The sequence below is a fragment of the Salvia miltiorrhiza genome, chromosome 2, assembly GCF_028751815.1.
Source record: "Salvia miltiorrhiza cultivar Shanhuang (shh) chromosome 2, IMPLAD_Smil_shh, whole genome shotgun sequence".
Lineage (NCBI taxonomy): Eukaryota > Viridiplantae > Streptophyta > Magnoliopsida > Lamiales > Lamiaceae > Salvia > Salvia miltiorrhiza.
Genome location: NC_080388.1, coordinates 45,754,162 through 45,815,500, shown reverse-complemented (window position 1 = coordinate 45,815,500; position 61,339 = coordinate 45,754,162). Strand labels below are relative to the sequence as shown.

Here is a 61,339-nt window from a genome sequence, read left to right as displayed (position 1 = left end):
ATGAGCATGATTAATTAGTTACATGGCACTCTGTATTCACAAGCGAATAGAGAAAGGAACACCAGAACTTATAGAACAAACACAGCCTTTTACTTAGCACAACAACACCTATAATTCGTAGAATAAGAGGAGAACGAAACTTGAAAAACTTAGCTTTTAAACAACGAGGGACGCGGCCCTATTCAGTCGGGCCGAGAGATGACTAGAAATGGAGGAGAACGAACGAGGCGGCGCCAACGTGTGCTGCCGTCTCTCGCCATTAACCGAACAGCAACAATAGAGCCGAGAGATCATGGCTCGACCCTTGCCTCCATCATGTCGGCACAAACGTGTGCGTGAGAGCAGTGAGCGGCGATGGCCTCACTACAGCAGCGGCGTTCGGTGATTGGCAGCAGAAGTCGGCTTTGGGCTAGGCAGCGGCAGCCGACGACGGTGGTGGCTGTCGGAGCTCTGCAACAGCAGCCCGCGACTCCGGCGAACAGCAGCAGTTGGCGGCAACGAGAGAAGCAACAGCCGCTCCAGACGTCGGCGATGACTCCCAGTCGACGATGTTCACCGGAACCGTCCGCGGTGGAGCTCGTGAGGAGGCGGCCGGAGGAGATTCGAGCGAGAGAGAGAGAGATGTGAGCAGCGTTTTTAATTGTGAGAATGAGAGAGATGCAGTCTTGAAATAGAGAAAATAGGTTCTGCTTTTAAAAAAAAGAGAGAGTCTCGATAATTATATTGAGAGAATGAATGTTGGCTTTAATAAAGATAAAAGAGTGAAGGAAGAATTTTGCTTTAATAAAGATTGAGAGAGAGATGATGTTGAGTGGCGTTTAATTTTGATAAAGGAAGAGGTAGTGGAGTGATTTGTGTTATAAAAAAAAAGAGAGGGACCGAGATTGAGGGAGAGGGACCGAGATGTTTGTGTTCGAAAATATTAATCTTTAATCTATCCTTAACTGCACAAATTTTCAAGATTTGGATCTGAGAGACCTGCAAGAAGGTGAATAATGAGTGAGAGATGGAAACCTGTGGATCAAAGCTTACTATGTATAAAGAATCTTCCCAGAAATTATATATATATATATGAATCTGCATTATATATTAGATATATATTGAGTAAATAAAGAAATTAAGATACAATAATTACCTGAGAAGAAAATGAAATGTCGTTGGCGAATGGTGATGATGAAAAGTATACAAGAGTGATTTGGGCCGGATATTAATTCATTTGGGCTTTGCTTATTTTATTTCCATTGGGCTAATACATATATATTGTTTGGACTCTATTATTTATATAAATGGGCTCCTATTATTTATTTTGATTGGGCTTCTATTAATTGATAATAATGATTTTCGAATTTTTATTAATTGGGCTCCTACAATTTATTTAGTTAAGCCCAATGAGACTTATTAATTTAGGCCCCATTATTAAATCCTAATTATATTTAATTAGTGATTATTTTTCTTTAATAAGTAAGTTAGACTGATTCAAGATGAGTAGATTATTAAAGATTAATAATCCGACCTCATAAGAAGAGCCTTAATTCCTTAAATAGGATTAGCATCTCATAATTTAATTAAAGGAATATGAGTCATGCATAATCATTTCACGCATCCTCATTTATTGAGATTTTTCGAGAATTAGAATCTTATTTTATTTTCTCGGATTAAAGGTCAAGCACCAGAGTTAGAGCTAAACCGTGAGTCTGCTATTCAGGTGGGCTTTCTATGTATAAACTAAAATTATATATTAGAATTGCTAAAACTTTATGCTTATGAATTTAAATGATATTGTCAATGCCTAAATGCTTTATGTTTTATTATTAATTGCCTATCTGATGTTAATCGAATTCGGATTCTGGATGGGACCGCAAATCCCTTCGGAATTAGTGTACACCCTTGTGATCGTGAGTCATCTAGCGGGTTGGCCGATCATAGTGTCCGTAGAGGGAGGCCTCCCTCTCGGCACGAGTTACTGATATGGTGATTAATGATATAAAATACCTGTACAGGTTATTGATGAAAGAAATGATATTATTTTTGGTAAATACGAGTCTTTAAAGGAAAACCCTCGTATCTTACTACTATTGAAAGGCTTGACAATAAAATATTATGCATGTATGTAAATTTCGGCAAGTGTCCACTAAGTACTCCTGTACTTAGCCCTGCATGTATTTTTAAATGTGCAGGTTGAGCTGTGATCGAGGATGTAGTGTGCAAGCGGAGCTTTTGTCGATCTAGGATGAGTACCTCAGAGTAGAGTATATGTCTTCATACATATACTCAAATTGTTATTCCGCTGCGAACACTGATTTTGCTAAGACATTATGTTATCTATTAAAACAATATGTACTATTTAACAATGTACTCAAACTCGTTGAGTATCTCTTTTGGATAATATTATGTACGGTTCCTTTTGACCTTCGTTAAATTCTAGTTAATTTCAATCGTTTTCATTATACAAGTCGAGTCATCAAGAAGCTAAACATGCCCCTTTTCTAATCCCGCTCCTAATTTCCCTCCCTTAGTCGCGGTTTTTCCCGAATTTGCTATCCTTAGCAAGTGCGGTCGTGACAGAATAGCTTTAAAAATTTTATGCCAAATCCCTACATGAGTCTTAAGCACACCGGTAAAATTTCAAGTCATTTGGACTTCGTTTACTATTTTTATAAAATACAAAACCTAAACTGCACATTACTACCGAGAATTTCAGAGAACAGGAGAAAGAGTCATTCATTTCAGTAGCTTCCTGTGTGATCTAGATTTCAACATTTTTATGGTACTAACCTTATTGTGTTAGCTAGATATCCACCAAAGTTGAGCCCAGTTTGACAACGTTTACTAATTTTCAAAAATCCAAGTTTTCGATTGCTCAAAACTGCCGAATATGGTAGACTGTAGTAAAACAGTCATATTTCCTACAATACTTGGAGTTTTTGACTCTACTTTTTATATGAAACTAGACTCGAAGACCTTTCTTTTGGTATGAGTCTCGAGTCCAGGAGGTGTCGGAGTCAGAACAGGTTAGATTTTGAAGTTGAGTCAGTGTAAAAAACAGAGCATGTTTTGATAATGTTTGATTGTGTTTTCTTATGGGCCTTAGGTGATTGTGTTGTCTATGTGTTTGAATGAGATTAGACGAGCCTTATATGAGAGACAAATCGAGACATAGAACCATGATTTTCTTGAAACCTATCCTTGAACTTAAGGATTTGAGATGAGTGGAGAGTTTATATAGAATTAAGTAAGGAGATAGAATATGAGATAGAGCATAAGTTTCCTTTCATGTCTCTGATAACCATAAGTTTTTGATGTCGAGTCTAGAATAGTATCTCTAGACTTCTAAGAATGTCAGTAACCCTCAGCTCGCAGTCACACTGCCGCAACAAAGGTACGATAATAGTTTCAAAAATATACATATATGTATTTCAGATGTTATGAAAGTTTTTCAAGAAAATGTGCGCCTTATGTTTACGATTCTATGTGAATGCTTTTTGTCGTGTTTGGGACTACCCGGACCCATAACGACTCAATGAATGTATTTCGTGTTTGGGACAACCCGAGCCCTTAACGAATCAATGTATGTATGTATGTATGTATGGTCGAGTTAGATTCCTTGAATCTTTCCGGCATAAGCAAAGTTTTCATGAAAGGGACATTAAATGTCCATATATGTTAAGGTTTCAAAAGAAACAGAAGTATGTATGTATGAAAGAATGAGAAAGCTTTATGTTGTCGTTTTAGACTAGCTGCCTATACGATTAGAATGATGGGTCCTCTTACAAACCGTTTGAGTACCACCCAAGAATGCTTTGAGAATGTTAATCGTGATAGCACCGCTTGATCGATTTAAGTAAAGACTGGTAAGATAGAAATGTTTAACATAGAGATGTTGCAACATAGAGGCAATGCTTTAAGACTAAGGATTCACTTGAGCTATTTCAATAGCGGTGAGATTAAGTTTTTCACATAAGAACTTATGTTGCTTATGATTATGATGTTAGTCGTGATAGCTTGGCTAGAACAACATAGAATGGACTTTCATGGTATCAGTAACTTATGATGAAGTACTTATTAGTAAGTGCTTTAAGTTAGAAGTTGACTTAGAGCTTTATAAGAGATAAGAAGTTGACATGATTGGGGGCGAAGCTCCCATTTGACTGAGTGATTCATCATGCTGGGTCTGGTCAGCCCATATAACTAAGATCTCGGTGATTGTCAATTAGGATTTTGACCTTGAGTAGGGCGTCATCCCAATGTATAGACTCACACTATGTAGTTGTCACAATAAGATCTTATTTTACCACGATAAGCACAGTAATGACTAGAATGACTTAGTTTGCTGTCAGTTCTCGAAGTACTAGAAGGTGATTTTCTCACAGTTAGAAAGATACACTAAGCATCAACCTATCTTTTGACCGACAGTCGGTAGAAACAAAGCAACTTCTGGAATCCCAAGTGGAGAACCAGGGCAGATAACTAGTATGCTAACAAAATGTCAGGACGTGCTCCAAATGTGGTGGACACTTATGAGAAACGCGTGAAGGAGTTCGCAAACGAATGGCGTCATGAGATATTCAATTCCCCTACCAAGCCAAAGAAATATTACGTAGGAACAACCAACGAGCAAGACTCTCACCATCGAATCACTGCTACCAAGGGAGAATGGGAAGACTCCGACACAATCTGGATATACACCACCTCAAGATGTGGTGAAGGAAAGAAAATGGAATGAAGAAAACAACAGAAAATTCGAGCATAGAAAAAGAACTTTAGAATAAGACTTAAGATCCAACCCAACCTCAAAGCCAACAACCTCACACTAGAAGGGTGATTGTTTCGGCTAAAGTGTCAAAAGCTCCATCAATAGGAAGCAAGTATTTGTTTTAAACTTCAGAGAACTTGAGCACTATGTCTCATTAGCCCCAAAGTTGAATTACTTGACTTATGACTTAGAACTCGTTGTGGTTGTGCACGTGTTGGAAATTTGGAGACACTATCTCTACGGAGTTAAGTGTGAGGTCCTTATAGCTGACAAGAATTTTAAGTGCTTTTTCGAGCAAAGAGATTTCAATGTAAGACAACAGAGACGATTCGAATTAGTGAAGAATTATGATGGTACCATCAATTGGAAATTAAAAGAAGATGTTTCACCACTAAAAATGAAGTATTGATTGGTGATTGCCTTATTCAGTTTAGTAATTGTTCAGCATCCAGAGACAATATCAAGCTGTGTAGTTGCATTAATAGTTAAGTGTGAATTGCGGGAAAGGATTATAAAAGCATGAAATGAAAATGGATATTGGTGAGAAAATGTGTCTCGCCTTGAGAATGAGAAAAACGAAAGGATTCGCGAAAGTCAGGAATAATGCACTAATGGTTAGTGGAGGATTGTGGATGTATACACTGAATATTACGTCTCGCAGTTAAGAAAGATGAGATAGTCCAAGCTCAGGGCTTAAGTTATGAAGAGAAATCAGTTTAGTGACTAGATTGCAAGGTTCAAGTGTTACGAGGCAATAATATTGTTCTCGTCATGTAGTGGAACCATCACAGGATGGAAAAGGCTACAAAAGAGATGAATGAAACGAATGACTAGTATCACAAGCTAGAATACCATGTATGCAAATTTCGGGACGAAATTTATTTTAAGGGGGGTAGTATGTAATGCCCCGCTCTTTTAAATATATATTAGATTAAACATGTGCATTAGTTATAAAATTCTTTTAATTATTTATTGTGACTATTTTATTCAGATAATATTATTTCAGCAAAAGTCTGTATAAGAGATACAGAGCTGCGATTTAATATTCAATCATGAATCAAACCAATAATTAAATTATTGGTTTAGCTACACATTGAAACTTTGCATTACCAGTTGATTGATTCAATAGTATTAGAAATTTTAGATTTATAACCGATTTCATAAATCGTGTTATTTAAATCGAATTGTTAGAATTATAACTTGAGCGTATATGAATAATAATTTTATTATTACACGTTATGTGTGTTTAGTATTAAGTCGTGAATTAATTCCGACTTTCACGTATTAAATCTCAAGATTGAGGATTTAATTTATATAAATACGACGAGTATTTATTTAACGAGAATTGGAGAATTTTTACAGGAACTAGGAAAAACTAGATCACGGCACTACACGTACGTCTCGATTTTTCATCCAACACATCAATTCCTACACTATTTCCTACACTATTCCCTACACTATTCACCTTCCCCTCCAACACGTCATTACTGCAACAATTTTTTCAAAGTTGCAATATCTTCCATGTAATCCAAAAAGCCCCAACTTCAGGAGTAGATGATCACGCCGAGAGCAAAATTTTCAAAGATGGCAGAAGAAAATCACGCCAATATCCACAATTTTCAAAAGCTGCAGATTTCCATCGTCTGCAATCCAAAATCTTCAAAGATTCTACAGTAATCTTCTCCTACTCCCTACACAAATTTCAACCTTCACAATTTCCATTGTCTACGGAATCCACTTATAAATACATAGCATATCAGTTAACACACAGCTCACTCCACTCTAGCAAGAACCACACCCGTGCAGAGAAAGTGAAGCCAACAAGCTTCAAAACACAATTTTGCATACTTCTTAAGCTCAAGTGAGCTCCCTTCGCCGGCCCGTTTCTTCGCCGACCAGCCACTAGGCTCTTAACCGAGAACGTTTACTCGTTCCTCCATCTTCAGGCTACCAAACCCAACAATCGAAAGGCCGAAGCCTTCTCTATATTTTTCTGACCAAAGGCCGCAATATCCTTCGGAGGCCAACGTCGAATTCCCGACTTAGCCACCGACCAACTTACGGCCTTCGTTTCTCACTATCCTTACGACGAAAAAGGATCGAGAAACCACCGTTGTGTAGCCTGATCTACCTCGCACGAGGAAGACTAAGTCGTAGACCTTCGCGGCTAAACACCATAGCGGAACGACGACCAGAAAACCCCGGACGAACAACTTCCATTAGTGCTCACTTGGACAAGGGTAAGTTGACGCCTTATTTCGATGCATTCCCGTTTCTATTATATTATGGGAAATTTATGGGGTATAGATGGGAGTGTGGTGAATATTTTTACAAAGTTTCATGTCATTTGAACTTCGTTTACTACCCTTTTAAAATTTGAGAAGTCTACTGCCAGTATCTGCTGAAACTGTCGTGAGGCAGATGATTAGGTTAATTATTTCAGTAACCATATGTTTATATTTAGCTCTCAAATTTTTATTGTATGAAGATATATGTGTTAGCTATCTGCATATAAAATTTGAGGTTATTCCGGTAACGTTTGCTATTTTTTCAAAAATCTGGACTTCCAGTTGGCAGAAACTGCCGAATCTGGTAGGCGATGGGAAAATCGCTATATCTCTTAAACTACTTGGAGTTTTTCAACATACTTTTTTTTCAATTAAACTAGACTCAAAGAGGTTTCTATTGATATGAAATTCGACTCCATACGAGTTCGGAGTAAAAGCAGTTTATTAGTTGAAGTTGAATCTATACAGTTTTGTTGAGATGGAAATGATTCAAAATAATTCCTATTAAGGATTTTAAAGTTTTATTGTTGTTAAAATATCACTTTTAGTTTATAAATGAGCTATTGATGTGTATATATATATATTGGTGATTGGCATTATTAAATGGGGAAAAGGAAAACGTTTTATGTTTATAGAATTATTCTTTATTTATAATAGATAAATAAATGAATAATATAAAATGGAATTTCCTACATCCTCAAAGGTACATGAAGTATTTTGATAAAGGAAGAACGATTGTATATGAGTTATAGTCGTTTAAGGAAATATGGGTAGTTAGAGAAATGAGTGAATAGTGATTCACTGCATTTGTTGTTATCTTTTCTATTATTCACTCGAACACATGTTTTCGTGTTATCAAAGGTTCAAATAAACAAAAGCGTCTGAGTAACCTATCGCGCTAAGGAAAGAGAATCATTGTCTTAAGTAGCAAAACACTGCAATCAGGTGGGCATTACTTTTACTATACGTATATAGAGATCCCCTGCGTGTCGTAGGCCTCTTATACGAATGAATGCATGAGATGATCTAACTATTAATTTCAGTTTCATATATATCAAATGAGTTTAAATGTTACATTCAAGCAAGTTATTTCATGACAAAATCTTTGAGTTAAAGTTATTTCAAGTATTGTCTTGCCATAAAATGTTTCAATTTTAGTATGATATCTATCTGCTTTGGCTTTGCCAATGATGCAATCGAATTCGGGTCCTGAGCAGTTGATAGCTATCCTGCCTTGACTAGTGTACACCAGTGACCGTGAGTCATCTAGCGGGTTGGCCGGTCAAGTGACCGTGAGAGGTGGCCACCTCTCCGGCACACAGTTCCAGATATGATAGATTACAAGAGAACTTAGACTGCAGTCGAACTTTAAGAATCACAACTGAATTTAGTAAGCTTGGGCCTTTTTAGCGAAAAACCCTTGCTGTACTGCTTATGATGGCATGACAATTTAAATCTTTACGAAGCATGTTATATTTCATAGTAGGCATATGTGCCCACTGAGTATTTTTATACTCAGCCCTGCATGTATTTCTAAATGTGCAGGTTGAGCAGCTGATGGAATGGAATGATGTTGAGCGGGTGTTCCTTTGACATTTCAAGAAATGTAACCTTGAGTATACATCTTCATATGTATATCTCACACGTTTTCCGCTACAAAACACTTTGATTAGAATAACTCTATGTTATGAAATTGTGACACGTGTTATTGGGTAACCCACCTTAATCAGTTCTCCTTTATGTGTATGTTTTATAAGTATCCAAATGATCATATATGATCCTAGCATTTTATCCATGAGTGACATTTTCATATACTTTAATGTTAAGTAATTGTCCATATCCGTTCCCACTCATTAATTCTCATCCCAAGTCATAATCCCGGCTAAATTGTCATTAAGGGTTGCGGGCTGTGACATGATATGTATAATGTTTTATATTGAATGAAGGTAAATATTTATATTAATATAAGTATACATTTGTGCGACCAAATGTATATCTTATGCTTATTAAAAGTAAATACTCTTATTAGGGTTTAGTGTTCAGGTTTAGGGTTTAGTTTACACCTATTAGGGTTTAGTGTTCAGGCTTAGGGTTTAGTTTACAGGGTTTAGGGTTTAGTTTATAGAATTTAGGGTTTAGAAAATATAATACTGTATATTAAATGAAGGAAAATACCTATTTTTATATAAGTATACATTTGTGCGAACAAATGTATATTTCATGCTTATTAAAAGTAATAATTATTATAAACAAATGTAATAATTTAGGATTTAGGATTTGGGGTCTGGAATGCGGGCCGGGCCAGGCGCGGGTCGGGGCGGACCCGTCGCACACTGTGCGACGGTCGCACCCAAGACCAGCTGTTATTTGTATTATTTTCTATGGAAATATTATATTTATTATAATGAATATAAATACATACGAATGCGTCAAATTTTGATCAATAGTATAATTTCAAATATGTACAAACTCCAATTTTGGAGGAGCCGAGAAAACTAGTACTCTCTTCGTCCTGAATCCCGATATAAGTGGTGCATTTCTTTTCGGCACAAAATTGAAGGAATTATTATTTAATGTATTAAGTATATTTTTAATTTAATAGATGAATAATCATATACGTCTTCCGTTCACGAAATTAATACTCATTTGGGATATTTCCTCATGGACAAAATTAATACTCATTTAGGATGACGCAAAGTTTTAAAAAATTGATTAAATGTGTGTGAGTGGAATAAGGAATCCACTTTTATTACTCCCTCCGTCTCGTTTGTATTGGTCCCCTTGTTATTTTGGACTGTCCCAATTGTATTGGCCTCTTTCTTAAAATAACAAAAATAAGGGCTCCTAAGTGAGCAAAAGTAAAACACTATAAAAGCTTTTTTAATCTTCGTGCTAAAAAGTAAGGAACCAATACAAATGGGATGGAAGGAGTATGAGTGAGTTATGTGGGGTACACTTACCAAAAAAGAAAATAGGTACTCATTTGGTAGACGGACAAAAAAATACTATGAATACTTATTTCGTGAACGGAGAGAGTATATAATTAATAATTTTAAGATCAAATTTATTTTTTAAATAATCTGATTTTTTTATATAAATATTTTTTTAATAATTAATTTAAAAATAATTGAAAAAACACGTCAAAAAAATGACATTGCAATCTTCTATATTCTCCCATGCTTGTGTCTTAGATGGGTGTCTTAGGAGTGGGCCCCACCTAAGACACACCCCTTTCCAATGCATTATGTCTTAGGTGGGTGCTTAGATCCTCATTTCCACAAAATTCATATTTCTACACTTTTATTTTTAAAATTCATATTTTATTAAAATTAAAATTCTACATTACAATAATTTAAAGGCATAATTTAAATACAATAATAATAAAAAAATTACAATAATTTTCTAGGGCTCAATCGGACCAAAACGAGACCACATGTGCTCCTTCAAGTCCAAAGTGAGGCGAGCATGCATCTCCGCGTCTCGCATGGATGCTTGTCGTGCAACAAATGCACGAAAATCCGGCGGAGCACCAGCACATCGCTCGTCCTCGTGGCTTGATGAGGAGGAAGACATTTTTTTGTAGATGATTTTTTGATGTGTAGATGATTTTTAGATAATGAAATGAATGGAATTAAGTTGTGATATATATAGATAAAGGGAAAAAAAGAAAAAAAAAATCACATTTTAGCTGTTGGCCCCAACGGTCACTTTAAAAAAAAAATTATCAAACGGTCATATTTATATATATAAAAAAAAAGGAATTTTGATTTTTTTTAAAAAAAAAACAAGGGCGCGTCCGCCGGACGCGCCAAACACGCCTCGCCTTCGCCTCGGGTCTCTGCTTCGCCTCGGCCTCGGAACTGGCCGGGTCTCCAGCGCGGGCAGCACTCCAGCGCACCGGATCGACGCGAGCTTCGCCTCACACGTTGGAGTTGCTCTTATGCTTTCACTGCAGAATTTTGTGAAATAAGGATCACACGTCAAAAATAGATGAAAATATCTACATTTATACGTTGATGAAAAATGGTCAGTTCTCTCTAGAAGATGAAGCTCTCTGACGTCGTCTAATGACAACTATATAAGATGCAATTGGATTTTATTTACTTATAATTTTAATTATTGTTTTATTTCAGTTATGCTGTATATGTAGTTTCAATTATGCTTGTTAATATAAGAAGACGCATGATCTCTGCATGCTTTTGTCTCTTGGTATATACTATAATGATGTTGGCATATGATTCTCATTTTTTTCTTTTACAAACTCGTTTTACTTTTATCAAGTTTCTATGTCTTATTTGAAATTATGGCAATATGGAAAAAATGATGATTACTTGCATTATTATGCATAATATGATAGTAGAAGATAAAAAAAAAACATTTACTTATCTAAAGTATCATGATCTGATAGAATTTATAGAAGATTGACTTAGACAAAATACTTGTCTAAGTGTCTGATAGAATTTATAGAAGATCGACTTAGACAAAATACTTGTCGAAGTAAAGATGGAGAAGAAAATATATAATGATTTGTATACTTTACAAATAGGATTGCAAGCCTAGCGACCTATATGAGAACAGAGAAGCTCACAATGCTCTGTTACATGACTTGATCGAGCATTTATGACAAAAATTTGGTGAACGTAACTGGATGTTAGTATCGATTATTTACATTCAATTTTGAGTTTGAATTGTTGTAATTTATGTTCTTAGTTTGTCATAAATTAAATTTATATTATTTTCTCGTACTTAAATTTTTTGCAATATTTCAATTTATATTTAATACTATTAAAATTATTATAATTAAAAATAATTATATAATATTGTGGTTGAGTACTTAGAGTGGTCATTGATAAACTATAAAATTAGATGTTGTTAAATTTATATTAATATTAATAATAATAATATGTAAGAGACAGAAATAATTAAATATAAAAAATGTTAGATGAGGTGAATAGGTGATCGTTGTCTCGTTGATACACATGCTCTTAAATAGACAGCTAGCAAAACAAATCAAGTTTATCCATTGCGGAAAACGTTACTTAAAAGCATCAAGTTTGTTTTTACTTTTTCTTGGAATAATTAAAGGCATCAAGTTTTAGTTAATGCAGCATGGAGTAGGTATACCCAACAATATTTGTACCGACAATATTACAAAAATGGTTAAGAACAAATCTCAAAATATTTGTTTTGCGATAAGTTTTAAAGTGTAGTGTTTTTTTTTTCAAAGTAAAAAAGATGATAAGGAGAAGAGAAAAGAAGAGTCGAGACGTAAAATATTTTGAAAGCGCTTTTGAAATAATCATTTTGAAGAAATAAACGCAATATTTGACCAATAATTAAAAAAATATACAAAATTTGATTATTTTTTATGTTTTAAGACTGTTTTGCCCTTAATTAGAACGGATATGATTCGGGTTTGCGCGCAAATTAGACACATATGGCACTATTAGTGCCAAAAGTACCAACTGAAAAAAAAAATTGATACATTTTACACTATTAGTGCCAATAGTACCATGCACGGGTGTATGACACTAATATGACTATATATAACATTCGTGCAACAACTTAAATGGATAATCTAAACCCTAAATGGGGAATCTAAATCCTAAATGATAATCTAAGCCTTACGGGGAAGTGTTCAAAATGGTCATATAACCGTACTCATCTATATAAGACAAGATAATATATCAACACAAATATATGGCACTATTGACACTAATATGATCACTAGTACTATTTGTGCATGACACTATTGACATTAATAGTGCCAAGTGTACTAATTTACATTTTTTTTTTCGGTTGGTACTTTTGGTTTTAATAATGTCACGTGTGCCTAACCCACGCGCAAATTCGAATATGGTCCGCTCTAATTAAGGGCAAAACAGTCTTAAAACGTTAAAAATGGCTAGATTTTATATTTTTTCAATTAGTTGTCAAATATTGTATTTTCTTCTTCAAAATGATCATGCGAATATATTATTTCAAATAGTTTTTGGGAGTAGTTGAAAGCTAGGTAGGAATAGATAAAATGGAGGTTTCTATAATTTAACGTGTATCGATAGATCAAAAGGCAATGAAGTACGTTTTTGAGATTCTACTTACTCATTTTCAGTCGATTATCTTTTTTCTCATTTTCTGGAAATCATGCATATATATATATATATATATATATATATATATATATATATATATGTTATAATAAAAATCACCCCTTATATAAGAAATAAGAATTAATATACACCATGTAATATTCAGGATCTGCAGTTCAGATTATACGATATATAATTTTCATTTTATTATTATTAGAATTAAATCTTAGCTGGGCTTTACTATATTCCGAAAAGTAATTTAAACATTTACTTGACCGGTTGACCCGAAGATAACAATATGTTTATTATATGTAATGCGAGTTTGCAGAAAAATGTCACTCGATCCGTTTAACTAAACATGACTTATTTTCTATTTTTGTATCAATTCACTAAATGGCTTGTTTTCATAAAATCCAATATTTAATTCTTAAAAAATTGTGAATTCTACTATTTTTATTCAATTTACACATCCTCTTTAATCTTCGTGTCGAGAATAAAGTATAAAAATACAAAATATTCTTCTATGAGGTATCCAAGTACTAGAGAAAACAATTGTCTAATATACGGTATGATAAAATTTCATTCATCAGTAATGTCAAAATTATCTTGATAGATGCTTAAAGGTTGAAACATACAACAAAATTTCATCTTACAACAACATGAACATGGCACATCTCCATACAAATCAATCTCACCTAAATCAATCTCACCTACAACAATTGAAATAATTAAAAAGGTGAGGATATTGAGTAAGCTACCATCGTGGAAAAGTGAGTGAAAATCAGCCGTCGCTTGTCAATGTGAAGGCAAGAATGACTACGACTAATGCAAACAACATGGTTGCACCAGAAAACACCCACAAAGCTCTGCTACTCGTTTCCTGCCTAACCTGACTGCTCGACTCGACCTCTTCTAGAAGTTCTCGAACTCGAACCATGTCGGAGTCTTTGGCTGCTTGCACTAGTCTGCTCTCAATTTTCTCCAGTTTATTTAACCGCTTATATCTGGAGCTGTCCTTGATTGGCCAGAATACACCTACCATCTTCCACAAGAAGATGCCCATGTAGATGGCCAGAAGGCAGTCCACGCTATAATGGTGGCGCTCCCGGATTTCACGTTGGGCACTGTGCACCACGAGCATCCATATAATGGCTGAAGTAAACCCCCCATACGCTTCCTGCAATAATTTAATATAATCTCCATGAATTCCATTATATGGGGGTGGGGTGGGGGTGGTTTAGATTCTATACGTACTGTCCAGGCCATAGCTGTTAAGACAGCAACAAGCATGTGGCCACTGTATATTAGGTCGTTGCACCCGCCTCCAGCTTTCTTTAGAAGACTGTACCACGGTGAAGATCCTTCGGAAGCTGTAGGTCGCAGAAAATCAGCAAGAAAGTTCATCACGCCCCAGTTTGGTATGAAGTCGGCATCATATTCTCCTGTAACAGCTGGAGAGCATAGACAAGTTAGCTCAATGATTGCAATATCTTTGACATCATAGAAGCAAAATTTGAGAAATACCATATGCAAAATCATGATGAATAATATGGCGTATAGCACTAGAATCTTTGGCGTATGGAACATAATATTTCTGAGCCCAACGATGTGGGTGTGGAGGCACTTGGAATCTAGCTGAAGCACACCATGGCCGTGCTGAGGGAAGGATGGTAGATATGAAAGCTATTGCGCGAAGAAGCCGCCCAACACCCATGGTGAACATATATCTTGCTCCCAGGCCTAGACCAGGAGCTTCAACTGAATTAAACAAAACTGAGAATCCAAGCATAATAAACAACATCAAGTAATGATGCAACCCAATGATACGAGCTCTCAGTATATCCACCATTATTTGAGGTAACTTCTCGTTCAAAGCTAGCAGTAACCACTGGCCAACGTCAGGGAGAGGTGGCGTTTCACTGTCCAAATATTAATAAAAATCCCCATCATACATCGAATGACAGAATTTTTATCAGCAATAGTTTAAGTGGAGATAGGTTTTCAACAGAAAACTAAATTGCACAATTTGTAGGGCAATCAAATTGTAGAACTGTCCATTTACTAAGGCATCTACCCAAAGCAGACCATATGCAGATACATAGAACTGCACAATAAAATACTCAAATTATATATATTCTCGTTCGGAGACTTCAAAGCTCAAACAATACTAGAGATTAGACAACAGCAACATCTGAGATAGTAAGATACAAGTTCTTTTACTTCAGCTGCTTATTATATATCGCTCACAACTTATCATATATAAGTTACAATATTGCCCACCATGTTATTAACAAACAATGCCATAAATTCCATATAAGAAATTCTGATGATAGATAGAAATAATCTCTATATGCCATGTTCAACAAAATAAAGGAAGCTCTTTACCCAGAGACAATTACTATTTTGTTCTGCAACAATTAACAGCTTAATTTGAAACATAGGAAACAGCAGAGTCAAAAAAATGGAAGTTTAATTATGCTCTTGCCAAATATAGCAATGAGATCATTCTGGAAATATCACTAGGACCCTATATCAGCAATGTACAATTTATTTCTGATCTGTTCAAATAATTAAATGGTCTGAAATCTTCTAATACTGAAAATGGACAAAATCTATAAATAGAATCGAAATTCAGAACTACAAATCTGAGATGCAGTTGACAGAATCCCCATTCCCCCAACGAAATCTATGGCAACAAACTCGGCAACTAGCCCACAACCCAAACCCCCCAAAAAAGGCGAAAACATCTCTCCGAAATAGCAAAAATCTCCGTCAACAAATATTTACGAAAGCCGATTGTGGTATACATACTTGTGCCAATTTAGACCTAGAACAGCGGTGACAGAGCGAACTGAAATTGCTTCAAACAGAAGGGCTGAAAGCATGAAAAGAATCGACAGAATAAACGGTATAGCCGCCCGAAGCTCCAACGACCAATGCTTGTAAAAGGGGACGCGAATTAGGGCGGCGATCGCGAGAGCCACCCAGAGAGCTGGCTGCAGGCGCTCGTGCCACAGCGGCGAGAGGTGGCGGAGGTAGTCTACGCCAACGTAGGCTATTGCGGCGATCCCCAACCCGGCGGAGCTTAAGCGGCGACGCCGCTGGGAGATTGGCGGCGAGCGCATCTACGGTTGCGGTGTGCAGTGGTCGGAGACGCAGAGAGTAGAGCTTCCCAAAATTTAAGTTCAAATATTCTACTTTATCTAATTACTAATATACCTAACAGACTTGAGTTCAAACTCAATCATATGTTTAGTGAGCTAAAGCTCATTTAAGTTGATAAACAAGCTCAACCAAAAAAAAAAAAAGGTGGATAAACAAGTAGCAGAGGTAACGCGCGATGCACGTGCAACTTCTATTTTAGCAATTATTTGAAGAAATAATGATTTACAATTAAGCCTACTTCTATATTTTCATGTAAATATCTAACCAAAGAGAGTAATAATATGTAAATTAGTAAATACCAAAATTTCTTACATAATTTTTTTTTGAAATTATATTAAAATATTATGTTTTTCTAACGGGTGGCATACTAATAATAGAAATATTGCGAACACTACAAATAAGAATATTATATATTTATCTTTTTACAAAATTGGCACGCATTTAGAATTTCTCATTTTCGAAATGAGTTATGCAATTGATTTCGTTCCCAGCCGTTCAAACGAAGATCAATGTATGATAACGCGAACCATTGCATTTCAAGAGAAAAATTTTATCCAGCTCAATTTCATGCATCCTGAAATAAAAGGAAACGATTCTATATATTTCTAAAAAGAAATTAAATAGATTCGTGGAGCTATTTATATCAAGGTTTTATTTTGCCCTAATTTTTTGTCAGGCTTTTTTTTGTTGAATTTGTTAATTTTCATGTTTATGCATAAGGTATTATTTCTCGTGTAAGTTTTGTGCGCCAAGCTACATTATTATCAAAAGAATTTGAGGGTATTCTGGTGAAATACGGCATCAACATGCATTAATATTTTTGTTTCTTTTGGGTTAAATATTATCATAAATATATTTTTGAGTGCATTTTGTTTTCTGGCACAGGAAAATCGGTTATTGCTTGATGTGGTCAGGCATTACTTGGAAAATATAGATGATTTTGAAATAGCGCAGAGAATAATTTCATCGTGCAGCCTTAATTTAGCAGGTTTAATCAAGTGGTTTGGAAAAATTTAGGTTGTTTATTGATCAAAGAGTACATGTCAGCCTCCTTATTGTTGGAAGAGTCTATTACTTGAGTTTTGAGAAGGTTGTATGATATGCAATGGGGTGGAAGGTGGTTTTACTGTCGTTGCTACAAATTGCCACTTTGGTTGATGCTATGAGCAGGTCAGAGAGATTTTGGTCTGTGGATATGTATGTAGGAACTTCAGCCCTCCACAGTTGGATAGTTAGCAGTGCAGCCATATTTGTATTGGTGGCTCTCATTCTATCGATGTACTTAATCTTCGATCATTTAATTGCCTACAACCAGCCAGAGGTCCGTCCCATTTTCGAGATAGGTGTTTGTTCGGTTTCTTAGCTGATCGTATTATTGTTGGTTGATAGTAGTGGTCATGTAAACATAATTATTTATCAGGACTCGCAGTCTTCTGACGTTTTTTTTTTTTTTTTTAATAATTAGTTAGTTGTGTCCATGTTATTTTATACAGTGTCTGAGCGAGCTTTTTTCATTTCAGGAGCAAAAGTTCTTGGTTGGACTCATTCTAATGGTCCCCGTATATGCTGTGGAATCGGTAATGATGCCTGGTGAATAACATTATATGCATTTAAATTCCAACAATAGGGCATTGTGATTATGAGAGACGATATCAACTGAAGATGAGATATTCTACATTAAGAACTATGGAATTGCCTCTTGCTCACCACTATTTTGAGATTTACATCTTTCTTTTTCCCTCTAAAGTCATCCTCTACTTTTTATGTTTGTTGTTTCATAAAATGCGATTTCAGACTTTTTTAAATTGTGTGTTTTCTTTCTGTCATAAACCCTTGAAGCAGACATGAATACTTGTTCCAAATCAAACTACTTCAGTTTGTTGTGAGCCATTATTTTGTGATCTGCCAATTTCTACTTTTTGAGATTTATTTTCTTCCGACCTGGGCTTATTTTGTTTCTTGTTGATTGTTTGGTTATGTGAACAGTTTCTATCACTGTTAGACTCTGAGCTTGCCTTCACTTGTGAAATTCTACGAGATTGTTATGAAGCTTTTGCTTTGTATTGCTTTGAGAGATATCTCATAGCATGCTTAGGTATGTCGATTTTCGCTTTACTTAGAACATTGTTTTATTTAAAATATTTCTTTAAAAACCTTCACAATTTCTAAATCTCATACTTATCTAGTTAGTATTGTATTAATTTATTTTTCTTTTTATTTCTTCTTCTAGAGAATTCTCCGCCAGTTAAACTCCTTGAATGTAGCGATTCTCAAATTCAAATTTCATCAATGGGCTTAGTGCATATACTATAGTGTCTGATTTTAATTGTGTCAATACAAACTATGAAATTGTAGTTGATTCAATACTGCGTGATGATAGTCTCTATATTCACATCTGCCAATTGTTTGACAAACTTTACTTTTGTTGTGTTCCGCCAAGAGAAATATTGCACTATGTCAAATAATTATGTCTTGCAGGTGGAGAGGAAAGTTCCATTAAATTTATGGAAGGCCAAAGCTTGGTTACCTCTTACTTACCTCTTGTAGATGATATTTATGCTTACGGAATTGTTCGACATCCTTTTCCATTAAATTGCTTCTTAAGGGATTGGAAGCTTGGTTCTGAATTCTATCAAGCTGTAAAAATTGGCATTGTGCAGTATGTATGTACATACGCTTTAGTGGAAACTGGCAATATGGTGCTTTAATATGTTATTAACTAAGTGTCTAATTTAACAGATGATATTGAAGATGATATGTGCATTACTTGCGATGATTTTTGAATCTCTGGGTGTTTATGGCGAAGGAAAGTTCGAGTGGGGATATGCGTAAGTTACTATTCTACAACTTGCTCAACTTTTAGCTTTGAATTTTCTAGCTTGGATTTTGTGTTATTATGATTGAGTCCTATATTATTATTAGTAACTTGAACTAGTATTATTTCAATCATTTTATTTAAAAATTTTGTTATGTCTTTGGGAAAAATGAAAAAGTCACTAATTCTTCATGATCTAAGAGCTTGTGATCTCCTTGCAGTTATCCGTATTTAGCGGTAGTACTAAATTTCTGCCAAACCTGGGCCTTATATTGCCTTGTGCAGTTTTATTCTGTTACGAAGAATAAATTGGCACCGATTAAACCTTTGGCCAAGTTTTTGACATTTAAGTCAATTATCTTCCTGACGTGGTGGCAAGGTGTTGCTGTTGCCTTTCTTTTCTCATTAGGAGCTTTTGAGGGGTCATTGGCACAGGTTCTAGAAACCCGTATACAAGACTACTTCATCTGTTTAGAGGTGCGTGGAAAATTACCCACTTCCCTTTTAGTATATTAAGATAATTTGTACAACTATATATAATTATTCTATATTATGCACCGATAATCAAATCTATCTGATATTAGTTTCTTCAATGTGAAAGAATTGAATGTTTGCTACTTTTATCTAGTTTGCCAATCAGTATCCTATATTACTTGTGGCTTCATCAACTTTACCAATCAGTATCCTATATTCTATTTCCAAGGTCTTGTTGAGAGAGGATAAGGATTATGATCAGGCTATCAAGTGGCCAATCTTATGTTTCAAATAGCCCAACCATTGCCAAATTCCAGTATATAAGCGTGTAACATTGTCCAAACGATTATACATGAGACATGTATATTTATTTCTAGATCATACATGTTGTCCTCGAATATTCATAAGTGGTCTGATGCTTGTAATGATATTAGCACTTTTGTTGGATTCAATGTTGTGACTGATGCATTTGGATGTTGGTGAGTCAGATGGGTGTGGCTGCTGTAATACATATCCACGTCTTCCCTGCTGAGCCTTACAAACATGGAGAGAGATGCGAGCGAAATGTTGCTGTCATGGCAGATTATGCATCCTTAGAAGCTCCACCAGATCCCGAAGAGGCTCAAGACTGTGAAAGATCTCCCACGTTACATGATTCCATGATTAAAGAAGGAGAAGAAACCCACCCAAAAATCCATCAGAGCGTCTGTGATGTGGTCCTTGGGAGCGGTGGGATTGTAAGACAAGTCTCTTCTTTTCTTTTTCTTGAGCAAAAACACCATACATTCCAAATTATTGTTTCACATACTTGTGGATGGTTCATGTTTTTCCAGATAGTCGAAGACGTGAAGTTCACTGTGTCCCATGTTGTCGAACCAGTTGAAAGGGGACTCTGTAAACTGAACAGAACTTTTCATCATATATCAGAAAACATGAAAAAGCATGAGAAATGCAAGAATGATTGTTGCTTAGTCCCTTTGAACTTGTCCACAAAAGAAATCTCTAATGTTTGAAGGTACCTTAAGTTATAATTGTTTATAACTAGTTATAGAAAAAGAAAATAGAAAACAGATAGTAGTACACAAACATTTCTTGTGTAAATAGTTTGCTAGTTGCAGAGGAAGTCATTTTTGAAATCTTGACGATTCAAGGAAGGTTTTCCTTTCCTTTCCTTTCTTTCTTTCTTTAAACAAGAGCTGCTATAGGTGCGCACATGACATCGAGGTAGAGAAGATTTATTTTATTTTACTGTAATTATTATTTTGAGAAGAAAAAAAGTTGCAGTAGAGGATGTTACTTCTAATATTTCATAGCATTATTTCATAGTAGATGAATGATATAAGTTTCTCTTTTATTTTTATTGTTTTGCATTTTGCAAATTATAAAAGCATTAATAGCAGAGAGCCCCTCTGGAGAGCTACCTTTCTATTCTAAAATTTAAAATTATATTCTCTCTGTCCCTAAATTGTGACCTAGTGGAGATGAAATGAGTTTTAAGAAAAAAAAATGTGGTAGTAGTGTTTAAGTCCACTCAAACACTTTTTTAAATAGTGAGAGGGGAAGTTTATGAGGTCATTTCCAAATAAGAAAATGTCACAATTTTCAGGAGCGTACCAATATAGTAATAAAGTCATAATTTTCAGGGTCGAATGGAGTATTAATTTAAAACATATCTTAAAAATTAAACTAGATATTCCATCCTCAACATTTCATGATCTCCTCCACGATTTGATTATGTATGACTAATTCTTGAACTTCCATTCGCGAAGTGTCGATGTTTAAAATTTGGTGGTCGAGGGCGTCGCACTTCACTTGTTGAATAATGTCGGGCTGGTCAACGTCCTTTTTCGTTAAACCCTCATACTTTTCCTTATCTGGGGCCGATGACGACTCACCTTTTTCCCTTTCCTTTGTCGCCTTTTGGCCTACAAATCTAGCCGTGATGCTCGGTTCAGAGGACGTCGCCGTGTACTTCCCTCAGAGGTATTCTTCATCCTTTTTGAAGAATGAACGTCTTCGCCGACGGAGGCCAATCTTTGAGATTCGCAGAGGATGCGCCACACCGATAAGTATTTGAATTGAGCCTCGTTAATTATTTGAAATATTTCTTGGACTTGTCGCTCCCCCAATTGAGCCTCGTTAATTATTTGAAATATTTCTTGGGTGGTTTGATCGTCGCTTCCCCAATTGGTCCGGCACTTGTAGATGATCGTCACCCAAGTCTTCACATCTTTTTGGACGTGGTGCAAGTGACATTTGATTTGTTGGTAGCGCACCGGCGTGTTGGGAGGACGTGTATTGTGATTTCTCCCTAATAGACGAGCACCTTTTAATCGACACCATTAACAAAATTGGGGTTGCCTCGGCCCATAGGGTGCGAATGAGCTCGATCTTCGGAAGGGGTGTAGCCAGCACGCCTCGTTATCGCCTTGGAGAGCTCAAAAATTTTGGCGACTTCGTCATCTCTACCTAATTGTATTTCGTTCAAGTTGAACGCGTTTGTGACGAAGAAAACGGCGAAAAGCCGAGAAGCGAAGAATTTGGGATTGGTGGACAACCTGTTTGGTTGGCGAACCAATTGTTCCATTCATGATCTACTTTTTTAGGAGAAAAAAAACAATAACTTAATTTAAAATGGGAGAAGAAGAAGAAGAAGAAATGTAGAAGAATAGATGTGGATTTAGTATTAAAAATGAGTGAAAGTGGGAAGTATGCAACTGAATTTGCTTACCAATTCTTGTCATTTATAGATTTCATTTTCTCTTTTTGTTCATGTCGTAACTATTGACTTCGGTGTTCATTTAGTAAATATACCATTTTTTTATGTAATAGTCTACAAATTGTATTAGACGATTCATATAAACATAACGTAGCAACATATTCCTCGAGTTGGTGATGTTGAAGATTAGGATCACTTGTAAAACATGTTTTTCGAGTGGAGATGTCGAAATAATGAAATTATATTATGTGAGTATCATGTTTGGAAGCAAAGACTATGTCTAAACTTTACAATTAGTAATTTAGTCTTAAATATATGTTGAAGTTTATTTTATCGTATAACATAATTTTTCTAATATAATTTGATTCATACACCTGACTCATAAGTTATAAGTTATTATATATAAAATATATTTATACAAAAAAATTCATCAACACAATCAAAATATAGTGTTATTTGTCAATTGTCAATTGTCACATTTTCAATCCGACTTATGCTCAAATTATATTAACAATATCATTTTCAAATGGGTGACAATATCCTAAAAAAAACTTATTTAAGACTTTTTTACCCTTATATTTGTATTAAGGCAACGTTATTTTATCGTATGTTGAAGTTTATTTTATTGTATAACATGACTTTTCTAATATAATTTGATTCATACACGTGACTTATAAGTTATTACACATAAAATATATTTATACAATACACACTAACAGCAAGTGCAATAATAATAATAATAATAATAATAATAATAATAATAATAATAATAATAATAATAATAATAATAATAATAATAATAATAATAATAATAATAAATCATCATCATCATAATCAAAATATAGTGTTATTTGTCAATTGTCACATTTCCAATCTCCGACTTATGCTCAAATTGTATTAATGATATCATTTCAAATGAGTGACAATATCCTAAAAAAACTTATTTAGGGCTTTTTTACCCTTATATTTGTATTAATGCAATGTTCATTTATATTTTTGGTCATTTTATCCATTTAAATTTGACAACTTGATCCCGACGACGTGAGTTCCACTATTATTTTCTTCGAATTTCCTACCAATTTTTTCCAAATAAATTTATAAAAATCAATTTTCAATTGTATAGTAGATCTGGTACGGCTTATTCGTACCAATTGCACCATGACCACGCATCATCTTGATATGTACATTTGATCATGCGCTTTGGACGAATGGTACGAAATGACCTATTCACATCATTCGTCTCAAGATCTGTCGATCTTGCACTTGGAACGAATGGTACGAAAGGGCTTATTTCCAACACTTGTCCCAAGGTCTGTCGTACCAGCACTTAGAATGAATGGTAAGAAATGACCTATTCGCATCATTCGCCACAACTGTCCCGCTAGCACTTGGAAAATAGTACAAAAGGGCCTATTCACACAATTCTTCCCAACATCTGTCGCACCAACATTTGGAAGCAATAGTGCGAAAGGGCCTATCGCACCATTCGTCCCAAGATCTGTTGCGTCTACACAGGGACGGATACAAGTGGGGCGATGGGGGTACGGCTGTACCCCCAGTTTCTTTTAATAACAGTATATATTATGTACTAAAGAAAAAAATTTCATGTATTATGTATTCCCAAAAAGTTCTCAAACAATAGGATAAGGTGGACGCAAATTTCTTAAATTGTATTTGCGCTTTGGTGGGCCTCAAATTTTCTTTAAAACGACGGCTGAAGTGGGTTGATGTAGAGAATAGAAATAGGAATGATTAATTAATTTAATAAAAAAGATACTACTAACTAAATTAAAAACAAAGACATTGTCACTTGCGAGAGTCTATAGAATATATTAGACAATTACATAATGTTTTTTATTTTCGTATTTTTAATAATGTTTTGGGATATATTATTTTTATGTTTATGAGATTATTTTTTTGTACCTCCAATTTAAAAATCCTGGATCCGCCACTGCGTCTACACTTGGAACGAATGGTTCAAATAGGCATTTTTCGTATCATTTGTTTCCAAAAATACTATAGACTCGCAGTTTCTTTCAACAAATCGAAGTATAATTCATGAAAAAAAAATCAACATTTTATTCATCTTCTTCATTTTTCTACAAATCCAAGTAAAAATAACAGAAAATAACACAGAATATTTGAATCTAACTAAATGGATGAATTAAATCTTCAATGATTTGAAACGGATACCACCGGCGATGCTAGTGAATCCTTGTATTATCCTAAAAAGTACTCCCTCCGTCCCATTTGAAATTTTCTGTTTCTTTTCGGCACGGTTATTTAGGAACATGTTAATTAGATTATTAAATAGTGTGGTGTAGAGTTAAAAAGGTGATGTGAGCCCCAAATATTCTTACTTTTTGAGAATAACTTTTTCCATAAAAGGAAACAAGACATTTGAAGTGGGACAACCCAAAAAGGAAAACAAGACATTTGAAGTGGGACAGAGGGAGTAACTTATTAGAACCATTTTACCCTTATTTTTGTACTAATGCTCGATCCATTTAGAACTTTTTTACCATTATGTTTGTACTAGTGCTCAACCATTGATATTCGATTGCTCAACTCGTAGTGGTCGAATATATCGTGTCAATGAACCATGCATCATTTTTCATGAAACTTGTCATGTTTAAGCTGAACCATGCATTCATATAAACTGAACCATACATATTGTATCAATGAATCCTGCATATTATTTTAATGAACCATGCATCTCGTGTCAATGAACCTTACAACAATAAAATAGAACAATGCATGACTAATTGCAAAAACCATGCATATGACAAAACAGAATACTGCATATTGCACAACATAACAATGCATATAAAACAAAACCATGCACGACTAATTGAAAGAAACATAAAAATAATTTTTTGCCCCTTATGTTTATTTTTTTTATTTTTTTGAAAATGAAATCATTTAATGTCAGCACCACATGTCATTCATCTGTGTAGTCCGCCTAATGGTCCAGATTCGGATCTATATACTACCTAAGGGAAAGAGTTCTACCATAACCCAATCCTATATATATTACACGTAATCATTTCTATACTATTCTCTATGGATGTCAATCTGGCCAATTCACCGGGTTCCGGATGAGCCTTATCGGGTTGTTAGATTATTCGGGTGCGGGTTAATCGAGTTGAAAAATTTCGGGTTAGAAATTGTCAGCCCTAATCCTAAACGTTTCAGTTTCGGACTAGTCAGGCTCAAAAAATTATTTAAAAAATAATGAATATTATATTTGTAACAAACAAATACACACATAAATAAATGACATTTCAACATCGATTTATAAAATAACTAATATGCAATTCTTAGATATATAAAGATGTACACATTTTTATTAAATGATTATCATTTTTTAAATTTTACATCTAAACATTTTATGTTAAATATTGGATATAAAACACAGAGAATTGAAATGACATATATAATTTTTTAATATTAAATCAAAATATATTTCACAAACTTTTGAAAAAAAAATCTTACTCCATTATAGTACTAACTTTCAAAAGCAAAGTAATAAAGTTGAAAAATCAAATAATTAAACAAATACATTATTTTTGTGTCAGTCTTATAAGGTTCAAGCTAGTAAACTCTATCGAATATTGAGCTATTCGATATATAATTTTATGGAATTAAATTTTTTTAACCGTAATTGTTTTACATTGTTGATCTAGTCGAATCAACCCAAGAATTTGAAGATGGATTGATATCCCTACTACTCCCCACCAAACTATATACGCACACGTAGTCATTTCCAAACTATTATTCTCTGCACCAAATTTGGTGCTCGTATAAATGTAACATTTTAGAAAATATTCTCAATTTGTATATTGACAATTAATTGTGGGAGTGATTTTTTCTTTCTAATGAATCAACATGTTTAGAGAATATATTTCTATGTACACGATGTGACTGGTTAAAATTCTAGATAAAAAAAAAATATTGCTAAATTTGATAGAATCCACACTGATATTTGAAACTTTGCAAATTACCCAATATATCGTTATTCTCATTATTTTTATAACTTTTCAATCAAGAGGGTGTTTGGCTGAGCTTACAAGCTCCTTCAAAGTATTTGACAAAATAAGCTCTTAAAGAGCTTATAAGCTCCAAAAAAAATACGTTCCTCTATCCAACTTATTTTCTCATTATCTTATAAGCAACACTCTTTTTATAAAAATAATTCAACTATAATTTTTTATTTTCATTATATATCATTTAAATTTCATTTTTCTTCGATTTTCTATCTCTAACAAAAATTTTCTCATTAACTAAAAATTCTCTCTTTGGCTTATAAGTTAAATTACCCAAACACTTTGACAACTTATAAGCTACTAATAAACTACATCTTATAAGCTCTTGAAACATCTTATAAGCTCCAAGAGCTTATAAGCTCTTTAAAATAAGCTTAGCCAAACATTCCATTTCGAATAAAAGATGAGTACAATAAATATTATGATTATTAGTAACGATGTAAATTACATCTATATCTCTTGAGGGAAAAATTGTAGGGTGAAAATATTCTTGCTATCACAACACACAGATTTAGTAATCAAAACCAACGCAAAAAAAATAAATGAATAATAACCTAATAAGTAGCCTATGTACAATGAAACATCGTAACAAAATCTAAGAACCACAAGGCAAGCAGCAGATCCTACCAATCTGAGTGAAGAACCATTGTAGAGGATTTGGGCCGTCATCCTTCTCCGGAGGCGGTGATGGCGGCGGTAATGGAACCTCTGCTGGCAAGTTACGGTGAAAAGCATCCACTGCAGCTCCAACGCCATCTTCACTTTCTATACGAGCTTCTATTTCCATTGCTCGAGATTTCACCTGGAACAACATAGAGAGATAGCGAGAGGGTGAGCTTGTGACTAAAACCAATACTGATGTCCGCCACTCCACCCCGGAATCCATACAAAAACGTGAAAATGAGTGAGATCTAAATGCTCCAATCACAGCAGCATATGAATTGAGTTGGGATTTTCATAATGTTCTTCATACATACCTCTGGCTGCAGCATCAATCTTATAGCTTCTGTGAGGGATTCAACAGTTAGCTGTGATATGGGAATCGGAGCAGGTCCGAGTCCTTTCTGGTAGATTACCTCACCCCAGAAAAACTGATCCCCGAAGAATGGGACAATGGTCGTTGGACACTGCATAGAATGCGTAGATTAGGAAACACGTTACGTTTTGCATATTGAAATGCAGAATGTTTAGTTAATTGTTCCATATCTTCATGTAACATTACATTTAAAGCACCAAAAAAGCACTGCTTCAAAATTTAAAGGAAGATTACCCCAGCTTTTAGTCCAGTTGCTGTAGTCCCAGCTCCACCATGATGAACCTGAAAATGCATATGATATTTAAGTCTTTCAGAAAAAAATAAAAAATAAAAAATATGATTCCTGTGTTTGAATAAGTATGTCATATGTGATCATTATATCTGCAGTTACTATGTAGACCGAAAAGGCAGCTACAAACATACCACAGCAGAGCACAGAGGAAACAACCAGTCATGAGGGCAATCCACAATCACGAAGACATTCTCGGGAATATTTGAATCTGAAAGGGAAAAAGCTCCTTAGAAGTCGTGGCAATTGGCTCTCTGCCTAGAAACTAATGGTGCTCGTTTACTTTCAGGTGTTTATGGCTACACGAAATTCAAACTAAACGTTACAGTCTCTACAACTCAAGTACATATCTCATTTCACCATATCCCAATGACTCCTGATGGGTTTAAGCAAGAAATTGGTAAGGACCGTGCTCTTGATATTTTCATGGACAGTGGTTTGAGTGCGAGTGTGCAGTTGGAGGTTTGGGATTTAGGAACCATTGGTACTTGGTAGAATGGAAACATCATTCTTTACTTGATAATCAGCATAAATTTTGTGAAAAGGTAAGGATTAGACGGAGGAAGCAGAAAGAAATACCAAGAGATTGAACCAGCAGAAGATACTTACAATTACCAAGGTCTCCCCAGCCTCGATCAATTATTCCTCTTTGCCCTGTAATCTCTAAAGCCTCCAAGATTGTCTTAGTAGTTTTGTTTGAATCATCCAGAGGCTTATCAAGCGGACAAAACATATTATTAATGAATTCGGCCAAACTCTTGAAAACCTCAAAACAACAGAGGACCAACATATACTAATAAAAAAGAAGGGCAAGTGTGACTGTTCTTCAACTTTCTGTGTTTGTATTTGGATAAGTATTTGTTTATTTTGTGAAGGGAACATGTTTGTAAAGAAAAAGTGTAGAACCAGTAGCAGTTGCTCAAATCCAAGACAGTGAGTTTTATTTCAAGCTACTGAATGCAAATTCCTAATCAGTCATTAGCCAAGAATCCAAATCCAGAAATTTAGAATATTCAATTTAACGCCATTGACATTTCCAAGAATACAAAGACAATACTGATGCATCTGACAGATAAAATGGTTCATGAAGATGAAAATCTAGACCGTTAAATTTACATATTCGTGCAACCAAAGAAATGTGAGACAAAAAAAACCTAGTCATTATAAAACATTCTTCCAATATTATTAGCTTTCCTTTTTTTTTTTTTTCAGGTCTTGCTGAAACATGGTTTTTGGATAACTAGTTTACTACATTATGGGAGGGAGACATATGTATTCACCCCAGAATCCAAGAAATTAGTTTGGGATTAGCTGAGAACGTATTTTTACTATACCATTACCACCTACCATGCTTCCAAACCCAATATAAATTGGTTGAGATCCCTTCTGTATCCACTCAGAAAATTCTTCAGATGGTTGATACTTTGATCCAAGGTTCAAAAAACAGTAACCAACAACATCAACCTGGTTCCCCCAGTCTGCCAAGGAGTAATGACATCAGTTGTGTGATTCGACATAAAAAACATCCAATTACGATGCAGTTACATACACGTTCACAAAAAATTTCGTGTAAAAACAGAATGTGGATGCTATGGTGACAGTAGATATAGATATTGCTTTGAAGTTATAAGATTTGAAACTTCATATCAATCAGCAGGATGAACCCACACAGGCAATTTTATCAAAGGAGCTCCATATTCTGAACTGACATTCTTCGGTGGTTACAAGTTATCATGCATTATGAGCCAAATGACCATGAGTTCCAAAACCAATGTGAGAGTTTGGAGAAGAGTTCCAAAAACTGGACAGATGAAAATTATCTATGGGAATCCAATGAAGAAGAGTTCCAAAAGAATGTGTGAATTTGGAGGATCGTATCAACACAAATTAGGTTATTTACACAATAAATCTGAGGTATTAAATAAAGAAATATCAAGCAACTGAAAGATGGCCTTACCATTTGGCTTGGGTACAACATGTGGACTCCACATGTAGCCTGTCGGTAGATGAGAAATCGACCCATGATATGAGCTGAAGTATGCAATAGGAGGAAGCTTCAGTTTATTTCTCCTGAACTCATTAATAAGTCCTCTTATGCCCCACCATATCAGTAAGTCCACAAGAATATACGAGAGCTGGATCAATTAAAAAATATCATGGAGCATATTCATTTACAATCCGGATTTATCAAAGTTAAGAAGAGAGCAACTCAAAATAATTGCCATACCCAGTATCCTGCACTTTGAGGTACACGTGCTAATGGGTGAGGAAATGCATATGTAGGCCTGTAATTCAGCACATGATTATAAGTTTTTCTTAACTGTTTCTAACAATGAAAGTTTCATAATCCAAAAACAGAGAGTGCAAATTTCAACCTTGAACGGAAATTTGTTAATAAATACAAAATTGTGTCAAAAAAACATGCCCCACCCAAAAGGAATAAAAGAAGAATCCCAAAAAACTCAGTGATGCACAGTCAAGCTTACTACTCTCAGCTTGTTATGACAAATTTTCTCATGTTATAAGATCCAAATTTAAGCAGGATAAACTAACCATCAATCACAAAATGAAAAGGATAAAAAGTAATTTTAGCTTACGTCCATGGCATTGTGAAGAAAATATGCATGGGAACACCAAGAGCTTCAGCCACATGTGCATGTCCTGATAACAAGAACATCAGCTCAGCAGCATGTAAAATATCAGTACTAGATGAGTATATCTCAATATTGAATATGCGTGTTCAAATTTTAGCTAAAATATCAGTACTAGACAATTATATCTCAATGACATGTACTGGAATAAGTTCAAGAATTCCCCCAAAAGACATCAAGCAACCTTAGATTGTACTCCCTCTGTCCCGGTCCAATAGTCCCATTTCATTTGGGCACGGAGATTAAGAAACTTGCTTTTTAATGTAAAAGTGAGTAAAGGTGTGTGGGACCACATTGTATGTAGTGTAAAATCATTACCAAAAATAGAAATGAGACTATTGGAGTGGGACGTCCCGAAAAGGAAAATGGGACTATTGGAGTGGGACAGAGGGAGTACTTATTAAATAATAAAATCAAATATATCATTTCCTAATGATGACACTCACCAAGGGCAAACAAGGATCTTTTTTGGAATGATTTTGTAACCTCCAATTGTTAACTAGCCTCACTAATTAGGAAAATCCTCCTTGCCTAAGTTATGTGTCTCTGTAAATAGGATGGAAACGTCTAATAAAAGGCAGATAATTGGCATCCTGTTTTCATTTTCTGTGCTATTTGTTTACTTATGTTGTTGTTGTTGATTGACCTCATTGCTGAGTTCGGTGCCGAACCCTAGCACTTTATATATCTTCCAAAGCTCGTGAACAAAGTAGATTCAGTTAGTTTAGTACAATAACAATTTTTTAAAAAATCGTTAAGAGTTCAGTGTAAGTTATACTTTAGTAATTGTATACTGAGAATTCTTGAACACATCAGTGATTCAGTATGCTAATTAATAATGAAAATAGGAATCTCCTTTTGTATGATCATAATTATGAATGCTGCTCGATATGTAAATTATACTCAGAATCTTAAGTAAAGTTCTTAACTGCGGTATGAGAGTACTTTGCAACAACTAACCGTAAGCAGGAGGATTTGCAATAATTGCCTGAGCCCTAAAAGGTTCGCCAGTTATAAGATCTGGTTCTGTGCAGGCTGGAAGCAGAGATTCAATAATGGCCTTTATTTGTTTACGTTGTATAGCAATTTCTCCTGGTGCTGATGGAATAAGACCTTTATTTCTGGCCATATCTGCAATTGCATGAAATAGATTTAGTCAAGAAATGCTCAAAATCATCAATTTCGATTAATTTCTGGAACCGATTTCGGTAACTGCTTCTTGTGGAATATCAATGGTAGAAGATAAAGAAAAGTCAAAACAGTGAATTTATATGATCTGCCCCAACATACACCTATGACGAAACATAGTACATGATAGGCACTAAAACTATGAACTAGATTAGAAACCAATAGCAGCACGACCATGAAGAACTGCGGAAGAAAAAACAAATAACCTAATGCATGATCAGAGACTGCACAGCATAATTCATTATGTAATTAATTAGGAATCAAGGGTCACAGAAGAGTAATAGTTAATACTCATATGGTACATTAATATCAAATATTCTAGAATTTCAGGAATGCATATTCATGTCGAGGACCTCTTACATCCAGCCAAAACACGAGGATCACCACCAAGTGGGTAAAAGTCCACCCCAGCTGACTTTACAAATCCGCGGAAATTGGAATGAGTTGCCAACCTTACATGATGACCATATGCCTGTTTTCATTTAGAATAAGCAATTAGATAATGGGGGAAATCAAACTATTGGAAAGTGCTTAACAAGCAAATTAAACACAAAACAAAACATAACAACGACAACTGTTGCCAGTGTGCAAGTGTAAATAACAACTCTTCTAATAATTCTTCAATAATAGTAACAGCAATATTAATAATAATTATTAAATAATAAAAGGAAGATGAAGAAACGAAGATGGCACCCATGCATAGTTGCCTTTAAGTTTGCATAATTTACAGTGGCGCTGAGATTAAAGGCATCTTACCAAGCTAAAGGCATCTCACAGATAGCCCCCTCCTATTTTGGTGCCCCTTTGGGAGTAGATTAGCTCAGAAAAATACAATTGAATAACTTCCTTAACTCAGCAATGAAGAGGTTTGTTGGAGTTTCTGTGATAAAACCAAAAATGAAGGGTGTTTTGATGCAATTTATGGTCAACTACATCTTAGATGGATGTAATGTATATTGTCCTTTATGGGGGTTCATGGTGGTACGAATCTCCCCGTCAAATTTCACTAAACGTTTAATCTATTTAAGGAGGCATGAGTACATATTCGATCATAATGTGTTTTTGCCTCTACAATATTATTAAATAGAAACTCAAATACCTTGAGGCTGGTTCAAGTTTAAATTTAGACAACTTACTTTTCTTTCAGGCCTAGAAGATAGTTGTGGATCAATATTTCTGATTTGCAGGAAGTTAACAGTTTCCCGTCACTAAAACTCCAACTGAAACTTTTTGCTAAAGCTCTAACTCCCATTCTAGACAATACATATCATCCTTAAATATTCAGCCTTTGTGACAGAGGTCCTCAGACATTTGTTCTCAAAAGCTTTAAGATGGCATTTTCCAAAGTCTTCAGCAACCAGAAAACTCTCCAAAACATGCAAAGTTAATAATGCTAAGGGTCTAAATATAGGAAACACCAAACTTGTGATATTTCTGCGATTCATGAACTCTCTGGCATAGAGAAGTTAAAATCACACCTCATGAATATAACAAGGACGATTTTCGAGTTGGAAAACTGATTTAACCAAGCAAGAGGTGAGAAAACACTAGAAACTGGATAAAAGTCACAAGCTCAAGCACTTATGCCTTACCTGAAGTCTCCTTGCAACAGCAAGGAATGGCTGTACATCTCCTCTTGTTCCAACTACAAGCACTGCAATCTTCAGTTTTGGAACTGATTTATTATGATCGGTAACAATATAATCAATAGTAGAAGGAACTCTATCAAACTGTTGGAGCTCTAATAACTCTGAAGCTACAGGAGAATCCTTAGTGAGGTCAACCTCCACAGTTCCATCCCGTTGGATCTTCACTATCTCCACAATTAACTTTTTCTGGATCAAACAGCACAAAAGTAAAAAATCAATAAAAAGAGATCATTCATATAAGTCCAAATAGTGAAGCAAAAGGTGCACGAACAAATATATTCTGCCTCAGAAACTTGAGTGTGTATTGATACGAGTAAATAAGTGGTTACTCATAAAAGAATTCAAGGGTGGCATCCATGAATAAGCATATGTTTCAAATTGCATATGATGCAAACATGCATATCTCTGTGATGAGAGTAAGGACATCTATTGCGTCATATTTTACATAATAGTATCAAACAATTTATTTTGGATGCTTGCATGATCACAAGGGTGCAGGTTCAACTTTTTTTTGATAATAGTACCAAATATTTGAGCTTAACCTGACATTCATGCATTGGGTTCTTATGCTTCTCATTGCTGTTCAACTTCAGTGGTGCAGGTCCTATCAGTTTACACTTATACTGAGGGATTCATTAATAAAGAGGATCTGGGGGGAGGAATTCACAAACTCCAATGAAAGTGAAGGACTTCAAAGGTCATCATAATATGAACTCATCCAACAACCTTAATGAATCTGTTACTATGGCTTCCAAATCGATCACCCCAATTCATCCAATCCGAACGCAAGCTTAGATTATTAAACAGTCCCACTAAAGCATTACAAACTAAATGCACCTCTTGCATCTTAGTCAATCAATCTGTCTTCTCATTGGACTCTTCCAAAATTTCAAAATACCCTTTTTCCAAATAGTTATATTTCTGAATCTTAGTAATTGAAGGATTGTAGGACAATACTCATGTTCTCATATAGTGCACTTGAGAGATAAGTTCCTCTTTAGGTGGCAAAGCAATTGTTCAGAGGGTGGAATTAACTGTCATGCTATTAAGCTAGGAAACGTGAGCAATAATTTTCTCAGGTCAATATCAAGCTACGTGATAAGGAATGAGATATTCCCCACAACCATAGCAAAGCATACATGCTACAGGGGAGTCATCTAAACCAGAATGCTTCTTTCACAAATAAAATAGAAGCACATATACACAAAGAAGCATGTTGAGAAGCATAAATGAGAATGAATTCGAGACATTTATGCAATGTATCCAACCTTCTGACGTTCTGAGAGTCTATCCAACTTTAGAGCTGACAATGGACTACCCATTCTCTTCTCAGTCATAGACCGCGAGAATGCAAGCTCTTCATTTTCAATGAAGAGGTTTCTCTGCACAGGTGCTGTAATGCAATGGTCCAATCCTTAAGATACAAAGAAAATGTTCGTGTGAGAAAAACATCATCAATCTAACAGTGAAGAAAAGTCTGTAGAACGACTGCACAGAACATGCAGAGCTTCAGCTTAATTTATCGGTGCCAAGCTTCACCTTTATCTGAATTTACAGGTATTGTAATCAATGCTTATTTAGTGTAATGAGAGGCATGAGTGCTAACCTTTGCGCACCCGAGACAATGGACTAAGACTGAGATCATTCACCGAAGACACCTCTACCGCAGATGATGACTGAGACAAATTTGTTTGTCGAATGTTGGCCAGAGGTGTCGAAGGCAAATCAAACTCACCATCCATATACTGATTATCTGGTCGGTCATTAGAACTTCCATCGATACTGTCCCCCTCGTCTTGTCTCTCTCTCAATGTAAGTGTCACATCACGATCATGAATTTGATTTGTACTATTAGACTCCTCTTGGCTTCTCTCTACCCCAGTTTCTAAAGCTTTTGTATCATTGTCAATCCCGTTACCATCCATTTCATCCAGATTACTCCAACAAAATTGAATACCTTCAGCAAATACACAATTTTTTCACTGAATACCACAGATTGAGAAACTATGCAAAACAAATGCCCACAAATGCAATCACATGATTAAAACACAGCCCATCATTCCACAACATGTCAAATAGCAGCAACTACAACCAGAATACTCAAACTTCACAAATATTTAGGCAGAAAAATGTGAGATAACACGTGAAGAATTCTGGTAGCAATGATGGAAGGTTTCCTTAAAAAACTTCAAAAAGCTTCCAGCTTTGCAACTTTACACACAGCCGATACCAAACGCTCACCACACAATTCCACGTGCTCACTGCTCCAATAAGGAATGTAATTAAGTTGAAGGAACACCACATATCACACCTTACATATATGCCATCGAGATAAATTATACACAAAAGTAAGAAACAAACACACACACACATACACACACAAAAGCCTATGACAGAAAGAATTGGCTGTGCAACATCGGATCAAACGTGTTGCAATCTCAATTAGTAGCATAAATATAAAAAATCCCAACTACTACTTGTTCAAATAAATCAATTCCTACCTCTGGAAGAAGAAAATCCTAGAAATAAAATTCAATCACAAACCTTCTGCGGAATCTTGTACAAGAAGCTTCAAGCTCTGCTGGCCGTCGGATGAATGCAAGCGAATTTTTACAATATGGCAAAAAGGGGTCTGTCTTTAATTTACATAAATTGGCGCCGATGGTCGTAGGCGTAGAAAGCGTAATGGCAGCAGGTACTATACAGTATTAAACTAATTGCCAGCAAAGGCAGCTGCTATATTTACAGGAGTTTAGTGTGACAAAATGGAGAAAACGGCGTAAATAATTTCGTGGGAAACAATACCAATACCTTGCAAGCGAAGGAGGTGGTTACGTAAAACCCCTACAAACAAATAAAGATTAGGGTTTAAAAAGGAATGATTATTGAGATTGATTGAAGAGGAAATGATGAAGGTGATGGTTAGTTATGGGAGGCCCAATCCCTATGTGATTTAGGGCTGGAGAGATTCTCATGGCTGCTGCAATAAGGAATATTCAGACTTTGCCACCAACATCATCCACAATTTATATTTTGATTTATTTATTTTCTCTAAATGATTGTAATTTAAAGACTCAAGGGTGTATTCGTTCAGAATTTTAATAAATTTTTATAGACTTTTAAAAAGTATATAAATTGTGTACTTTCAAACCATTCTTATTTTGCACTAAAAAATATTCTTATTTTGCACACTAATTTTAAAATTTGTATTAAAAATTATTTAATTAGTAATTTATTCTCATTTTACTTCCTCGCTTATTTTTCATGCAAACTTAATACTTCCTCCGTCCCAATAATGTTGTCCCCTTTCTTTTGGACACAGAGATTAAGGAGTGTAAAATTAGTGTTGTAAAATAGAAGGTCCCACATGTTTAAGAAAAAGTAAGTATAGCTTAGCTCCCTCCCCAAACATGTCTCTCTCTCTCAACACTCTCTCCCTCATCATACACTATGCAGTCGCCGCGCCATCGGCGACACCATGTTTAACTCCGGCGACGGCAACAGTAGGCGGAGCCATACCTGCGTGCAAGACCAAGTCCGACAGCCCCACCTATTCGCCTGATTTCTCTCCTCTTCGCTGCCTCATCTCTCCCCCTAGTTCAGCCCCAAGTTCTCTGTGTCTTTAGAGGGGGGAATTAATTAGGATAGTGTTTAATTAGAAATTAATTAGTTCCTAAAATTTTCCTAAAAAGGAAATGTGACAAGATTATTGGGATAACTCAAAAAGAAAAGTGGAACAAGATTATTGGGATGGAGGGAGTACTAAAAGTCTAACACTTAATTTTGCCGGAAAATGATCGAGATGGGGAAAAAAATAAGTAGTATATAATTTAAAGTTGATGTACAAAATTTAAAATTATTTGGAAGTACAATATATGTAATTATCTTTAGTTTAAATCTCAATTTTAAAACTAGTTGCAAATTGGATCCAACGTTTAAAGTATTTTGATATCTCAATCTTTCGATATAAATTTGTCTCTTCTAGATTTTTTTTTACATGAAAATTTGTCCCTTCCATTTATTTATTAATTTACTTTTGCATGAGTTTATATCCTAAAGTTTGGACCATGCTACAAATTAGAGTGTTTTAATGTCTCAAGCATTCAATTTTAATTTATTTGTTTTAGGCATTTGATCTAATATCATAATATCGATGGATGATTTCAGAGTCAATTGTCGTAATTTATTGATTGCATCATCGTTGCATGTCCGACAACTAAATATTTTGTTTAATCACACTTTTTTTCTTTTTTCTTTTTGGAGAATCTGTTTAGTCAGCCTTTATTAATCTTATTCTGTAGACGGCGGCTTAGATTAGGTAGAAAGTAAGGTCCATCCCATATATCATATGCTCCCTTTCTAACCTAATTGATTATTTGATTATGTTATGTGTATATTCCGTTTAATTCATGTGTTGGATTCTTGACCGATTCATTGTGACAGCAAAAAAGTCTTGTTTTGCAAGAATGCCAGACTGTTTTCTTTCTTCTTCTTCTTTTTAAACTAAACATCACTTCTTTGTAAAAATGTCTCAACTTTAATGTAATTATTACTATAAGATAATATTTATTGTTGCTTTCTTTTCTTATTTATGATCCTAAAAATATTCTAATACTTGAATTATGACGTGTTTCGATCATGTATACCATGCCAATTTGACATGAATTATTTTTAATTACATGACAATTATGTTGGAATAAAACAATTCACCTAAAAAACACTGCTAAGTGTGAATTATTATATAATACAATTTGAGATTCTTGCATTCTCCTTCATCATGGTCTATGTGAATTAATGAGGGATTTTTTATTTTTATTTTTCTGCAATTCTACATTTATTTTCTTTAATGGTAATAATTTATTATTTTATTTTTATATTTTTAATAATAATTCTCTCTGTCAAAATGAAAATTTTCCATAAATGATACTCCCACCGTCCCACTAAAGATGACTCGTTTCCTATTTTGGCCCATCCCACTAAAAATGACTCATTTTCATAAAAGACAATATTTAACTCTTGAAAACTTGTGGGCTCTATCCCTTTTATCTAATTTACATTTTCTCCTTAATCTATCTGCCGAAAAGAAGTAAGTCATGTTTAGTGGGACAGAGGGAGTAGAATTTTCTTTATTTCTTTGTTCTCTTTTCTTTTTCATTCTCATTTTTGTCTTTCTTCTTTTCTAAAAAACATACACTTTGGTTAATGATAAAATATTCAATATACATATCAAATTAACGATCGTAAAAAAGCTTTAATTTGATATATTATGTGTAAATAATAAGTTTTATATAAAAAAGTTATACAAGTCAAAAGTTTTAAAATAAAATATTTTTCTCTCTCATTTCTTTGGCATTTGAAAATATTTAAAATATTTGATTTATGGAATTGTATTTTTTAGAATGAAACAAAAAAATAAAAGGATAAATTTTATTTTGAATCTTATATTCATTAATGAAACTTCCCAAATTCAAAATCTATATAAAAGGTTAAATTTTATACAACTACATCAAATTTTTCAATAGACTTTGTCAATTAAAAATCTAAATAAAATGACACACATCCATTTTTCATTAGATTTCACTAAAAAAATGATATATCGAATTTGTACAATTGTTGGTCCCGAGCGAGTGATTATTGGTGTATGGAGGGATATATCAATTACAGCTTTTTCGCTTCTTTATCAAAGATGTGTCTAAGAACATACTCAACTGATAATGAGTCAATTGAGTTGATCTCAATCAGCAAACTGGTAGACTGACTGAGTTCCAAATAAGTTTGTTCACACTAGGAGATAGTTAACAATCCTACTGACAACAGTTCAACTGATCAGATAGACTAGTAGTTGATGTGCGTGCAAAATGTGGTGGTTTATGAAAACTCACCTTTATGAAAATCTCTTTAAGTTGGCAGGAAGACTTAGTCAGCTTTCTTTGTAACCAACAAATGTAAAGTAAGTACTATTTGCTTCCTATCAGACTTATGCAAAATGATTGTATGCAATGCTTTAACGAAGTAAAAGATAACTTAAATATAAAGCATAAAGTAAAACACACAAAGATTTAACATGGTTCAGAGTCAACTGTTCCTACATACACGGCCCTGGTGAACAAGGAAATCTATTTCACTTTATGATTCCTTGTTTTATGGTTGCAATTCAACAGATCAACTAATTATGTTAAGCTAATCAGCGGGGTTACGCGATCGTGATCGTAATGTCAATTTACGCTGATTGCATTCGTCTGCTATTTCCTGGTAGCACTCATTGCTCCGCCAACTTTCAGACTACTCACTCAGCTCGTAGCTTACTTGTCGGACTTATCCTAACTTCTATTCCTATATTTTACAATGGGTTAAGAGATTTAGATGGTTCTCCAACTAAGTGAACACACTGTTACAGTGAAGAATAAATTGAGTATATTAAGTGTGTTCGAATCTAGGCAAGGTTGTTTACAATGAGAACTTCCTAGTCTAGGATGTGTATATTTACTCACAAGTGTAAACTTGGAATATTACAATTAAGAACAAGTTCATCTTCGAATGATTTATGTAATTGAAAGTTAACCATAAAGGTCAGAGTATTGAAGAACACAGCAATTCTGGAGCCTACGCGTATCAAGATCATTCGTTGTATTTATAGACATGAGTTTAATAGAGTCATTAGAGAGAATCTTCTTCAATTCCGACCTGTTGTTTGTTGAAAACTTCCTGTTGAACTACATTTGAAATGTCGATGTCAAGTCTGCAATTTTGTACGGTGAACTCTGCAATTTGGATTTCCTTTTGCAGTATGTCAGTTACGAATAATCTGTGTGGGATCCACAGTTTGTGGACTAGAAGTCGGTTGTAATGCTCGATCAATTGCTTCCTGATAACTTAGATGGTTCTGTATGTTCTAGAGACTGGACATCAAATTGAGCCTTCAAACGGTGATCTATAAATACAGAATGCACACTCCTTAACGTGTAAGTTGCAGTCTACAAGATACATCTCTTGGCATATTAACATCAGTTTAGGGGTTTTGGTATAAAATCAAAACTTTATAATTTTCCCAATAATTTCTCTTTTTTTGATGATGCCAAAACCATTAACGCTTGAGTCTAAGCAATGTTTCATAAGCTTCCTCATCAGCAGGTAGTCATAATTTCATAAGACTATGTTTGGATAAGGAGAGTTTGTTATCAAGGTGATCTAAAAATAATTTTATAGTCAGGATGAAGGTACAACGTACAAGATTTTTGAAAAGCAGAACATCATATATGATCTATTACATAGCTATTAGGTCAATCCATACTACAGTCTTCAGTCTTCAATCCTCATCAGCTTCCAACCTCGGTCTTCAATGAGCTCTTATTCGTTCTTCAATTTGTTGGATTTTCAAATATTCTGGAGTTAGGTAACTGAACAGATTGCATATTCTCTTCCTTAAGACTTCGAATTTAGTAGTGTGAGATAGAGAGTTATCACCTTTTAGGTTTGCACCAATCAGAACATAAGTTTCGATAAACTCCATGTATACAGCTTTGGTCTGCATTCTGATTGGAGTATGAAGACTTTCTCTCTTTGGAGGGAGGATTCCGTGGTGGTTATCCCATGCGGCTTCTAGATTTTATGTTGGGAAATAACTGAAATATCTATCCCTGGTTTTGATGATCCCAAAATTCTTAGATGTCTCTTTATAGACTAAGTCTTTACTGGACTCAAGTATTTTAGTCCATTCTAGTAATAGGACTGAAGACCGAAGTACTGAAGATAGAATATCAGTCTTAACTGATAATCAATCGTCAAGTATACTCCTAAAGGACGATTGTACTGAAGTATCGGCAATAAGCAATTACTGATACATGCCACGTTGAGTTTAGCGGACTGATGCTAAAGTCAGTATCAGTGGAATCCTCGAAGTTATTCTTCATTCCTCGGACTGAAACTCCAGTTTAAGGAAGCCATGTAGAAAGTATTAAAGTACAACCACAATTAATGCCAAGATATGAAGATCGTCATTCGAAAGATAGAGTTTCCTCATTCATGTTACATTTCTCTGTAGCACCTTACTCCTACTGTCAAAAACATGCTAACTCTTTTCGGATTAGGAACATCGAAGATTGAAGCCTAAGCCCAGATTCAAATTTTATCTCACAACGGCATATTTCTGAAGACCATCTCCACCAACGGATCTATTCAGACGCTGCCTATATAAAGAGCTCCAGGATCAACTTCAATCTTCACCGATTAAAAGACTTATGCTGAAGCTTTGCCAAAATCAAGACTCAGCCCCCTCCACAGCCAAATACTTGAATCGAAGAAGAGAATACTCATTGCTGAAATATCAGTCTACTTGATATACAAAAATTCTCTTAGAACATCTAGGCATATATACTTCCATCCTTAGCCTAGATCCTAATTACTTGAGAGTCTATTCTCAGTAATCTTAGTGTTTGAACGAGAGAGTTTGAGGCAGTTGTCTGAACTCAAATATTCTTTGCCTCCGCAAGCTAGACGAGTGTTGTCTTAGCAACTGCGAGTTAAGAAGGAGAAAATCCAACCCAGTGTGTTGGCTCTGAAACGAGAGTTTTCAAACTAAGGTTAGCTATGCACCCGTAAGCACAAGCCCAGTGATTGTCAGTGTGATCGACTGACCATGGACGTATGAACTTATTTTCCAAACCATGTAAAACTCTCTGTGTTTCTTTATTGCTTTCAAGATTTACTCTACCTATTTGTGCACAATTTATATTTATACTGAAACTGATAAGTTGAAAATAGTAACCCTAAAAACTGATAACGTGATTCACTAAAGGCTATTTCCTAAAATCGTTTTCGTTCTAAGTGTTATCAGTCTAACTGACAAATCTTTGGATAGTCAGTAAGATTTCTAACACTTCTCTGTTTCTTAAACTGAAAAGAGTGAAACCCTAAGTGAACTATCAGTGTGTCGACGCATTCTTCATACTGAAGTTAAAATACTGAAACACTATCAGTATCAGTCTACACCCGTCTCTTAACTGAAATTATTTTCACTGATCACTTCAGTCTACACCTTTCAGTATCAGTTGAGATACTGACTTCAGTTTGCAAAAGATTTTTTAAAATAGCTTACTGGTGTATTTTTCCCCATACACCAGTTCAGTGACCCTCCGGGACCCAACATTTTATCTATCTGGCTATTTATTGTTTGTGTATTTTATATATTTGTTTATAGTTCTCAATTCTCACGAAAAGATGTGGTTCTCACTTGAACCTAACTATATATATATATATATATATATATATATATATATATATAGGGGCGCGCTCCAGTGAGACCCCCTATTTTTCGTGTAACATGAGGACAATGAATAAGACATATATACTGATGAACAAGCCGTATATACCGATGAACAATGCAGTATATACTGATGAAAAACAAAATTTAAAATATTCTGCTCCCTCTAGGATTCGAACCCTGCGAAAAAAAATCACTCTCCAAATACAATATCAGCCATATGATTGATAAAATAAACGCACCAGATCGTGCCCTAGATCTCACTAAAATTAGGGGGTCTCATTGGAGCGCCCCCTATATATATATATATATATAGAAAGAGAGAGATAGAGAAAGAGGATCCAATGAGAATGACTAAATATTTTTGTATTTTTTGTACTTTAAAAATAATAAAATTAAAAAGGTTATTAAAAAATTATAAAAAAGTTACAATGTGGAGAAAACAATAAAACTAATTAAATTTTTTTCTATTTTGAACCAAAATTTTTAAATAAATTTATTTATTAAAGTATTTAACCATATTTTGTCCGGATAAATTTTGTCCAAATAGCATTAGACTATCTCTAGTAGTGACCGGCTCAACCATCCAACTTTTTAATATTTAATTAATTTATCTCTTTCACATCACCAATATTCCATCCAACCCAACCACAATTATATTTTATAGTTTATCAGTGACCACTCAACCACAATATTTTATATAATTATTTTCTTATTACTTTTAATTATAATATTTTTAATTATGTTAAACATAAATTTAAATTATAAAAAATCAAAAAAGAAAAAAATAATAAAAATTCAAACATTACAAATTAAGAATAAAAATTACAACAATAAAAATGAAATTACATAAACTGAAAGCTACTACGAAACACTAATTAAAAGATGGCATGTGGTATTATTAATTTATTATATCTTAAAATCTAAGCTGCTGAAATAGAAATTTTATTAAAAGGAAAAAAAGAAAGACAAGGGACAAAACAAAAGCAGGCGTAAACACCTGCGAGAAACCACGGTAAAACGAAAAACAAACAAACCAAACTATGAGAAAATATTTAGAGATTCATCCTCATCCAAAGAGTCGTCGTCGTCCAACATATCTCCCCATCTTTTAGAAACTACCGTCGACATAGCTCGAGCAGCGTCGGAAGAAGAATGAATCACAAAATTTTGCAGAATCGCACCTCCATCCTGAGCATGTTGTACTTTATTCAAGAACTCCACCGGCGACGAAGAGACAATATCTGCTCCTGCGCCCTGCAAAACGGCACCATCCGCACGACTCTTACTCATATCCATACCATTCTTGATTATACGCCGGAGCCGGTGCTTTATAGAGGAATCGGAAACCCTCCCCTTCTTGGTAGTACCCTTTGGACGTCCACGGCCGCGAGGTATGGGAGAATTCTCCATCATCTCCTTTCCTGGCATCCCCATCATCACAGAGTCAGAATGATCAACCGCCGGAAGAGGTGTCCCAATCGAGGACTCATGCTGATTCGGACCAGGATGCGGGACCTGATGCGAAGACCCAGGTTGGGCCTCAGGGAGGACCTGATGGAGAATCACCGCAGAAGAGGGAGATCTGGGTCGGGCGTCAAGAACAGGCTGCCCACCAGAACCCGTCGGAAATGATTGCCGAGGTGAAAAGGACACCGAGGGGTGAGCATGATCCTCAAACGGCCCCTTAGGCAAAGGCTGCGTGTCATGTCGCTCTGAAACAATATTCGGGTCATTTACCAGTGAAGGATCAGCAATATTCAAATCATTCAAAACCGCAAAAGGATTTGAATGGGCGTGGGTGTCCCTCTGCGGCAAAAGAGAAACACGAGCATCCTTATCATTAGGGGCGTGAGTGCCCCCTTCCTTCTGCTTATGTTGCCCAACCTGTCTCCAATCTGATTTTTCCACTGGGTTCGGCCCCGCGGTATCTTTGTTAGATTCAGACCACCTGCAATTGTTAGTAGTATGTCCAACCACATTGCAAGTATGACAAAAGTATGGTAGATCCTCGTAACCAAATTCAAGCTCAAAAACACGATCACCACATCTCACATCCATAAAATCAGGAATGGAACCAGAAACATCCATCTCAACCAAAACTCTAGCAAAATGACCAACGGAGGCATGCGCAGATAAACCATCAACAATAATAGGAGCACCAACTTGCCTAGCAATGCCGGAGAGCACTTCCGGGTGCCAATATTCATGGGGGAGATTGAATATACGAATCCAAACCTGGGAAAGAGAGGAAGTGGCCTTGTGTGGATCAAAATTAGGGACCCAAGCCTGCAAGTGGAGGATACCTGTTCGTAACTTCCACGTTGTTTTAGCAAAAGCAATCGCTAAATCCTCCGACGAAGAGAATTTGAAGGTGAAGTACCCCTTCCCGAGGGGGATGATCTGCCAAGTCAAGTTCGGCCGCCAAACAAGGTTGAGCTCATCATGAAGATCAGCGGCGAATCTAGGATGATCCCCTTTGCGAAGTATAATCCGCCCATGAAGTGCGTGATTGAACTGTCGCACCTGCCGTTGATGGAAAGCTTCAGACTGAACAAGACAAGGCTTGTCATTAAAGATCGTCGGTTTGAGAACAGTAAAATCGTGAGCTGGAACATCTGCCGGGAGGCCAGCCTTAGTCTTGACAGTATCAGCGAAGGACTGTTTAACATTAGGATGTTTCGGTGGGGCTGGAGTCTCCGGGAAAATCACCCCGGTTTTGTTGATTTTGGACGTCTCCAAGATTCCCGACGATAAGGTTGTAACCGGCACAACGGCACGGTGGCCAGTCAACCCCATCTGGGAGGACTCAGTGAGAACCCTAGCCGCACTAGAGTTGGCTGCAGACGAAACAATCGGCTGCATGACTGCATCTACGGAACCCTCGGCTTGTGCATCAAGAACCCTAGCAGCGCTAGGATTTACAGAATCCGAAGATGGCGGCTGCTGTAAACTAGCAGCGGAATCCTTCGAATGAAAGGCGATAGTCCCAGCCTCCTAGTATTGGAACGGTGGGAAGATTTCTGCGGAAACCCTAGTGTCAAGCGACGGCGGCGCTGAAGCAGGTGGCGCTGACAAAGCTGTTTCCGGGAAAATAAGGTCGTCGGCTATGAGGGAGCCGGTGATGGAGGCGGCGGCCATACTGGACGCCAACAGGCGGAGACTCGAAGTTTGAGAGTGATGACTTCCTGAACTCGTTGTCGCAGAGGTAGAATTTGCCGTGAAATTTGATGAGACAATCGGTAGGTTAAGTCGCGATTTATCGTGGGAAGGCAGGGAAGCCGCCGGCGGGGATCTCTCCGTCGTGTTCATAGCGAAAGGTTTTCGCTAGGGTTTTCGGTGGAGGCATGAAAACTCTGGATCCATCTTAAAATCTAAGATACTAATAAGAATATGACACGTGGATATTATCTATAAAATTAAATTTATTATAGAAATCTAATTCAAAAAAAATGTATATAATAAAATAAAGGGTTAATTACGTAAAAAATCATGAACTTTGGGCCAATTTCCAAACTTGCCATGAACTTTTTTTTTTTTTATCAAAAATTCCCTGAACTTAAGGGGTTGAACAATTTTTCCATGATTTTCAAAAATTTCCAAATTGAGTGCTGACATGGCACTTTTCAGTGACCTGAAATATGACATGGCGCCGTCGGATAGAAACCAAAACGACGTCGTTTAGTTGGGGGTCAAACGACGTCGTTTTACCTCAAATTCCAGCCCCCGTTTTCTCCTCTCTGAACTCCGGCGAGGAGCCGCTCACCGGACCACCCCTGCCCTCAGTCTTGCAGAGCCCTAATTTTCTATCTACTGCTCTTTCTTCGTCCACCCCCAAAGACGCCACCACCATCGTCGTCGGAAAGAAATCCGCAGTGACTACATCGGAGGGCAGCGGCTACATCCGGTCCACCCCCAACTGAATCGATTCTATTCCCAGAAGCCACCATGTCTGATAGGGCAGCGGCGCCTTTAGCCACCATGTTTGATAGGGCAGCAGCTTGATTTTCAACACCAGCAATGTTGACACACACACACACCAGATCAAAATCGAAAATTTCCCAACAATTAAAGGAAATCCATTCCCCAAATCCACAAATTTTCAATTCACCCATCCGATTCCTTCAATGGAAGCCCCAGGCTCATCGACGAAGATGATAGCGATGCAGGATGAGATGGTGGAGGCGAAGGTGCTGCTCATCCTCCTCAACAATTGCCAACAGACGGAGCTCTGGTGATGGGGGTGGAGGAGCGAAGGGGGCGGCGGATCTGGTGATGGTGGTGGAGCTCTGCTCTGCTCTGCCAACTCCCCCACTACGTGCCACATCAACTCGGTATTACCACGTAGGCGACAGGTCAGCTTGGTATTACCACGTAAGCGACACGTCAGCTCGGAGCTTCATCGGAGCAAAAAAGCATGGAAAAATTGTTCAACCCCTTAAGTTCAGGGAATTTTTGATAAAAAAAAAAAAGTTCATGGCAAGTTTGAAAATTGGCCAAAAGTTTATAATTTTTGGCGTAATTAACGCTAAAATAAACAAACAATAATTAAAAAGATTAAAATAATTAAAAAAACATGAAAAGCAAAAAAGAATGGAGCTGGTAGGGGCTATAATGTTGAATATCAAATGAATTTTACTTTTCTTCTTAATTGTGACATGGCGGCCGACCTCTTCCTTGTTTGGACGTTGCAATTGATCAATTTATGGACCCTGCCCTGACCCACTGCATCTGCATTAATCAATATCTAAACCTACAATTCTCTATAAATAGTATATATATGAGCCCAAGTTAAACAATTTTGGATGTTAGTGTATGAGCAATTGATTCTTCTAGTAATTTGTATTAACTATTTTTGCAAAGCCAAGACGGAACCACCACGACATTGTGTATGTAATTGGGGGAGAATGTCATTTTTGTATGCAAAAACATTTCACCATTTTTTATTTCTTCTTGTAGAATATCTGAAGATGTCCTTTTCTTTATTCCTGAGCAGAGAAAAGAGAGAGTTGTAAGAAGAAACGGAAAAAGACAAAGTTATTTAGTTGGGCTTAGGGCTAAAAATACAAATTGGGCTTGCACTTCAGTTTTCACAAGAAACACCCATATTAAGCTCTTTTATGTGCTCTGCTCTTTGATTATGAATCCAAGACTACACGACTTTATAAATATACTAAATGACTGCTTGGTTTGATGGCTAGAATATAGAAAATTAATAGTTGAATGATGATTAAATAATTAATTTAACTTTCAGATGATAAATAATAATGTAATTAAATGAGTAGAGTGCGAGTTGAGTTATTTATCACATACTGAATCATGCAAACTAAATATTTAATTAAGATGAATTATTTTATTAATAATGTATTATCACCCAAATTGAATTCTCCTAAATAAATTTGTTGAATGATTCATGGATTCATAATATTTTTTTTAAATAAAGCCCAAATCATTTTTATTACTCTTTTTTTTTTCATGCAACCACTATTATTTATTTTCAACAAGTGAGAGAAATGAGTTAAATTTATAGAATAACGGAGAGAGAAAATTTGGCGGTAAAAAGTTAACATTGTACTGATATTTTATATTATATATAGATTGTGGGATATTGCATGTATCATAACAAGAGTTGTACTACAGTTTCTTCCTTACACAAACACAACGATGATCTCTCCAGATATTAACTAGTAGTAATATAATTTTAGGGTGTATTCATGGGAAAATTAGGGATAACAAAAAAATAATCCTTTTAAATGCATGTTGCCGTCTTTTCCTTCAATTCTTACAAAAGATAATTTCATCATTTTTTATTTATCTTTTTCACTTTAAAAATGGATAATATTATCACACCAAAAATGGAAGATAATATTATTGCTCCTGTGAAAAGGAATAAATGAGGATGAAATTAATTCTTTTTTGTAAAAAAAAAAGAAAAAAAAAGAAAGAAAGGAGACATTTCGTCCAAAGAAAACACACCCTTAATGTATTAAATTAAATATATATACGCAAGCTTTAAATATGTATGCTTTGATCAAGTGAAAAGAAATTTACATTATCAATTTAAACAAGCATTGCAATTGAGCAACCCCAAAAATATCCGTGTCCTTCAAGATCGTCACTAAATTACTTTTTAGGTTAAATCGGACAAAATCTATGCTTGATTCAAACATAATTCATCAATTTGATGGGCTGCACTCTTTTATGCATCCTCTATTATTCTTTTTAATTATTTAGTTTAAGTAGTTCTTAATTAAATTAAATCTATTTTGAATAATTACTACTCAATTATGAATTAATAAATCTCTATATCGAAATTACGTATTGAATTCTAACTGAAATCTTAACTAACCCTTACTTAATTAATAATCAATAGGGTAAATATCACTTTAAACTCCAAACTATTTTCGCACTATCAATTATATTCTGAACTATTAATTTTTTTTTTAAACCTTGAACTATTAATTTTGTATCAATTGTACCCTCTATCCATTTTTCATCATTTGAATTTTTAATGAGTAATACATATGATCATGTCGTTTTATATAATATAGGTAAAAAAAGAATGATTCTAAATACATTGTGGTATCCGGTGAGCCACATCAAATTTTTTAAGCTAAAAAAAATGAACGAATGGTACAATTGATACAAAATTAATAGTTCAAGGTTTAAAAAATTATTTTCGATAGTTCAAGATATAATTGATAGTGCGAAAATAATTTGGGATTTAAAGTAATATTTACCCTAATCAATAATTGCGAACACGCACAGAGTTTTGGTCTAATTTGAATTTGTGTTTAAGTAATATTAGCAGAATCTATGAGGACTATAAAATTATGGGAGAAAAATTCGCCCAATTGGTTCATACCTTTCTTTTTTGACTTGGGTCATACGACTCATACCCCCTCCGTCTCTTAAAATTGTGACTTTATTATCATATCGGAACGTCCTTAAAAATTATGATTTTCTTTATTTAAAAATAATCACACAAACATTCTGTGACGTCTGGGGACGAAGTGCAGAGTGATCGTCTGTGCAAAAGAGGCACGGACAAGGAGCGGTTCCGATTAAGACTTTCAAGCGGAGGGGCGGAGGGATAAACCGGAACACACCCGAACGAAAGGGATTCCGAGAATATGCAGGTATGGGACTGCATATTCGATGAGAGCTTAAATGATTTGATAGGTGCTACTCATATCAACAAAATGCATCTTCTTTTCTGGTGCCCACGTGGAAGAAACTCCAAGGTTAAGCGTGCTTGGCTTGGAGCAATTTCGGGATGGGTGACCCCCTAAGAAGTTTTTCGAGGAGCGTGCGAGTGAGGACAAAACGAGTCTAGAAAAGACTCGTGTTGATCTGTGGGGACAGCCGTCAACTCTGAAGCCGAGCTGTTACACTTTCTCTCTCACTATTTACAAAAAGGTGTGAGACCCAATATCTAGTGAAACACAACTTAAATCTTGTGTCCACCCCACTGGGTCACAATTTTTACTTTTCAGGGCGGAAGGAGTACTATTGAGAACTAAAAAATAAATATGAAGTGTATGTTGGTAGTGGTTAATGTTAAAACAAAAGGTCTTGAATTCGAGTGCTCCCTTCTCCAGTGCATTGACTCTATAACATGTGTTATAATCTTCATTTCCATTGTATCCCATTTTTACTCTTATATTTTAAAATTCAACATTTCATTGAAATTAAAATTAAATATTACATTAATTAAAATAAAATTATAATAATTTAAATAACTAAAATTCTAAATTACATTAATTAAAATAAAAAATTATATTCAAAATCAAAAATTAGGTAACAAAATTGGTGAAATAATTCGAAATTATATCCAACATCTTCTGGCCTATTCAAAATTAAATAGAACAAAATAAAATAGGCAAAAAGCCCAACAAAAATTAAACAGATATAGGACAAATCAACCCAGGCGACTCACGCTTCGTTTTCTTCTTCTTCTTCTTCTATGAGTCTCTTCCTCCATAGCAAATTATCAAAAATAGAACAAAAATATGGCAAATCAAACATTTTCTCTCTTTTTCTCAAAAAAAAATTCTGCCCATGCCGCATCGAGGCAGCACGCCCTCCTCGTGTCGTGGATGCTCTTAATTAATATTGTTATAATTTTAAAAAGAAAAAAGGAACTTCAAAACATACAAAGAATTAAAGCAAGTAAACCTTCGTCACATTAAATAAAAAATAAATTAAAGTTTAAAACATAATGCATAAATTTTAAACCTCGTACATCGAAAAATAACTTCTCATCTTCAAACATTATGGCTCCATCTCTTCAACTTATGAATAACAACACTTTAAATATAATTAATCAATTTATCTTTAAACCAACAACAACCAGAAAACGACGATCAATATAAAAAAAAAAATGATTCCATATAAATACAATCTGAAAGAGAAAAGAGTAGTGTATGTATGTACAAATGAATAGATCGACAATTAATTAATCCCTAGAGAAACTGCTATATTATATACAGATGTAATTAATAGTGCAGAGAAGAATTCCTGCAAATCTCCCTAACCACCATAGCTCGAGCTCTGTTAATGGTAAGGAGGCAGAGATAGACGTGCTCCTCCAGCTCCTCCGCCTGCCTACTCACCCCAAACTCACACTCCTTCAACACCTCCAAACAATCCCGATCCAAACACACCTCCATCATCGCCCTACTGTGCTCGATCTCGTCCCCGATCCTCGCCACCAACCGCCCCATCGTGTCGAAATCCCTCTTCAAGATCCACGCCCCCTTCGCCGCCACATCCGCCGCCCTCCTCGTCACGGATCCGCGCTTGAAAACCCCAAACCTCCTCATCCCGCTGAAGAGGAACTCGATCATCCTCAATTTTCCCGCCATTTTCTTCCTGAGCCGTTTCAACACGCGCGAGTGCTTGTCGTGGATCTTCTGGAAGTAGTCCTGCCCGTTGAGATCGGCGAAGGGGTTGTCGAGGAGGCCGGAGACGGCGAGTTGGAGGAATTCGTGGTGGCGAGAGTTGATGATCTGGTTGATGGATCTGTAGTTGGTCTGGAGGTGGATTAGGGTTTGGAGGAGGGCGGCGCAGAGGGCGGAGGCTTCGGCGCTGATGTTGAAGTAGTCGGAGAGGATTGAGTTGAGATGAGGCGATGACTTGAGGAGCGAGGCTATGGTTTCCTGGGGCGGATTGAGGAGGAGATTAATGGAGGGATGAGAATGGTTTACGAGGAGTTGCGCTTGTATGAAGAAATCTGCGAAGGATTTTGTCCTCACCGCGCACAGATACTCGTCGTTCACGTTCACCTTCATCTTCAAAGATGATATGCTTTTTTGTAGGAAACCTTTAATTGTTGGAGAATTTTTGGTTGTTTCCTAAAATTTCTAGTGTGTCAAAGGAGGAAAAGCTAGGATGAAAGCATGCAATTTGAGGTGTACATATATATCACGTCATTTACTTGAGGAAATTAATTAACTGTCTAGTATTGTGCGTGTGTATGAGAGAGAGAGATGTTGATTGTTGAAGGATGATGAGAGGTGTAATTAATTATTAATTAAGATGTGGCTTATGTTAAAAGTGGGTGTATTAATAAAAATAAAAATGTATGTATATGCACGCATCTCTTTTATATCCCGTAACCTTTGCTTTATGTGCATCACCTTAATTTGGTTAATACTAATTTCACTTCTACAACATCAAAACGACTAATCAAATTCTACCTTCAAGGCTTCAATCTCCATAAATTTGCATGCTCATCAATCATTTTAATACAAATTCGTCATGTGTACTTCAACATTTTCATCGATCATGGTATATTAAGAATGAAAATTTATTAGTTTATACTTTATAACCTTATATTTAGTTCGACTTTTAAAAATAAATTGACTTTTTAAAAAAGAAACAAAATAATTAAATCTGAGGCTCTGCATATTTTTTGATTCGCTCAATTGCAACGGCAGGTTTTCTTGCCTCTTCTCCGACAATCGCAAACAGCAGCGGAGAGCTGGCGTCTTCTTCAAGTGGGCATCTGATACAGCAGCGCCTCCAATCTCTACTATTCATCGAAGACTTTCCAGCAGCGCCTCCAGTCCGGAGCTCGGCGTGGCGGAGAGGCTGGAGAGAGATCCAGCAGCAGTTTCGCCGATCCAGCTGAGAGATCCAGCCTCATCGCCGATCCAGCAGCAGTTGAGAGAGCTCGCCGATCTCCGGTCTGCCGCCACCACCGACGACCGGCGAAGATCAGGCGTTCGGTGCAGCACAGCAGCGTCGGCCTACTGGTCGAAGAGGAGCAGCAGCAGCGCGGCTCTCCGTGGCGGCTTCCAGGAGTTCGGTGGCTTCAGCAGCGTCCGGCGAAGAGTTCTGCGCGGCTCGTCCGTCCAGACGCTGCTCGCCCTCTGATTGAGGCGGGCTGCTGGGTACGGCGACCGCAAAAGCTCTGGACGCAGGCGCAGAGAGGGTTGCAGACGCTGCTCGCCCTCGGATCCCGTCGAAGGTATACACGTTCTGGTGGGTGTTGGCTGGTGTTTCTGGTGGCCCGATCTGGTGGCTCCGCCACCCAGCGTTCGCCACCTCCGCCTCCGCCCTGCAGCCATTGGTGAAGGTCCGCTCCCTTCAGGAAAATGGATTTCTTTGCTGAGATCGCCGGCACGCCGTCGAACGACCAACCGATGCCGCCAACGTCGATGAGCAAGTCATCGACGCCAACCATGCAAATCAACCAACAACAGTTGTCGATAATGGTTGATAAGTCAGGGCTGAATCTGCCGAAAGTTTCCAATAATTTCTCTAGTCATAGACATGGAGAATGTCACGACAAAGAGAAATTTGCTGCTGAATCTACTAAGGGTGTGGCTGAGGAATCTACGCCGACGACATCCAATACTAGGGTTCCGAATTTGATCAAGGAAAACAATTCTAAGAATGCATCGGCGACGGAGCTTCATCGGCCGAGCACCACTTCTTTTGCTTCGCTTCTGAGGAGACCCCGACAAATTGAACGTACGCCGGATGTGCTTGTTCATCGCTTCACTTCGCTGCAACCGGATTTCTCTGGTGAAATACCAACGCTTAGGGTGCCAAAAGAGCATCTGCTGCCCAAGATAAATCAATTTGAGCATGCTTTAATTGGTCGTCTTCTTCTTAGGAAAGGAGAGAAGCCGCGTCTCCTCACGGATCTTAAACGTGATCTTCAGGTGGCTTGGAATTTTGACAATGATTGGCAAATCATCCCCATGGGAAAGAGCTTCTACACTATTAAATTTAATACCGCTGAAGACAAGGCGTTAGTTCAGAAAAGCACCTCTTGGGAGTTACCTTTCGGAACCATGCGATTACGCGAATGGGTAAGATTCTTCGATCCCTATAAAGAAATTTCCTCACTTTGTGAAGTTTGGATGCGCATTTATTATTTGCCCTTAGAATTTTGGACTCTGGATGTCATTACGGGTATTGGAAGGGCGATGGGATCGCCTATTAAAGTTGATGGGGCTTCTGCACGTGGTGCTGCTGGTCATTATGCTAGAATTTTGTTGGAAATTGATCTCTTGCGTCCTCTTCCGGAGGCTTTGCTGGTTGACGGGGAAGAACGTTCCTTTCACGTCGAATTTGAATTCGAACAACTCCCGGCCTTCTGCTCTAAGTGTAAGATCACTGGACATTCTATTGATAACTGCAATAGAATGAAGAACAATTACAAGGAGGACAGCAGGAAGGGGAAGGCCAAAGACATGCCGCTGGGTAAAGACAATGAAATAATTAATAAGGGAGCTGCCAAGGATGTTAGGGCACCTAACTGGAAGCCTAAATCTTGGGACCAGAATAGGACTGCCCAAGCTCACAGACAGCAGATTATCACTGAAAATCAGTTTGGGGTTTTGGAACAGGTGGCTGTCGAAGAAGAGCAGATTATAAATCAGTTGGGGGTTTTGGAACAGGTTGCTGTTGAAGAAGAGCAGATTCAGACACCGCGGGGAACAAAGAACCACAATCAATCGTTGGCTTTAATTGATAGGAATATTGATTTTGAGGATGTTAATGGAGATAGATTGACATCGGGTCCGGATATCTTACAGGCGATCACTATGCCGGTTATGGAAGAGAGAGATTGGGGAGACGAGTCTGATGGGCAGTCGGATGTTGGCAATACACTGCCTGAAGCAAATTCACAACAGATCGTTATTTTTGAAAGTTCGGACAATCAGGATAAAAATTGGGAGAAACAGGAAAGGATGATGGAAAGCGCTATCAAAGCTCAGCGGATAGTGGAAACTTTCAGGAATTGTGAGGCGGAGGCGCAGGTGAAAAAAAGGGGGAGACCGCCGAAAGATTTGGCGGCAAAGAAACCGATGATTCGTGGGGAAGATAGTATCAAGAGTCGTCTCCGAAAGTCGGTGGAGCAGCAACCTAACCAGCAACCTAACCAACAGGCTGAAGATTTCATCAAAAATAAACTTTACAAAGCTTGGGAAGCAGGAGATAAACCTCGAGATTTCATTATTACGTCAGGGAGCTCGAAGAATGATAGAGCCCTGAATAATGTGGCGGCCAAGAGTTGGGCAGCTGAAGTGGAATCGGGTGAAAACCCGAACACGAATTCTCAGTCTTTATGATGAATGTCCTCGTATGGAATGTCCGGGGCCTTACGGACGAGTCCAAACGAGTTTTAAAGGAGCATTGCGACTCCTTCTCCCCTGTGATTGTTGGGATTATTGAGCCTAAGACGAATCTCAAGAAGACTTATTCAAGATTTTGGCGTTCTCTGAATCTTATTCCTTGTTTTCAAAATTCAAGACACAACATGAGTTCGAATATTTGGGTTTTTTCTCATCCTTCTGTTACTCATGATGTGATTTTCTCCTCGGAGCAGGTGGTTATCATGAACTGCAGATGGTCGACGTGGAATTTTAAAATCGCGGTGGTGCATGGCGTTAACACGTATGCTGGCAGACGTCGTTTGTGGTTGGATCTTCTGGATCATATTGATGGTAATGTTGTCTTTATTGGCGATTTTAATGCGGTGAAAGGCGCCCATGAAAGAAGTAGTGACTGTATGCCTAACTCTACTTCTTGTGCGGAGTTCTGTGATTTCATTGAAGCCTCCGGTTTCATTGAGGCGCCTACGGTTGGTCTGCATTATACGTGGTCTGGTCGTAGATTTATGCCAACCCATGTGGAGTCTCGTCTGGATAGAGCGATTTATGCTGACTCTTTTGCGAATCTCTGGAGTTCGGTTTTTGTTCAAGCTCTTCCACGTATTACCTCGGATCATTCGCCGCTTGTTCTTCATTGCATGGTGGATGCTCCTCCTCGCCATCGTTTCTTTAAGTTCCTTAACATGTGGACCTTACATCCGGATTTTCTCAATACGGTGGAAGGGTCCTGGCATATGGATACCGAGATTGGTTGCCCGATTTTTAAAGTTATGCATAAATTAAAGCGTCTTCGGCAGGTTCTTCGCGAGTGGAATCGGAATGTTTTTGGAAATGTGGATTCTTGTATCATGAATACTCAACAAGAGCTTTTGGAGATTCAAGATCAGATTGCCAGGGATGGTTACACGGAGGATCTCTTTGATAAAGAAGTGGAGGCCCAAGCTAAGATCAACGTTGTGCTTTCCAGGCAGAGCTCGCTTTTACAGCAAAAAAGTCGGGTGTCTTGGCTTCAAGACGGAGACAGGAACACGAAGTTCTTTCATGCAATGCTTAGGTTTCGTCGTAAACCTCACATCGTTTCTCACATGGAGATCAATGGTGTTATGAATTATGATCAGACGGCTATTGGAGATCATATCGTGGATTTTTTCTCTTCTTTGTTTTCGACTAGCAGCCATACTAATACTGATATTACGGCAGTGGAAGCGGTTATTGAGGAGATGGTTGAAAATCGTTATAATAATTCGCTCATTCGTTTGCCGGATGAAGAGGAAATTTCTGCTGTGGTTTTTCAGATGGAGCCGAACAGCTCACCAGGGCCAGATGGTTTCTCGGGTAAGTTCTTTCAGCATTGTTGGTCGATTATTAAAGTGGATATTTGGTGTGCTGTTCAAGCTTTTTTCAGGAATTCTTATCTTCCTCAAGGCTGTAATTCTAATACCTTGGTGTTGATCCCTAAGAAAGATGTCGTCAATTCGGTCTCGGATCTGAGACCGATTGTTTTGTCCAACTTTCTTTACAAGATTATTACTAAGGTGTTGGCGTCTAGACTGAGTCAGGTTGCTGCTGTTTATGTTTCCCGTCATCAGTTTGGTTTTATTAGCGGCCGTTCCATTCACGATTGTATTCTGATTGGGTCGGAAGGAGTGAACTGTATGCATCGTACGAGCCGTGGTCAAAACATGGCTTGCAAGATTGACATCAAAAAAGCTTTTGATACTCTTAACTGGGACTTTCTGCTTAACGTTCTTCGTGTTGCTGGCTATGATCCAAAGTTCATTAGTTGGATTGAGATTCTGCTTCATTCGGCTAGGATTTCTATTCTGTACAATGGTCAGCTAAAAGGCTATTTTGCGTGTTCAAGGGGTGTTCGTCAGGGCGATCCTCTTTCTCCGATTCTTTTTGGAATCGCCGAGGATGTTCTTGGTAGGCTCTTTGAAAATTGTGTTAGCGCGGGCACCCTTACACCGATGCAAATGAGACAGGGAATTAATTTTCCCACTCATCTTTTATATGCGGATGATATTCTGGTTTTCTGTCATGCCACGGTCACAAACGCTCATACCATTCAGAAAATTATGGAGTATTATGGTCAAATTTCTGATCAAATTGTTAGCCAGGATAAGTCGCAAATTTTTTTTACTAGCAAAGTTCCATCTCAGACCTGCAGGGCTATACGGAGCATATTGAGGTTTTCTCAAGGCAATTTTCCGATTTCTTACCTTGGGGTTCCTATCTTTAAGGGCCGTGTGCGTGCTTCATATCTTCGACCGATACATGATCGTGTGATTAACAAGTTCGCGAGATGGAAGGGATTACAGTTGTCGATGGCTGGGAGGATGTGCCTGATCAGGTCGGTTATCCAAAGCTCCCTGACGCACTCCATGATGGTTTATAGATGGCCGACAGCTCTTATTAAGGAGCTCGATGCGTGCTGCCGTAATTTTCTTTGGACTGGCAACATCAAGCAAACGCCGTCTTGTTCTGTGAGTTGGAAAAGGGTCTGCTCGATTAAGGAGGAGGGCGGTCTCGGGGTAAGGTCGTTCGAGCTCATGAATAAGAGCTATCTCATGAAAATGGCGTGGAAGGTGGTTGGTGGGCGTGAGTTCGGATATGATTTAATTAGAGATAGATATCTCGATCGCTTTGGGCGTAGTAAATCTCTGGTGGCTGCTTCTACTATCTGGATGAGCTTACGTGAGGAAATTGATGGTTTGGTGGCGGATTCGTACTCGTATATTGGTGATGGCGCTTCTACTTCGTTCTGGTATGACGACTGGCTTGGGTATAATCTTTTGAATAAATGCGGTATTCCACATTTCATGCTTCCGTTTCTTACTCAATCGGTGGCAGATTACTTCTATGATGGAGTCTGGCATTTCACGCAAGCCTTTGTTAATGCTTTTCCTGAGATAGTGTGTGATATTTTGCTCACTCCTCTGGGCACTGACGGAGATGTGCGTTTCTGGAAACCCTCGTTGCACGGGAATGTCACTACTGCGCTGGCCTTCAACAAGCATTGTCATCATTTTCCGAAGGTGTCTTGGGGTTCTTGGCTTTGGGAATCCTTTGTTCCGATTCGACGTTCCTTGATATGTTGGCGTCTTCTTCATAATAGAATGCCAACTTATGATCGCCTTATCCGCTACGGTATGATCACGCCTAACGTTTGTTTGCTTTGCTTAAAAGGAAGTGAGTCTCAGGATCACCTTTTCTGGAATTGTGAGCGTGTGAAGAATATTTGGGTTACGTTCCTTGGGTGGTTCAATTTCAATCAAGGGTTGCAAGAGAGTGATATTCATAGTTTTTTGGTGGTAGCTTGGCAGTATAAACTTAGTCCCCTCATCGGTAATTTCTGGAAAGCGGGTATCATCACGGTCATCTGGGCCATTTGGATGCAGAGAAACAATTGTATCTTTGATAATCAAAAGTTCGAAGCACATCGTGTCATCCACACTGTGAAAGTTGCTTTCAAAGAGATTGATAATAACTTTGCTAAATTAGGCTACATGTGGAATTCTTGGTCGGATTATCTGATTCTCCGGGCAGTGGGGGTTAATACCAGGAGTGCTCCTCCTCCGGAGTTTGTGGAGGTACATTGGTGGCCACCGGTGGCGCCGTGGATCAAAGTGAATACTGATGGTTCAGCGACGGGAACTCCGGGCACTATTGCGGCAGGTGGGGTGTTTAGAGATAACTGGAATGTGGTGCGTGGTTGTTTTCACTTCAAAGGTGGCTCGGGTTTTGCCTTTGAAGCAGAGCTACTGGCAGTTATCTCGGCGATTCAAATTGCTCACAATCGTGGATGGCACAGACTTTGGATTGAAGCCGATTCCACCTACGTGATACTCATTCTTAATTCTCGTTCTTTGAATGTGCCTTGGCGATTTAAGGCGGCGTGGAATAGGATTTTAAAGATGTTAGATTATTTCTCGCTGCAGGTTTCTCACATCTTTAGAGAAGGAAACAAGGCGGCCGATTTAATGGCTAACCAACAACGTTCGGAAGGGTGGTGGCCGCACGAGATTGAGGAGATTAGGGCTGCGGTTCGTCTTGACATGGCTTCGCATAGCCATCTGCGTCAGAAACGGTAGTTGGGGCTGATGTGTGGCTGTTTGGTTCTAACCGCCCGTTCAGTTTTTTTTCGTGGGGTGAGAGCCGGGATAGTTTGGGGACGATGGTTAGGCCGGAGTTCCGGAAACTTTCCCTTCCGCTCTTCCCTACTTTCGTTTTGTGTTTAGACGAGTACTCTTTTTCATTTTCACGGTTTTTCCCTCTGGGTTTTCAGTGAAAAGGTTTTAATGAGGTTCGGCCCTTAGTCTGCTCCTTCTGTGCTCTCAAGGGTTTTTTTTTTATTTTTTCTTTCCTTTTTTTATATAAAATCGTCATTTAATAATAAAATCTGAGGCTCTGCCACACCAAGACATCATTCATGTACCCGAAATTCGTTCTCTCTTTTTTTTACACTTTGAGGGAGGGGGAGCGGTGAGGTTTGAACCCTGAACCTCAGTGTTCGTAAACAAGAGTTCGCACCGCTTGGTGTCCCCTCGGGGACCCGAAATTCGCTCTTGTATTATCATTTCTGAAGATAAGGATAATTTTTGCATTTGTAGAACTTGATACCCTTTTTGGAACACATAACAAAATCCACACCATATACAATTTAATTCTAAAATTAAAATAACAAGCAGATTTGTTTTTTCTCTCTTTTTTTCTTTTTGAACATACGTAAGAGCATTCCCAAAAAATTTCTCAAAATTAAAATGTGAAATAAAATGCGGTATAATTAGCTGAAATGCAATTTTTTTTTTTTTTTTTGTCTTTATCTTCTCAACGCAGATCCATAGTACTTAACTTATCTTGAATTTTTATAATCAGTTAGACATTCAAATATATATTTCCCTTATCACATATTCACATGAAGCTTTCCATAAATAAGTAATAAAGAATTAAATTACAATCCAATAAATTTGAGGGATTATTTTTATTATTATAGACGTAATATTTAAGGAAAATATTGTGTGGTCTACATTATGCAATTTGGTTGGTCGAGGTAAGGAAGGTTGGCAGATAAACAATCTCTCATTAATTATAACGGATTTCATGGCCAGGAAATACGTATAATCCGACGTGGCTTCTCAATTTTCACGACAACTGTCTAATATTATTCTGCACTTACGCGTATTATTAATATTTTTCTTTCAAGCCAATAAATACTAATTATTGATCATGTACCATTATATATGCTGTTATGCGTGGAGTGTTTATTTCTTTGTTTGGCCAAATGCATATCTCATCTTCAATACCATTTCCACTATCTTCACCACTTCATAAACCAAAAACTAAAAGAAATAAGATATACATAAACAAATAGTTTTCCTTTTCATACAGGGGTTTTTGCAAATAAAATCACGAACAATTTTAAATTTGCAATTTTAACGTGACTTTTGAAGTGTGGCGAATTAAATCATAACCTTTTCAATTTTTGTAATTTCGTCCCCTCAATTTTTTCCGGCCACCGGAGTGATGAGTTGGAGCTTATGTGGATTATTTTTTTCCACGTAATTAATTTCTAACTAAGATTAAATTGCTGACTAAGATTAAAACAAAATCAAAACCTGATTCTTTTATTTTACTTTATTTTCGTCTTTTATAAAAATATATTTGATGTGTATCTTAAGTTAAAGATCATGACAAGATCTTCAATTTGATTTAAAATTCATTAAATATGAATTTGAAATAAATAATTTATTATAATTTAAAATTTTAAAGTGATTGTTTTTCTCTCTCCTATCTCTTTTACAATATTCTTTATTTTTTTCTCTTTCTCCTTATTTTATTATTATATTATTTCTATTTGTATCTATTTCTCCTACAAAATTTATATATCTTCTCTTCTCTTTTGATTAAAAAAACATAATATTTATTTGTTGAATTATTTTATCAAAGCATACATAAAAATATTTAAATTAAAAATATTAATTAAAAAATATAATGCACAACTATCAACAAATATCGAGACAATATTATAAAAGTATTTATTAAGTTTAATTTTAATAGAAAATAATAATCAATAACCAAAAAATTTTCAGTAAATTTAATTATTATTATACAATACTCATTGAACTTAATATTATACTCCTACTCATTAAGTTGATAAAATTATTACTATACACTATTTTAAATCAAATACTAATATTTAAATTAATATATTTTTTGTTATTAATTAATTTGATTCATAAATAAGGAGTAATATTTTTATATAATTTCAAATTTTAAAAATAAA

The 61,339-nt window shown here is 36.4% G+C and overlaps 4 protein-coding genes across 6 annotated transcripts; 1 reads left to right on the top strand and 3 right to left on the bottom strand.

The window, feature by feature from the left end:
- Positions 1-13,682: 13,682 nt before the first annotated feature.
- Positions 13,683-16,456, bottom strand: LOC131011683 (protein PHLOEM UNLOADING MODULATOR-like). Its single transcript, XM_057939471.1, has 4 exons — positions 15,942-16,456; positions 14,655-15,049; positions 14,385-14,581; positions 13,683-14,307 (listed from the first exon to the last, which is right to left on the bottom strand). Exons 1-4 carry the CDS (start codon positions 16,253-16,255, stop codon positions 13,912-13,914), a joined length of 1,302 nt encoding a protein of 433 aa, XP_057795454.1. The 5' UTR covers positions 16,256-16,456; the 3' UTR covers positions 13,683-13,911.
- Positions 16,457-16,737: 281 nt separating this feature from the next.
- Positions 16,738-20,760, top strand: LOC131011682 (protein LAZ1 homolog 1-like). 2 transcript variants are annotated; one of them, XM_057939469.1, is made up of 9 exons: positions 16,738-16,943; positions 17,181-17,616; positions 17,816-17,872; positions 18,282-18,390; positions 18,774-18,958; positions 19,035-19,123; positions 19,332-19,587; positions 20,073-20,321; positions 20,418-20,760. In XM_057939469.1, exons 2-9 carry the CDS (start codon positions 17,401-17,403, stop codon positions 20,595-20,597), a joined length of 1,341 nt encoding a protein of 446 aa, XP_057795452.1. In that variant the 5' UTR covers positions 16,738-16,943; positions 17,181-17,400; the 3' UTR covers positions 20,598-20,760. The 2 variants fall into 2 exon arrangements, with proteins under 2 accessions (XP_057795452.1, XP_057795453.1); XM_057939470.1 differs by lacking the exons at positions 20,073-20,321; positions 20,418-20,760 and adding an exon at positions 19,814-20,031.
- Positions 20,761-26,753: 5,993 nt separating this feature from the next.
- LOC131011681 (sterol 3-beta-glucosyltransferase UGT80B1-like) lies at positions 26,754-36,181 on the bottom strand. 2 transcript variants are annotated; one of them, XM_057939468.1, is made up of 16 exons: positions 35,974-36,181; positions 35,707-35,895; positions 34,769-35,119; positions 34,431-34,576; positions 33,106-33,348; positions 31,874-31,985; positions 31,286-31,456; positions 30,272-30,335; positions 29,902-29,959; positions 29,632-29,809; positions 29,022-29,152; positions 28,284-28,386; positions 27,809-27,885; positions 27,620-27,667; positions 27,327-27,476; positions 26,754-27,151 (listed from the first exon to the last, which is right to left on the bottom strand). In XM_057939468.1, the coding sequence occupies exons 3-16, from the start codon at positions 35,085-35,087 to the stop codon at positions 26,945-26,947; spliced, it is 2,007 nt and encodes a 668-aa protein (XP_057795451.1). In that variant the 5' UTR covers positions 35,088-35,119; positions 35,707-35,895; positions 35,974-36,181; the 3' UTR covers positions 26,754-26,944. The 2 variants fall into 2 exon arrangements, with proteins under 2 accessions (XP_057795451.1, XP_057795450.1); XM_057939467.1 differs by having other exon boundaries at positions 35,707-36,181.
- A 14,590-nt stretch (positions 36,182-50,771) lies between these two features.
- LOC131011680 (UPF0496 protein At3g49070-like) lies at positions 50,772-51,918 on the bottom strand. The gene has a single exon (XM_057939466.1). It carries the CDS (start codon positions 51,712-51,714, stop codon positions 50,920-50,922), a length of 795 nt encoding a protein of 264 aa, XP_057795449.1. The 5' UTR covers positions 51,715-51,918; the 3' UTR covers positions 50,772-50,919.
- Between the last annotated feature and the right edge of the window lie 9,421 nt (positions 51,919-61,339).

What these genes read in the sequence shown, in the direction of transcription:
- LOC131011683 (XM_057939471.1), bottom strand. Translation starts at nt 16,255, where the DNA reads ATGCGCTCGCCGCCAATCTCCCAGCGGCGTCGCCGCTTAAGCTCCGCC. An exon ending in CTAGGTCTAAATTGGCACAA is followed by an intron (nt 15,050 to 15,941) that starts GTATGTATACCA and finishes ATATTTGGACAG; the next exon opens with TGAAACGCCACCTCTCCCTG. An exon ending in TAACAGCTATGGCCTGGACA is followed by an intron (nt 14,308 to 14,384) that starts GTACGTATAGAA and finishes AAATTATTGCAG; the next exon opens with GAAGCGTATGGGGGGTTTAC.
- LOC131011680 (XM_057939466.1), bottom strand. Translation starts at nt 51,714, where the DNA reads ATGAAGGTGAACGTGAACGACGAGTATCTGTGCGCGGTGAGGACAAAA.
- LOC131011681 (XM_057939467.1), bottom strand. Translation starts at nt 35,087, where the DNA reads ATGGATGGTAACGGGATTGACAATGATACAAAAGCTTTAGAAACTGGG. An exon ending in TTCTTCACAATGCCATGGAC is followed by an intron (nt 29,960 to 30,271) that starts GTAAGCTAAAAT and finishes GCTGAATTACAG; the next exon opens with GCCTACATATGCATTTCCTC. An exon ending in ATATTGGGTTTGGAAGCATG is followed by an intron (nt 28,387 to 29,021) that starts GTAGGTGGTAAT and finishes CCGCTTGATAAG; the next exon opens with CCTCTGGATGATTCAAACAA.
- LOC131011682 (XM_057939469.1), top strand. Translation starts at nt 17,401, where the DNA reads ATGGGGTGGAAGGTGGTTTTACTGTCGTTGCTACAAATTGCCACTTTG. An exon ending in TTGCCTACAACCAGCCAGAG is followed by an intron (nt 17,617 to 17,815) that starts GTCCGTCCCATT and finishes TTTTCATTTCAG; the next exon opens with GAGCAAAAGTTCTTGGTTGG. An exon ending in AAGTTCGAGTGGGGATATGC is followed by an intron (nt 19,124 to 19,331) that starts GTAAGTTACTAT and finishes ATCTCCTTGCAG; the next exon opens with TTATCCGTATTTAGCGGTAG.